Consider the following 64,355-nt stretch of genomic DNA (forward strand, 5'->3'; position numbering starts at 1 on the left):
CCAGTGATTTAAGAAAGGACAAAGAAGTCCAGGAGATGGCACTCCCATTTCTAGAATACCTAGCATAGCACAGTCTTGTCCATAAGTTTAATGCTTCTTTTCCTCAGCAACAGTTTTCAACTTTGATTGGGATTCTTTCTTTTGACAACACAAGGACAACTTAAAAAAAAAAAAAGGATTTGCTGTATAAAAATAACTCCTAGTGAATTCCATTGAAATAAATTTCATAAAATGAGAAATATCAATATTCAAAATTGTCAGTTTACACATAATACCTATAGTTAAAAATTAAAACATTAAAGTCAAAAGTGCTGGGGGATTTTTTAACTGCATATAGTTAGCTTATGAAAATATGGATGAAGTACTAGTAATTTCTTCTGGAATTGTAATCACAGTTATCTAAATAAGAATTTGGACCCTTTTCTTACTAATGGTTTCTCCCAAAACCTGTTCCTCCTGATTTTCCTATTTTAGTTAGTGATACCACTACCAATTCTACCCATCAGCCAGGCTTAAAACATCTGAAGTTAAATGGTTTTTAAAAATGCATTATTATTACCAAAAAACATTTGCAACAAATACCAATAAACAAATAACTGAACCAAACATAAATTTCCAACTAAAACACAAAAAAATTGGAGGAAGGAAAAAAAATGTTTTAAGGAAATACAAATCAAACCAAAGAAGTAATTCCTCCAATCAGTCTGTGTATTTATAAAGCTATTACCTCTGACATTGTTTTTTATTTTGTCATTTTTTATATAGATGTCACTAATTATGTATTCTTGTTTTTTTGACTTTGCTGATCTTGCTATGTGCATTATTTCACACAGGTTTTTCCATATTGCCTTCTAGTTTTCATATGTATCATTTTTATGTTGCCATCATTAATTTGGGGTGGGGAATAGGCCTTCAGTTATGATTTCACTGGTATTTATATAAGGACCCCACCTAGAAAAGCTCCCTATACCAAATGAAGATCAGCTTCTGATCTTTAACTTATAGTCTTGGAGAGTGACCTGGGACACTAAAAGTTTAGATGAGTTGTCAAAGGTCACACAACCAGTATGTTTCAGTATCAGGATTTGAACCCAGATCAGTCCTCTTTTCACTAAGCCATGCTGGTCCTCAACCCCGTATTTTGTTACAGCAATGTATCATATTTAGCTACTCTCTAATAGTACAAAACACAGGCTTATTATATACCTTATACTCATACTATCTATTAATAATTTGATATTATCAATGACAAACTATCACTTTTGCATTGCAAGACATCATAAATTTTTGCATTTCCTACATGTATTTGAGAAAAATACATGCTTTCTTTTTCCAAATATCTGGCTTAATACTCAACTCGATTTTTTTCTTATTTTTAACTGGATTTTTCATTTGCTAGCAAGATGTTAAAATTTCCTGCAATTAATCATTTTTTATTTCCTTTTCCAAGACTGTGAGCTTTTCCTTTACAAATATTACTAAAGAATTACTGGATGCACAATTTAAGATTCTAAGATCTCTTCATTGCGGGTATTTCCTCCACTAACGTCATACGAAATCAAACAAGCAATTATTAAATTTCTACTATTCTCCATGATATAAGTTGTATTCAAGAACTGTCATTGCTGAAAAATGAATTACCTTACAAAAACCTAGTGATGAGCTTCTCCAAATTTAGCTGAAATCACCTTTAGACAACATACACATAATTCTTTTCTGAATGAATGAAAAACCATTTATACACACACACACACACACACTAAGCATGGGTGATACAAATACAAAAAGCAAGTAAGTACCTTCCTTCAAGGAAAGAGGAGAAAGGAAAAGGGAAAAGCATTTATTAAATACCTACTGGGTGCCAAGCACTGTGCTAAAGCACTTTACAAATAAGGGTCACACAGCTAGTAAGTGCCTAAGGCTGGATTTGAACTCCCCTCTTCCTGACTCTAGGCCTTGCACTCTAACAATTGCTGCATGCAGCTGCCTTTCCCTCAAGGAATTTACATTCTACCAGGGGAAGACAACACATATGTGGAAGTGGAAGCTAGGGAAAGTGTTTTGGTACAGGAAGTCTTAAGGATAGTGGAGTCATAGGGCAACTGACGGGCATATCCTTTCTAGGAATGGTAGTGTTGATTGACTACTGGAAAGGGAAGGGAAGGGGAAAAAAGGGAGCAGTGTGGTAGGTCTGGATTAAGCTAAATGGTGAACTCATCAATCACCATATCCTGGGATGCAGACTCAAGCCTTTCCTAACTTGGTAGGATCTGTCAGATCTTTTGATTCATTGTTATAACCTTCAAGAGCTCACAGTTTCTGTCACACCACAAAATGAGCATCAGAGTAGGATTTAAGGTGGGTGCATGTGTGCATATGTATATGTATAAATGTATGTACATGTATGTATATGTACATGTACATATACAAATTTAAAATTTATATACTATTTTCTTTTGACATTGTGGGGATGCCAGTGGAGCAGACAGGTCATCTAATCTCTTGTTCTCACCACGACCAATCCAATTTCTTTTTCTGCTCGAAAATTTCTTTGATGTTGCTCACATTCACTATTCATATCACCATTACACTGTGAGTGATCCTCAATCTCAACTCTTCAAAGACCATAGTGTTCCATGATCAGAAGAGAAAATACTAGTATTTTCCAGCAGAGAAATACTAGTATTAAAAAGATGAGCCTTTGATTCAGAAAGAAGCTTGGAATCATTAAAAGAATTTTAGAATTTCACAAAGGCAATCCAAGTCATTTTCCTCATCTTCAATTCTACTCTTAACTTACTGTACATTTGCAATGTCAGATAGATAGACAAAAAGAGACACATACACACAAAAGTTCTATAGGTTACCCAACAAAATGATTGCATTGAGAAAGATCCTAGAACACTGAGTTGACCCCCAGTGGTGGGCATGGACAAAGCTGCAGAACTGGAAGAAAATTCCATATCTATGGGATTCTAAGGCCATTTTGAGTATTTGTGTATACTATTTTGAGGATAATCTTCCATGCATTCTTACCCCTCAATATTTTCTGATATGAATTCCATTTTATCTAATAACATCAGTGCTACTCACCATTTTTTGTGAGTTAGCTATAGGCACAGTAAATTTTAAGCCAATCTTGGGAAATCATTATGGACAAAATGTAATTCCTGTAAGTAAATAGCATGTTGTTGATATTGCTTTATAATCCTCTTTTTTTATTTGAAAAATTCAATCTAGCTACTTTTGATATTTTTATTTCGATCAAGACCTGCAATGTTACAGGTGTAGGGAATTCCTCCTGAGGAAATTCCCTCAAATAATTAAAATCAACAACTATTATGCAATTTAGTCTTACAGAACAGCATAAAACCCTAAAAGGTTAAGTGACTTCCCCATACTCACAAAACTTAAAATTAAAATTGTTGAGTCTGTCCCTCCTCTTACACTTCTGTTCAATTAATATTCATTCTGTTTGAATGGAACACAATATTTCCTATTCATATTATACCATTATTAACCAAAATTTAACAAATCCACTTGAAGCAGAATTCCTGTATTTTATATTAAAAACTACGCAAGTTTCTTTTTTTTAATTGGGACTTCCTCTTTATCAAAGATAGAAGTTCTGATTTGGAATTGTCTAGTCCCTTTGACCCCTTATGTTTTCTTTTTTGTATTATTTATCGAAACACCCATCTGAAACACTTAATTATTTAATTTTAACATCTGACAATTCTCGTAGGATTTAAGAAGTATAAATTTTAAGTACTTAGCTTTTTTTAATTGAAGAGCTATTTTTCAAAATTTCTTAGAAATGCTTATGTCTCTGCAAACGTAAGTCCAAATACTTTGAAAATATTTATTTCTTGTCTTCAAATAGCAAAGAAATGGCCATTTCTTCATTTGTCTTATTGACAGTTTCATCCTTTAAAAAGGCACAGGAAACAAGAAGTACTACTTTGAGCTTGATTGTAAGGAGAAAGTGGTAACTGAAATAAAAATCATGAGATCCTTGGACAGCTTTGTCACCATTCCATCTTAGAATTTTTGATTGAGAAGGAAAACCAGGCATAGTTTGACATAAATGCTACATTTGAAAAGATCAGATTTCAAAGTGTTTAGATAAAGGATAAGACTAAAAGTCAACAGGGGAAGTCATCTCAGGAAGGACAGAAAAAGCTCAAGAATGAAACTGTGAAGATACAAAGAAAAAATCCCAATAAGGAAGAAGAGAGTTTTCTAATGGGTCCACTATGGATGAACCAAGTATTTATCAGCCAACTTAGATTTTTGAAAGACAAATAAGATGAAAACAAACGTTAAGTAACAAAGGAGGAATGAAAAAGCACAGCATGGACCTGGAAGAATAGTATCAGGAACACTAAAGCTCTAAATTTGCTAAAGCTGTCTAAGACTGAATAAAAAGGGTTCCTATTTTTTAGTTATATTAAGGAAAAGAAGATCAAAAAAGGGCTAAGTCCACTGCTTGTGGAAAATGGACAGTAACAGATGACAGAAGTCAGAATTAATCAGGCTTTATTATGCCTCCATTTTCTCTGCAAAAGAGAGAAAAATCTTTAGGTTGAAAAAGACAGAATAAAGATAGCCAATATGGTTTGATTGTTAAGTCTGAGCAAAATATAAGAACATCATAGTAAAGGGTGGAATAAGTAAACCTATAGGTAGCAAATAGTTTCCAGAGAGAAAGTTTCATTAAGACAAGGCCATGCCAGACTAACCTCTTTTCTTTTATGTATGGAATTACTAAATTGGAAGATATAAGCATGCTGTAGAATCTACTTAGATTTTTAGCAAAAGTACAGTGTCTCATGCTATTCTTTTAGAAAAATGGAAGTTATGAGCTTGACAGATTCAGAATTGGTAGACTTGCCAGACCCAAAGAGTAGTCATTAATTGTTCAATGGCAGCTTAGAAGGTCTCCAGTAAAGTCCCCTAGGGATCTGTCCTCAGCCAGGGATTTTTTTCTTTGTATATTCAGAGTTTCATTCTTGAGCCAGATGACTTAGATAAAGCAATTGATGCCTGTCAAATTTGCCTGTCATGAAAGACTAGGAAGTATGGCTAACTTATCAATCAACCAAATCAAGATCCAAAAAAGCAGTTTAAAACCTGGGACCAAATTTTTAAAAATGAAGGTAACTAGGAATAAAGTTCTGAAGGAAAGGCAAACAAGTAGAATTTATTACATACTTTTAAAAAGCAAGCAGTATAAAATAACAGTAGACTAATAGCTTTACATAGAATCTTCTTTCTGTGTTCTTCAGTGCAAAGAAATGCTCATTTTTAATACTTAAATTTAAAATTGAAATATTTTGTTCTTAAAATTAAGTAAATAAAGATAAGTTTGAAGTATCTTAAGTTCAAGAAATGTACTTCAGTAGTACAAGATGAGAGAAGTATGACTAGATGGTATTTCATCAAGATCAATGTGAGTCTCTAATTTGACAGAATGGCCATAAACTTCAAATATTCTATTAGACTACATTAAAAGAAGCATAAAATCCAGGAAAAGAGAGGTAGTGGTCTCACAGGTCTGATCATATCATCCTCCTATTCAATAAACTCCAGTGGCACTATAACTTCCAGGATTAAATATAAAGCCCTTTATAACCTTGCCTGTTCCTACCTTTCCGAGTCTTCTTACACCACACTCTGCCATCCAATGGCGGTAGCTTCATTGCTTTCCTCACATAAGAAATCATATTTCCAGGCTTTAGGCGTTTTTACTAGCTGTCTCCCATGCCTGGAATTCCCTCTCTCCTCATCTCCATCTCCTGGCTTCTTTCAATTCCGGATATGGTACTTTTGACAATAAGGCTTTTCTGATTCCCCTTAATGCTAGTGCCTTCCCTCTGTCATTATCTCCAATCAATCCTGCATATATCCTGTTTGTACATAGCTGTTTATATATTGTTTCCCTCATTAGAATGAACTCTTAAGGAGCCGGAATAGTTTTTTTTTTTTTAATTTTCTTATATTTCCCTCCCCCTCCAGCACTTAGCACAGTGCCTGCCACATAGGAGGTACTTAATAAATGCTTGTTGATTAACTAAGCTTGCTGTACTATGCCCTCATCAAACCACATCCGAGTACAGTATCTTCAGTTGCAACCACCACGTTTGAGGAAGAGCAATGATAAAGGAAGAATATTGATAAGCTAGAGGGTATCCATAAGAGAGAAGCCAGGATGGTGAAAATTGACACAATTCAACTAGTCAACTGTATTAAGCCCTTAATAGGTGCTAGGCACTATGCTGAACACTAAGAATACAAAGAAAGGCAAACAAAAGCAACCGTCCCTGCCTTCAAGGATAGAAGGAATTGGGAATATTTAACATTGAGAAAAGAAGACTTATGGGGAAACATAAGTGCTATCTTCAAGTATCTGAAGAGATTTCAAATGGAAACATGAGACTTGTTCTGCTAAACCTCAAAGGGCAGAACTAGGAATTAGAGTAGAAGCTATGGAGTAGTATATTTAGGTTTGATATAAAGAAAAACTTCGTCAGAACTAACCCAAAGTGGAATGTGATACCTCAGGAGGTATTGGGTTTTCCTGTCCTGCAACTTTCAAAGTAAAGGCTGCATAATCACGTACTGAGGATGCTAGAGAACAGATTCTTGGTCAGGCATGAGTTGTACAAAAGACAGCAATAAAAATTTATTTTAAAAATTAGAGTCAGACTTTAAAAATAGGATCAGACATATTGCTTCGTATGTGTTGTTGCTTCCACAAGCAGACTGGAAGCTCCTTGAGGAAAAGATCCTACCCTAGACTTGTTTTGTATATCTCAAAGTACCTTGCACATTGACCAGGAGTACCCTTAGAACAGACTCAGTAAATACCTGTTAGCCAGCAAGGATGCTGGAGACATTAGTTGTTAATTCCATTTATCAATTTTCTGATTTTTAATATTTATATAACACTTTAATACTTCACTACTTTACATATTTTCATTTGATGAAGAATACATACAGTATAGAGACTGTGCCAAGATGGTGAAATAGAAGGAAGAAATACAGAGAGGTCCTCCCTATCCCTAAACTCCTCCAGAACTAAAAAATACACTAGACCAAATTCTACTCGGGAAATCCAAGAAAAAAGCTACAGTTAGTTATTTTTTCCAGCTCAGGTTGACATAGGGAGACAGTCAGAGAAGTTTGTTGACACTGGGAATAGGATTTGACCAGGAATAAGCCAAACTGGGTATTTTTGTGCCCAGAGAATGAAAGAGGGTCCAGGCTGTACACATGGCAAGACAAAGTATTAGACCCTAAATGAGGGATCGACACCTTGTGCAGGCTACAGGAACAAGGACCAACTGGCAGCTTTGGTACCCACTACCCAGTTCTGGGTCATAGATCCATGGTATACTAAGGAGGAGGCCTGCACCCATGGGTGGTGGTCTGAATGTAAGGAGTGGTCATGGGTTTTAGCCTGTGGACCTAGCAAGAAGAAAGGTCAGAAACAATCAGTAGCAGTATGACTCAAACCTCAGGAACAGAGTAGAGTCTCATTTCTAACATCTAACATAATCTAAAGACTGCAGAGAAATAGCCAGGGCAGGAATCTCAGACCAAAGGGAAGCCTACAGTTCTGTCATTTGAACCAGAAGAGCTTTGTCGTTGTGGTTCAGTCATGTTTCAGTCTTGTCAGACTCTTCATGACCCCATTTGGGATTTTCTTGGCAAAGATACTGGAGTGGTTCGCCATTTCCTTCTCTACCTCATTTTACAGATGAGGAAACTGAGGCAAACCAGGTTAAGTGACTTTCCCAGGGTCACATAGCTAGTAAGTATCTGAGGCCAAATTTCAACTCAGGAAGATGAATGTTCCTGATGCCAGGCCCAGTCCATCACTATTCACTGTGCCACCTAGCTCTATAGCTGGATAGTAGTAAGTGCATCCAATAGCAATCTACTGTTGCTCAGACTCAAATCCAGGTCAGGAACTTGCAAAGCTCAAACAAGGAGGACAACAATCAGATTTTGCCCTGGATCAGACCATTTGGGGAACATCAAAAGCTTTCAGATCCCTATTCTGAGCTGTCCCTGAGAGACTGGAATAATATCACGCTCAATATCCCCACAAAAGAAACATCAGGAGACCTTCCATCCAAACGTGCACAGAGCTCCTCCACCCTAATATAAAGTTCAAAGAGAAGAAGAAGGCTGAAAAAAAAAATGAGCAAATAAAAATCCCACCAAAAAAGCTATTATGAGGACAGGGACACTCAAGACACAAACCCAGAGGAAGAAAATTACTCCAAAATATCCAAAAACAAAACTTCCAAGACAAACACACTTTGGGCATAAATTCAACTAGAACTCCTAGATGAGATGAAGAAAGAGGTTTGGTTTGGGGTTTTTTTTAAGAGTTTTTAAATGTTTTCATAAGTTAAATGTTAAGGGGGGGGATGGAAAAGAAAAGAGTTATGGAAGAAAGAATTGGAAAGGGAATTAACAGCTTGGTATAAGAAATGCAAAACCTTGCCCAAGCAACAAAGTCCCTAAAAATTACAATGGACTAAACAGACAACAAAAAATATTATAACACAGTCAACAAGAAATATTAAAACAGAGTCAAAAGACTGAAAAAATAGAAGAAATTGTAAAGTATCTTGCAGTAAAAACAACTAACCTGGAAAACAGATCAAGAAGAAAAATAAATTAAGACGAATTGGACCACCTGAAAGCCATGACCAAAACAAGAACCTAGACATCTTATTTCAAGAAACCTTAAAAAGAAAACTGCCCAGATCTCTCAGAATCAAAGGGTCAAGTGTAAAAAGAAAGAATCTATGAGATAACTCCTGAAAAACCAAAACTAAAACTCCCAGGAACAACACAGCCATAAACCAGAGTTTCCACAGCAAAGCAAAAACACTGCAAGTAGGCACAAAGAACTCAAGCACTGAGGAGCCACAATCAGAATCAAATACAATTTAGCAGCCACCACTATAAAGGAGGGGAGGCCTGAGAATATGATATTCCAAAAGCAAAGTATAATATAGGCTTATACTAAGAAAAATTTACCCAGAAAAACTGATTATAATCATAGGGAGGGAAATGGACCTTTAATGAAACAGAAGGCTTTCAAATATTTTTCATGAGAAGACCAGAGTTGCATAAAAACTTTAAAGTTCAAACACAAGAATTAAGAGAAATATAAAAATGTAAATATGAAGGAACAATCACAAGGGAATAAATAAAAATAAACTGCTTACATTCTATTATAGTGAGATGATTTATATTTCCCTTCTGAACTCTATCATCATCAGTGGTATCTTAATAGAGGGAGTCTTATTATACAGAAGGCCTGGGAGTGGTTCTGTTATGTCTTGATCTTTTTGGGGGGGGGAGGGGATGGGGCAATTAGGGTTGAGTGACTTGCCCAGGGTTACACAGCTAGTAAGTGTCTGAGGCCACATTAGAACTCAACTCCTCCTGACTCCAAGGCAGGTGCCCTATCCATTTCACCACTTAGCTGCCCCTATACTTTTTGATCTTAAAGAAATGGTAAGAGGGAAGAAGAGGAATATGAAGGGAAAGGGGAGAGGGGCCAGGAAGGTTTAGGAAAATTATCTCAAATAATAGGATACAGTAAGTAGAAGTCTATACAAACAAAAGGAAGGGGTGGGAAGAGGGGCTGACACTTGAAACTCATTGTCATTTGAATTGATCAAAGGGGTAAGAATAAAAACACAGTTGGGTACAGAAAAACATTTTACTCAACAAGGAAACAGAAGCGAAAGGGGAGAAAAGAGAAAGAGAAATTAGAGGGAGGGTAAATTAAGGGAAGGACTAGTTCTAAACAAAACAGCCTAAATAAGAGATGCACAAAAATAGTTATAGTTTTTGAGATGATAAAGAATTGGAAACTGAGGGAGCAGCTATCAATTGGGAAACTGACTAAACAAGTTATGATATGGAAATATGACAGAATACTGTGGTGCTGTAAGAAATGATAAGCAAGCAGACTTCAGAAAAACCTGGAAAGACTTGTATGGACCGATGCCCAGTGAAGTGAACAGAACCAGGAGAACATTGTACATAGTAACAGCCACATTGTGCGATGACCAACTTTGATAGACTTAGTCCTTTTCAACAATACAAGGACCTAAGACATCTCCAAAGGTCTCATGATGGGAAATGCTATCCACGTCCAGAGAAAGAACTATGGAGTCTGAATGAAGATCGAAGCATACGATTTTCTCTTTTTTCTTCTTCTGTTTTGTTTAGAAGGAGGGAGAGAAAATTTAAAACTCAAAAGCTTATGGAAGTGAATGCTGAAAACTAAAAATAAATTAATTAATTAAAAAAAGAAATGATGAAGTGAACGGTTTCAGAGAAACCTAATAAGACGGGGGAGGGAGAACTTTTTCATAAAATACAGTTTATTTCTATTGGTGTAGACAGAAAAACAAAGTGTCACTTCTTTCCCGGGGCGTACGGAACAGCCGGGCGGCCCCAAGTCAGGCGAACAAAAGGGGAAGAGGCGAGACGGAGGTAAAACCCGGAGTGCCCGGCTCCGGCCCGGGGCTGCCGCGGACGAGTCCGCGAGCCAGCCGGGGCTCGCGGGAGATCCGAGCGGGAGGCGTGGCGGGGCCGGGGATGGAATGACAGGCCGCCAGATGACAGCCTCTCCCGCCAGTCCGCGCTGCCGCCGCCGAGGGAAGCGCCGGGCTGCCGGGCTCCCGGGCTCCCCGAGGTCCGGGCGGCGGCGAAACCTCCCCCCCCGCCGGGTGACAGCTAGCGCAGAGCCGGTGGGGGCTCGCGGGGGCGCAGGCGGCCTGGGCTTCCCTTCTGAAGAGAGCCGCTCGGGCCGGGCCCGGGTCGTCCCCGCCATTCTCTCTGTCACACACCCGCGTCTCCACGGCCGGGGGAGCCGCTGCCCCGCGAACTCCCCTTCTCTCGGTGGAACAACCGTCCCACCCCCTTTTGAATGTTTCTCACCCGGTAAGGGCCGCCGACCCCCGGATCGCGCGGACCTCGCCTTCCTCTCCATGTCCTCCGGTGCGGCTGGGGCGGCGGCGGCGGCAGGGGCGGCAGCACCACGGAAAGCGCAGAAGGACCAGCGGGGCCGGGGCCGGAGCCGGGGGAGGGGGCTGGGAGAGGGGAGGGAGAGGAAGGAAGGACGGGAAGAGCGGGCCGGTGCGTCTGCGCAGCAGCCCGAGGCCGCTCCCGGACCGGAAATAGAACACTTCCCTCCCTGCCCCTTCTAGTCCTCCCTCCTAGACCCCAAACATTGCCCTCGCAGGCCCACCCCGTCTGTGCGTTTCCGCTTCTTTCTCGGATGCCGGGGCGCCCGCCTCTTGAGCTGCAAGGGCTGCTTGCTTTCCTCTTCGCTATGGGTTTGGTAAATGTGGATGCTTTTCAGAAAAACGAAAAGACTATCAGGAGACGGGGTGAAAGGCTTGAGGGGAGGGGGGAAAGAAGCCCGCCGCGGGGTGGGGGTGGGAGGAACTTCGGGACCCCCTAGCAACTCCCGGGACAGCCTCGCCCGAACCTGTGCAAGCCGAGGCGACGGCCAGAGATTGCTCTGGGAAGGCAAGGGTGGGAGACGCGGTGTGTACACACGCCCCTTCCGATTGTCAAGTGTAGACAGCCCGCCAAACTTGTGAAAGGAGATTTTGTTTAGAACAGTCAACTCCCCACCTGTTATCTCCATCTCTAGTTAACTATAACTCATCACCCATACTTGTCTTCTTGAAACTCGTTATGCTTCCAGTATTTCTGTTCAGGAATGGAAGGGCCTGAGTTCACCCGCTTGAGCTGATTTCAGAGTTTCCTCATCTGGAGCACGCCCACCCATTAGATCATTGGAAAGTCATGCAACCTCTCCTTGGGCTTGGTCTTCGATATCTAGATAACAGACACTATCAAAGTTCTTCAGAAAGAATGTATTCCTCCCAATCTGTGGCCTTGTCGTTTTAACCTTCGAGCTGATCAGGCTCTTGGGTCCAGACTTCTACACATTTATTTACATAGCCAAGAAAATAGCCAAGAAACTTACAAAAATAGCACTCACCCTTGAGCAAACTTTCCCGGGGGCCCTGCAGACGCAGCAGGAGATGGGGAATTTAAGCTTCCTTGCGGGCTCTTGTTCCTAGTCCTGCACAGCGTTACTCTCAATCAGTAATCAACCAGCACTGATTTAAGGGCTGACTGACTCTGTGCTAAGCGCTGAGAATACAAAGAAAAGGCAGTCTCTGTTAACTACTTCATAGATGAAGTGTTTTCTGTAGCTCTTGGACTAAGTTGTGCTAATAGTAATAATTCTTGAAGCCTAACCTGCAGCTGGTGGAAACACTAGACCCACCTTGTGTCAGCCTGAGATACTTGTTCTAGTTCCAAGTGGGGATTGTTTCATTCTTTATAATTTTATCACCAGTACCTAGCACAGGGCCTGACACGAAGCTTATGAAATGCTTGTTGATTAGTTGATTATATCCAGGTTTAATGGAGTGACAGACAAGGACCTTGTGTTCCACTTCCTGCTAAACTTTGATTTCACAGAACCTTGCCTGATGATCAGGAATGCATAGGTTCTCTCATCTTCCATTCCAGGCAGGGACCAAGGACCACTTTGGGTCAAAGAGGATCTCACCGCCTGAGGCCCTTTCTCCCCACATACCTGGTTCCCCCCTCCATGGTCCTTTAAGGCAGCCCTCTGCAGCCACCTAAGCATGGTCATTCAGGTTACCTGGGCTTGTTTCCCATAATCACAACTTTTAATACTACTAACAATAATAATAATAATAATAATTGACACTAATATAACACTTTAAGGTTTACAAGGCACTTTACATATGTCATTTGATGCTCACAACAAACCAGGGAGGTGAGTGGTACTGTTATCCCCATTTTATGACTACTATTTATGAATATATTTTCATAGTAGTACTTGAGGCTCTGGAAAATGCTTTACATATATTATTGTAGTCAAAACCTCACAGTAATCCTATAAGGTGATGCTACAGGCATTATTATCCCCATTTAACAGATGAGGAAACTGAGGGTAAGCAAGGTTAAGGGATTTTCCCATGATCACAAAAGCAAATTATCTGAGGTAAAGTCTGAACCTAGTTCTTCCTCACTTCAAGTCCAGTACAATTATTAACCACACCATTTTGCCTTCAGGATATCCAACACTGAGGAGAAGGAATGGAAAGGAGTATACTCACCCATTAGTGTAGATCACAACACATCTATGCCTTCTCAATCTGTGTAATTTTTGTCCATGTCCTCTCATAAATTCTTCAATAAAATCTACCCAATGCACTAGAGGCCTTCAAGGTGTTTAACAGTAGAATCCAGGCTGACTATTATTTATTCTCCTATTCCTATGTGAGTGACCCATTTTTCTTTTGCAAACATACATTTCCTAAATAATACTTTTTAATACCATTTTTATGTACAGTTCATTGTGGGTAATGTCTCAGTCTACTCACCCCTTAACATGAGTCTCTGTTGCCCTTTGGATTACCCACAATTTTTATTCTCAAGAGACTGTGATCTTCCCTGAGCCATAACAATATAGCCTAACTGGACAATATTAGGGTCTAAAAATGGATATATACATGTTAGCAGCTAGGGCTCAACGAAAGTACTGCCCAGTTTCCCAAATACAATCAAGCCCATTCACTTTCTCCTATTCAATCTTAAAATTGGTCCATTGCCCATTTATAGTACCTGTGGAAAATATGGGTACTATGTTGATGGAATAATTCAATGGATTGTCAGTTTAAATACATGCCATAATAGCAATAGTAAGCATTCTTCATCCATATGAATTGTTAAACCCATCTCTTTTTCATGGTTATGAAACTCATTGAAGAATTCCTAATATGGGACTTGATGAATCATAGTTTTGTTGTTGTTGTTTTAGTATAATTTATTTGGAATCAGTATAGTATAGTGGAATGAGCACTGGATTTGGAATCAGAGGGCCTGAGTTTGAATCTCACTCTGATGCTTGCTAGCCCTCTGACCATGAATAAGCCAACTTCTCTAAGCTTCAGTTTCCTTATCCGTAAGGAAAATTAGTAACCCCCACCTCACAAAATTGTGAAGCACTTGACAGTTCTTAAAGCACTAGATCATTGTGTCAGTTGTTTTTACTTAACTATTGTTTTTTCTTTGTTACAAAGGAAGCAAGGTAGGTGTGGTGGGTGGGGAGAGATATATATTCACATGTGACTAATGTAAAAATAAGATATCAGCAAAACTTCAAAAATCTTAAAACATTGCATAAATGACAGCTACTGCTATTATTATTTTTATTATTTGTTGTTATTACTTCTACTACTACTACTACTACTACTTTGTGATCTTGAGAAAATCGCTTAACTTCTCTGGCCCTCGGTTTTTTAATCTATAAAAAGAGCAGTTGTACTAGAGGACCTCTGAGGCCCCTTCTAACTGATATTCTATGAATTTAAATCATGTCTTTTAGACATAATGAACTGAATCATACATTTCTTTCATTTTAAGTGAGAAAATATGCAGAAATAAACAGGACCAATCAAGTGTAAAAAGTGCCACTTGAGAAATACTATGAAAATAAAGCATCCATTTTTCAAGATACCTATTTGTGATTTTAATAAAATCCAAGAAATTCAGAAAAATAATTGGAATTGGAATCTGTATCATTTTAAAATGTGATGTTTTAGCATTAAATGTTAAGGTATAACAATGTAAGTGGGATTTCATAAATGGTAAAACATCCATATTCTAGATTTCTTATAAATTTCATTTTTAAGAGTTTCATTAAATACTATGGTAGGATCCTGCTGTCTTGAGTTACTAAAGGGGTATCACAGTGACCAAATTAATTGCAAATAAAGAGATGGGAAAATTAATAAGAGGAAACAAGTAGCATTGATTGAGTTCTGAAAGTTTACCATATTAACGATAAGAAATGTACTTTCAAGAAACTTGAGCTTAAGAAGTTAATCAGATGTTTTCAATCAAACTTATATGTTTCTTAAAGATTTATGTGAGCCAGAAGAACCAATTAAAGCACCATGAATAAATTCCAGTGAGTGGTCTTGTTGGGCTTTTACTGAAAACTGTAGCTTTTAAATATTAGAATTTTTGCCTCATTATTCTCCTTATAGCTTATCTGTTGGTCATTATCATCTTATATTCTCTATACTTGTGAAATTTAAAAGGAAAAAAAGGATTTTGAAGTTAGTGATTTTAATTTTTTCTCAATCTCTTGAGCAAACAATTCATTTAAAAAGATCTCTTTCCCCATTTATAAAACATAGAATCTTCACCTGAAAGGGTTTTTGAAATATTCTGGCAAAAGTAAATGCATTAAAAAAAGGAAAAGTGGATAATTATATTAATAATATAGTTGAGAAAATAAAGTTCTATCTTTTATACATTCCAGATCTCACATTTTATAGCACTGTTTCCCTATAAACAATTTGAAGATAGAAATTAATAAACTCAATTTTGAGTTGGGGAAATAGACTAAACTCCTTACCATTATTATGGTAAACAGAAGAATTGTTTTATTGTTATATACTATTAATGTCAAAATTCTTAGGTTTCTTTAAATTTTATATGTAGGCAAGACAGTATTTTAGTAATTAGTATTTTTATTTTAATTATTTTAATCATTTACATATATTGGCTGGCTAAAATTTATAATTCACTTCATGTTGTCAATTAACAGATTCCTTTGAGTAGTACTAAATGAAATCTGCACAAGTCTTTTCTGAATGGAAGTGAATTTGTTTGAAGCATAACATGAATGTAAGTAAGTTTACATGTGCTTTGGGGGATATTTTTCAACTTCTTAATCAGACTGACAGTCAAAACAAACATATGCAATAGAATGCCTTTCTAGATTAATTGAGCAAAGCTGGAATTTAAACAATACCAGATAACTGCCAGCCTTTTGTTCTCAAATTGTTCACTCTTATCTTTAAAATCTTCTTAACTATAAATGTTACAGACATTTAGAAAGTTTTTTTCCTAATATCTAAATGATAGCACTTCTTTGAATTCATACCTTGTTTCATCAGGAGTAATAATGGAGAAAAAAGTTGTTCACTATCATTCAAAAATAATTCCTTCCTCTTTGTTAAGAAATACTATGCGCTTCCTCAGTCTTCAATTCTATAGTTCATTCTTCACATCTATTTTTATATAATAGTAATAGATATTGTTTCATACTGATTAATGGAATAATAAATGTAGATAGGCAGGATAACTACTGTTGCCCAATACATAATTGCATTGCTTATTGGAAGTAAAATAGTTCTATTTTAGTACCAAATTACTAGTTCTGTTTTTGTTTTTTTAAATGACAGATCTTTTTTAATGGAGTTTCATGTTGAAGTGCTTAAGTTCTCCATAATTCCTATTTCTTAGAGGACAATAGTTAAATAGCAAGGTACTTGACCACAAGCAGGGGACATGGATTCCAGTTCCAACCCTAGTGGTAGATTTTAATGGTTACTGTGACCAAGTCACTTCCTTTTTTTTTTTTTTTTTGGCTACTCCTCTTTTCCTAGAAATTTATATTGATGTCATAAAATTATTGATAGCAACTGCTGAAAGTAAGAAAACTAGGTAATACAGCTTTTTAAGATCTCACCACAAAAAACTTCTTGTTTCAAATATTCTGAACAAACTTTTTCGCTTTTGCTTCCCAACTGGCTATATCTAGAGTAGAATACAACAGGTTTTTCTTTGTTGTTTTTTTTTTTACCAACCATAGCAGTATTTCTTTTCTGGGGCAGAATATAAGTCCAAAATTAATTCAACAAACATTTATTAAGCACTTAACCATGTGCTAGGCACAGGGGAAAGAAATAAGGATATTGATATAGGAGATCAACTAATCAAATCAACAAGCATCAATTAAGTGCCTACTATGAGCAGATGCTAAGTACTAGTTGTACTAGTATATATACTATTTAGTATACTAAGTAACTAGAGTTACAAAGAAAGGCAAAAAAACAGTACTTGCTTTCAAGTAGCTCATAGTCTACTCCTTCTTCCAAAGCAGGTCAGCCCTTTCTCTGCAACTACATTGGTAACATACAGTTACCTAAAACACTAAAAGGTTAAATAACTGACCCTGGGATTGAGAGAGAGATATACACACGTGTGTGTGTGTGTGTGTGTAAAAACCATGATGTATGTACATGTACATCATATATTTGGGAGAGGCAGAATTTGAACTCAGAGCTTCCTGATTCCAGGCCAGCTCACTATCTTCTAGGCCAGGCTACCTCTCAAGCACTGGGAATACAAAGACAAAAACAAGAGTCTCAGTCCTCAATGAGTTTACAATTTCACAGGTTAAATAAAGAACCTGATTTCAGTTTTTTCTGCTAAAATATGCTCCTATACTTTTAAAATTTTTGCTTATTCTGCTCAGAATTGTTGTATTAGGTAGTTATTTAAAAAGAATTGGGGAGAAAAAAGATTACATGCTAGCTAGTATTAAGACCAATAGGAAAATGATTCTTTGAACCTTGAGGGACCATCCTAATCAGTCCTTTAAGAAATTAAGCTTTCAGGGCAGCTAGAGAGTGCAGTGGATAGAGCATCTCGGGCCTGGAGTCAGGAGGACCTGAGTTCAAATCTAGCACACCAGACACTGGATACTTACTAGCTGTCTGACCCTGGGCAAGTCACTTCACCCCAATTGCCTCACCCCCCCCCAAAAAAAGGAAAGAAATTAAGCTTGCTAGAACTATTTGTGTCTCACTTCATGTTGATTTTAATTGTGTTGTCTCTACATTCACTTATACATCTTGATGTGCTTGAGAGAAGTGGGAATGGTAAGCAGATAAAATCCTAAGAAGGAAATTCTAGTGAGAAGGAATTGGTTTGATATTACAAAGTTGGTGATAGTGATTCATCTGCTTCCTCCCCATGTAAATTATATTCTCTAGGAGATTTTGTGTACCTCAGAAATGCATGAATTCAATTCACCATGTATTTATTAAATGCTTACTGTATTCCCAACACTGCTATGCAGTAATGATATAAAGAAAAAATTATAGTCTCTGTTCTCAAGGAACTTAAATTCTATGGGAAATCTTTCACAGCAGTAAGATAACTGTTACCCAATAGTAATGGTCCCCTAATTCAGTCTTGCAAATAAATTTCAGTAAGTTGTCAGTATCTACTGTTTTATGAGCTTGTGTTTGTCCCTCCCCCACATATACAGGGCTTTTAAAATTGGCCTTTACTTTCTTCATCTCATGGTATAAAGCATTACTTGCCCAGTTAAAGCAGGAAAATATGTATTAATTCAAATCTTACAAGAATCAAATCTGAATGAATAGCCAGATTTTTAACTGTAAAAAATAAATTATGCATTAATGAATATGCTAAATAACAAATAGCTATCAAGTATTTTGACCATTCATTTCCTAACCCTTAGCCAAACTTTACATGTATCCCCCAAATCCACAATGATTTGGGAGGTGGGGAATTTTGTCTCAGACTAATAACATGATATAACATAATATAATATAATACTTCTTAAAGTGTTCACTTGATCCCAGGAAAGAACTTTTTTCATAGGAATAAAAGTTTTCAGGTTAAAAACACATTTTTGAACACACACACATACATATATATATATTTTTTTCTTTGTTTCTAGTGGTTCCTGATAACACAGGAGTTGAGCTTCCAAAAATTCATGAAGCAGTCAGCATATATGGAAGAACTTAAGTATGACTTCAATGAAAAGGCTGAATTAAGACACACAGAAACACATGAGCCCTTTGTCTTTAATTATTACAAAAATACTCTTGAGAGAAATAGCAAGCGCTACCAGGCCCTTGGCTATTTGCTTGAATGTTACATTTATGAGCTCTTGGAGAAGGTATGCAAACTACACAAAGTATATATCCCAATCCAGGCTATCATGGAACCAAGGAGCTTCTTTTTCATGAGTGAGAATGCCTTAACTAATCCTTCCCTTCTTGTTCTCCTTCAAGACCATGGAGTTTTTCGGGCTGGGCAGTGGAGTCAACAGACCATAGTCCGTCATGGCCTGCAACATGGAAGTCAAATACCTTGTATTCAACTAGCACTGCAATCAGATTATGGTATCATTGTTTTAAATCCTAATGATAATTTCATGGATTTAAAGCTAGAAAAAGAGTGTCAAAGTCCTCTAGGATACACTATTGAGTCATCTTCCACAGAAATGTTTCAGTCTGGGAACCCATTTTCTTTGTCTAAGGTTGCCCAGTGCATTCCTAAAAAATACAGTAGTACACCTGAAGAACATACTGCCTACATCTGGAATCATTTCATTTTGAAAAGTGCAGCCAGGAATGTAGCTTTCATTGTCCATGGTTATGGAGGTTTGGTTTTCATGGACCTACTTGTTCAGAAAAAGTGGGAAGTAATGAACAAAGTATATGCTGTAGCCCTTATTGATTCTGCACACCATGTAGAGCACCAGCTGGGAAATGACACACAGCTATTAGCATGGATAAAACACCACTGTCGAGAATGGATAACAAGCCACAAGCCATTGGATAAACCTGTAGCCACTGTTTTAAAAATGGATTGTCCAAAGGTTTCTGCTGGTACAGAAAATCATAGCTTAGCACCTTCTACAAGCCTACAATCAATTTTCAAATACCTCAAAAATGCTTTAAAAGCCAAAACAACTGTTCATTTTTCTCGAATGCCAATTGTAACTAGAAGCTGCACAAAAAGAAAGCAAAGCATTTAGGAAAAAAGAGAGATGCTGTGTCTGCCCCTTAGAAAGCTGCATTAAGAATGTTAGAATCAAAAGAGCAGCTTCTACCTCTTCCCAACTTTGGTATGCTGAATCAGAATGCTTCTGATAACTATCTGATTTTGCTTTTTGGTTTTTTTTTTTCTTAAGGAAATGTGAATTTGTTTTCATTTTTCAGACTTTTGTGGGATAAAGAAAGTAAACTTACAGTCTGCCATTTTTTTTTCTTTACAATCTTATTTTAAAGCCTATTGTTAGAATTGTTTGATTTTTGAAAAGCCATGTTCTTGAGAGTTTAAAGGTAGTCATTACAAATACTGCCACTTAATTCAAATTTAGAGCAAGTTATATTCTTTGATTTATAAATGGTTTTGATGACTCTGTAAAACTGACTAAAATTAAACATAACAAGCAGCACCCATGTTTTCTCTTATTTATGCACTCCTTTGTTTAACAAAGCAGGATTAGCTTTGATTTTATGGCACATAGTATAATGGTACATAAGTAAAGTTTCTCTGTGCCAGAAAACCTGATGGGTAGAGGACATGCCATAATCTTCTCTAGTAAGGGGAAGGATCAAGGGATGGGGAAACCTCTTCTAGGATCTGCATTTGCATAATAATAACTAAAGCACTTTACATACATGACCTTATTTGAGCCTCACAAAAACCGTTAGGTATTATCACCATTATGCATATATTATCATCATTTTGCAAAAGATGAAACTGAGTCTTAGAGAAGTTAAGTGACTTGTCTATAGTCATACAAGTAGGTGATACCTTATAGTAGATTAAAATGAAACTTCTATCCTACTTGACAAGACAAATGGATCCAAAGATCTTTCTTATTCTCCCCACTGCTACCAATGCTCCTTTTTTACCCTAACCCCCATGAGAATGGGCTAGAACAGTGTCTTCCTAAGAAGCCACTCAACTGAGTCCACTATTAATACTGAGATAAAAAGCTGCTTGAGTCACTTAAAGAATGACACATTTTGAGGTGAAAGGGATCTTTTTCTATTTTGTTGAGTCCTAATTTAACACCAAATAAAATGGATATTTCCATATGCATAGATAGAAAAAGAATTGTAAATGAATTGTAAATGAAATCCAGATCTGTTATATGCAGCTTGCATTTCCTTTTGAGCATATAAATTCTACCTGTAGCTTTCAAAGTTATCTTGCTTATGCTTCCTTATGGCTTTCCTTTGCATTTTTTAAAAAGATGCTTCATGACTTTTTTAATATTTTTTGCTATCTTATTGTCCTTGTCATCCTACCTCCCCCAATGAAAAAAAAAAGACCTTTTAATAAATATGCATAGCCAAACAAAATAAATTCTCACATTGGCTGTGTCCAAAAATGTCTCATTTTGTATCTTGAATCTATCTCCTCTCTTTTTCAAGAGGTGAATGACATGCTTCTTCATTAATCCTCTGAAATTGTTGCATTAATCAGAGGGGAAGGAATAGGACATGTGTCTAAGCTTGCATACTTTGATCGACAGCCCTCCTCCCAGAATTTTGGAGACCCAAGCTACAGGAATCAGTCCCACAGTACCAATGGGCAATGCTCTAAACTGTTGGTGCTGGCCAGAGAACTAAGAAAAAGGAGTAGAATAAGACACCATGTGTACAGGACCTGTGTGGCATTAAACCTGAGGCAAAGAGCACAGCATCCCCCTAAGGACAGTTCTGTGTCTCCAAAAATTACTTGGGGCAGAGATCTAGGCTGGCACACCATAACAACATATAATCATGTCAAATTTTAAAATACTGAAGATGTCTTAAACACCTAAATATTTCAATGGATCTGCAATCCCATTTTGGGGTATTTTTCCATTGTGACATATTCTGACCCATTCATGGGAAGAAGCTAAGAAATTTTGAGATCCAGCCCCCAGGGAAGCCACCATCAAAGGAGATGGTCAGTAGATTGAAATTACCAAAAGATCTCAGGAAATAAACTCAAAGACCTTGAACATAATCAGATAAATGAACAGGTAAGACATTAACAGCAGAAGGAAATATGGCTTCCAGGTCAAGAAAACTAGTTCAGGCATCTATGAATAAATACTGCAAAACAAAGGAAAGTGACCCAATATTTGAGGATATAGAGGACCCAGCAGAATTTGAGGAGAACATGGAACCACAACATACTGTTCTGAGAGGTTGAAAGTAGAATAAAATTTATTATGCTTCAGCTGATGTTAAAAAAAAAAAGCAGGGGTAGCAATCATGATCTCAGGCAAAGTTAAAGCTAAAATAGATAAGCAGTAGATAAAAGAGATTAAAAGAGATAAATAGGAAAACTACATTATGATAAAAGGTACCATAGATAATGAAGTAATATCAATATGAAATCTATATGGATCAAATGCTATAGCATCTACATTTTTAAAGGAAGATCTAATGAATTACAGAAGAAAATAGAGAGCAAAACTATGATAGTGGGGGACTTGAATCTTCCCCTCTCAGATAAATCTAAACAAACAATAAATTAGAAAGAAATCAAGGAGAGGAATACAATTTGAGATAAGACAGATTTCTGGAAAGAATTGAATGGCAATAGAAAGGAATATACATTTTTCTCAGGGATATAGGGCATCTTTACAAAAATTGGCCATATATTAGGGCACAAAAACTTTATAGTTAATCGCAGAAAAGTGGGAATACTAAGTGCACCCTTTTCAGATCATAATGTAATGAAATTATATTTAATAAAGAGTTATGGAAACACAAATTAAAAATTAATTGGAAACTAAACCTAATCTTAAAGAATAAGTGGATTCATGAACAAATCATAGAAACAATAATTTCATTACAGAGAATGACAATCATGAGACAACATACAAAAACCTATGGGATGCAGCAACAACAGTAATCAAAGGAAAACATATTTCTAACTATTTATATCAATAAAATAGAGAAAGAGAAAGCAGTGAACTGGGGATACAATTTAAAAACCAGAAAAAGAACAAGCTGAATGTCCCCAATTAAATGCCAAATTGGAAAACCTAAAAATTAAAGGTGAGATTAATCAAATTGAATGTAAGAAAACCATTGAATTAAGAAATAAAACTAGAAGTTGGTTTTATGAAAAAAAAAAACAACAATGAAATAGATAAACCATTGTTGTCATTGTTTTTAAAAGAGGGAGAAGAAAATCAAATTACTGGTATCAAAAATGAAAAGGGTGAAAATACCACTAATGAAGATGAAACTAAAGCAATTATAAGGAATTGTTTTGCCCAATTATATGACAATAAATTTAAGAATTTAAGTGAAATGGAGAAACATACAAAAACATAAACTGCCTAGATTAGCAGATAGAATATCTAAATAAGTCTGTTTTAGAAAAAGAAATTGAAAAGGCCATAAATGAGCTTCCAAAGAAAAAAAAAGCATCAGGACCAGATGCATGTACAAGTGAATTCTAACAGACATCCAAAGATCAATTAATTCCAATGTTACATAAATTATTCAAAATAATAGGCAAAGGAGTCCTGCTAAACAAACTCCTTTTATGAAACAAATATGGTTGTTTTTTTGTTTTGTTTTTTGCTAGGCAATAAGGTTAAGTGACTTACCCAGGGTTATACAGCTAGTACGTGTCAAGTGTCTGAGGCTGGATTTGAACTCGGATCCTTCTGACTCCAGGGCTGGTGCTTTATTTACTGCGCCACCTAGCTGCCCCAATAAATATGATTTTGATACCTAAACCAGGAAGAGTAAAAATAGAGAAAGAAAATTATAGACCAATTTCACTAATGAATATTGATACAAAGATGCTAAATAACATACTAGCTAGGAGACTACAACAATGTATCACAAAGATTGTACATTCCGATCAAGTGGGATTTATACCAGCAATGCAGGGGTGGTTTAATATAAGGGAAACTATTAATATAATTGATTATATGAATAACAAAAGTAACAAAAATCTTACATCAATAGATACAAGAAAATCTTGATAAAATACAACACTTATTCCTATTAGAAATGCTTGAAAGCATAGGTATAAATGGATTTTTTTTTTCTTAAAGCAATAAGATGCATCTACCAAAAACCACCAGCAAGCATTATTTGTAATGGAGATAAGCTAGAAGTCTTCCCAATAAAATCAAGAGAGAAACAAGGATGCTTGTTGTCACAATATTATTCACTATTATATTAGAAATGCTAGCAATAGCAATGAGAAGAAAAAGAAATTGAAGGAATCAGAATGAGCAATGAGGTAATAAAACTATCTCTTTTTACAGATGATATGATGATATACCTGGAACATCCTAGAGATTCAAGTAAAAGTTAGTTTGAAAAATTAATAACTTTAGCCAAATATCAGGATATAAAATAAACCCACATAAATCATCAGCATTTCTATATATCACCAACAAAACCCTGCAAGAAGTGATAGTAAATCACTCTTTGCAGATGATATGATGATATACTTAGAGAATCCTAGAAAATCAAGTAAAAATCTACTTGAAATAATAAACAACTTTAGCAAAGTTGCAGGCTATACAATAAATCCACATAAATCATTGGCATTTCTATATATTACCAACAAAACCCAACAGCAAGAGATAGAAAGAGAAATTCCATTTAAAGTTACTGTAGACATCATAAAATATTTAGGAGTCTACCTCCCAAAACAAACCCATGAACTATATGAACACAATTATAAACACTTTTCACACAAATAAAGTCAGATCTAAATCACTGGAAAAACATCAGTTGCTCATGGGTAGGCCGAGCTAATATAATAAAAATGACAATTCTGCCTAAGCTAATTTACTTATTCAGTGCCAAACCAATCAAACTATCAAAAAATCATTTTATAGAATTAGAAAAAACAATAACAAGATTCATTTGGAATAACAAAAGGTCCAGAATATCAAGGGAACTAATGAAAAGAAATACAGGGGAAGGTGGCCTAGCCCTTCCAGATCTTAAGTTGTATCATAAAGCAGCAATCATCAGAACTGCTTGGTACTGGCTAAGAAATAGACTGGCGAATCACTGGAATAGGTTAAGTGCACAAGACACAGTAGTCAATGACTATAGCAATCTATTATTTGATAAACCCAAGACCCCAACTTCTGGGATAAGAACTCATTCTTTGACAATAACTGCTGGGAAAACTGGAAAAGAGTATGGCAGAAACTAGGCATAGATCAAAATCTCACACCATATACCAAAATAAAGTAAAAATGGGTTCATGATTTAGATATAAAGGCTGATACTGTAAGCAAACTGGAAAAGCAAGGAATAGTTTACCTATCAGATCTATGGAGAAGAGAAGAATTCATGACTAAACAGGAGATAGAGAACATTATGAAAAGCTAAATGGATAACTTTGATTACATTAAATTGAAAAGGTTTTGCACAAACAAAGCCAATGCAACCAAGATTAGAAGGAAGGTAGAAAATTGGGAAAGAATTTTTACAACCAGTCTCTCTGATAAGGCCCTCATTTCTAAAATATATAGAGAATTAAATCAAATCTATAAGAATGCAAGTCATTCCCCAATTGATAAATGGTCAAAGAATATGAACAGGCAGTTCTCAGATGAAGAAATTAAAGCCATCTATAGTCATATGAAAAAATGCTCTAAATCACTATTGATTAGAGAAATGCAAATCAAAGCAAATCTGAGGTACCACATCACACCTATCAGATTGGCCAACATGACAAAACAGAAAAATGATAAATGTTGGAGAAGATGTGGGAAAATTGGAACACTAATGTATTGTTGGTGGAGTTGCGAAATGATCCAACCATTTTGGAGGGCAATTTGGAACTATGGGCTATAAAAATGTGCATACCCTTTGACCCAGCAATAGCACTTCTAGGGCTATATCCCAGAGAGATCATACAAATGGTAAAAGGAACTACATGTACAAAAATATTTATAGCAGTTCTTTTTGTAGTAGCAAAGAATTGGGAATTGAGAGGATGCCCATCAATTGGGAAATGGCTGAAAAAGTTGTGGTACATGAATGTAATGGAATACTATTGTGCTATAAGAAATGATGAACAGGCTGAATCCAGAAAAACCTGGAAAGACTTGTATGGTCTGATGCTGAGTGAAATGAGCAGAACCTAGGAGAACCTTGTACACAATAACAGCCACATTGTGCTATGACTGATATTGATAACATAACCCTTCTCAGCAATACAAGTATCTAAGACATCTCCAAAGGCCTCATGTTGGAAAATGCTATCCACATCCAAACAAAGAACTATGGAGTTTGAATTCAGATCGAAGCATACTATTTGCTATTTTTTTTTCCTTCTGTTGTGTTTTGTTTCCTCTTTCTGGTGGTTCCTCCTATTGCTTCTAATTCTTACTTACAACATCACTAATGTGAAAATATGTTTAATAGGAATATATATATGTATAGCCTATATCAGATTGCGTGCAATCTCGGGAAGGGAGGTGGGGTGGGAGAGGGAGAAAAATTTAAAACTCAAAAGCTTATGGGGGACAGCTAGGTGGCACAGTCAATAGAGCACCAGCCCTGAAGTCAGGAGGACCTGAGTTCAAATCTGGCCTCAGATCAAACACTTGACACTTACTAGCTTTGTGACCCTGGGCAAGTCACTTAACCCCAATTGCCTAAAAAAAAAAAAAGCTTATGGAAGTGATTGTTGATAATTCAAAATAAATTAATTAAAATTTTTTTAAAAAGTGATAGTAAGAGATACCCCATTTAAAATAACTGTAAATAGTATAAAATGTCAAGGAGCATACCTGCCAAGACAAACCCAGGAACTATATGAACAAAATTATAAAACACTTTTTATACAAATAAAGTCAGATTTTAAAAATTGGAGAAATATTAATTATTCATGGGCAGGCAGGGTCAATATAATAAAAATTACAATTTTACCTAAACTAATCTACTTATTTAATGCCATCCCAATTAAATTACCAAAAAATCATTTTATTGAGCTAGAAAAAAATAACAAAATTCATTTGGAAAAACAAAAGGTCAAGGAATCAATGAAAAAAAACAGTAAAGGAAGGAGTGTTAGTAGTACCATATCTTAAACTATATAATAAGGCAGTAATTTTCAAAACTATCTGGTACTAAGAAATAGGTAGATCAGTGGAACAGAGTGGACATAAAATATACAGTACTAAATGATTATAGGAATCTTGTGTTTAACAAATGTAAAGATTTCAGCTTTGGGGATAAGAATTCACTATTTGGTAAAAATTCTTGGGAAAACTGGAAAGCAGAAATTGGGCACAGACCAATATCTCACACCATTTACCAAGATAAGGTCAAAAGGAATACATGACCTGGATACAAAGGGAGATATCATGAGAAAATTAGAAGAACATGGAACATATTACCTATCAGACTTATGAATAGGAGAGCAATTTATGAATAAAGAAGAGAGAAAGTATTGTGAGGTATAAAATGATTGATTTTGATTACATTAAATTAAAAAGTTATTGAACAAATAATACCAATGTAGCCAAGATTAGAAGGAAGCAGAAAACTGAAAAAAAAAATTTATAGACAGTTTCTTAGATAAAGCTTTCATATCTCAAGTATATATATAGAACTTTGTCAAACTTATAAGATTACGAGTCTCACATCTATCAGATTGGCTAAAATGATAGAAGTAGAAAATGACAAATGTTGGAGGGAATGTGGAAAAATAACACCAATATTGTTCAAAGAGCAACTGTGAATGACTAAGTTATTTTGAGTATTAGAAATATTCAAATTACTTACAAAAGAACTATGAAGAAAGATGCTATACATCTCTAGAGAAGGAACTGATAAAAAAGAAGCAGGTATAGTATGGTTTTACATATATAAGTATATGTATATACATATATTTACATATATAAATATATACATATCTGTATCTAATGGTGACCTTCTCTAGTGAAAAGTGAGGAGGGAGGGAGAAAAAAATTTAAAGTACATAGCAGAGAACAAAAGAAAACTCAGAAGGAAGCACAGAAAAGCAGGGTAGCTTTGAAAATGATGTGTAGTAATTAATACATAATTTTTCATGGTTTCATATTGAATTCTCTTTTTGTGTTGTGCTGTGTACATGGAAATTTTTGTTGTCAATGGATGCAGAAAAAGCCCTTGACAAAATATACCAATTCCTATTAAAAACATTAGAGGGCATAGGAAGAAATAGAGCTTTCCTTAAAATGACAAGTATCTAAAACCAGCAGAAAGTATTATCTGTAATGTAATGTAAGTATAAGTTAGAATCCTTCCCGTTTACACTGCTGAATTTAACACTTACAGTGTTTTCTTGGCTCTGCTTACTTCACTTTTCATCATAAAGATGTTTCATGAAGATCTTCCCGGGCTTCTCTATATTTATCACACACACAATTTTTTTTTTTACCACAATTTGTGCTGCCATTTTCCAAATGATAGTTAAGTACTTTCCAAGGTAACTGTCTTTGCTATCATGAAAAGTACTACTACAAGTATTTTGGTATAAATGGGGACTTATTGATGGCTTCCTTGGGGTATAAGCCCAGTAATGGAGTCTCTAGTTCAAAAGTTATAGACACTCTATTTGCATATTGCCAAACTAACACACACCCTCAAAGATCAAAAGTGAATGTAACAAAAATAATGCATAACTCAAATGAACAGATATGAGAGGACACTCCTACCCCACCCTTTTGTGGAGGTGGGAGATCCACAAGTTTACACATCGTACAGGTTTTCAGATTTTTTCAATATATCTATCAATTATGCTGATTTTTTTCTTCTTTAAAAAATATATATTATTTCTTAAATGGTATGGAAAGGGAGGGGGAAAGATACTGGGGATGACTATAATAATGACAACAGAAGATATCAATAAAAATTTATTTTTAAATTTTTTAAAAAGAAAGATGAACGAGAGGGAAGAAGCACATACTACCCTGAAGTTTTGAGTGTGGGATGTAACTTTTTAATAGAATATAAGTTCTTTGAAGTCAGGCCTCGTCTTTTTTTTTTTGTATCCTCAATGCCTACCATATCTGCCATGTAGTAGACATCTAATGAATGGTAACTGACTGAAAAATTAAACTAAACTAAGCTAAAAGATTGAAAAAAATAGAGGAAAATGTAAGATAAAAAAATCAGATAATCAAACACAATTCATTTGGAAAAAAAATCAAGCAGTGTTATTTAAGAAAAACTGTATTCTCTGAAAACCATAACCAACAAAAAATTTATATTTTTAAAAGAAAACAAAACCACCTAAATCTTTTAGACCAGAAAAGTAAAATATAAAATATTCTCCACTCACCTCCTAAAAGAAAACCCAACATAAAAATATCCAAGAATGTCATAGCCAAATCCCAGAGCTTTCAAGTTAAAGAAAAAAAAAAATACTACAGTCTGCCAGAAAGGGTAAGTTTACCTACAGTTAGGATCACTCAAAACTATGATACAAATCTTAAAAAGAAGAGAAAATCTTGGTACATGTTAATCCAGAAGGCAAAAGACAAAGGTTTACAACCAAGAATTACTTAACCTATAAAACTGAATACAATCCTATAGGGAGAAAAATAGACCTTTCATAGAATAGAGAACTGTCACTCATTCTAGATGAAAATAGAAACTCTAGTAGAAACTTTAAAATGCAAGCAGAGCAATCAAGAGAAACCTAGAAAGGTAAATGCATTTGAACAGTTGAAAGGATTGACAGAATGAAGTACATATATTCTAATAGTAGAGATAAATTCCCTTTAAAGTTCCCTTTAGACTATCGCTGTCTTAAAGGGTCACAGAAAAAAAATATTAACACTGGCAATGGGTGAGATTTTCTTCCACTTTGTTAGTTTTAAGAGAGAAAAGAAGGGCAGCTAGGTGGTGCAATGGATAGAGCTCTGGCCTTGGAGTCAGGAGGACATGAGTTCAAATCCAGTCTTAGACACATGACACTTACTAGCTGTGTGACTCTGGGCAAGTCACTTAACCCTGATTGACTCACCAAAAAGCAAAAAAAAAAAAAAGGAGAGAAAAAGAATATACTACAAATGAATGCGGAAATTAATTTTGCATAATTATGTGATTAAAAGTACATAGAAATATAAAAGGTGGGGTGAAGAGGTAAGGCACGGAACTTCATGATCTTCATTCTCATCTGAACTCCCCACTCCTCTGGAGGACTGGAGAGAGAAAAAGTTTGGTGAGTGGAAATACATTAAACTCAACAAGAAACAAGATAAACAGGGGGTCAGGTGAAGGACAGAAGAAGGTTTAGGATGGGTGTGGATCTAGAGAGGTAAAAGTTACAAGCAGGAATTTAAAAAAATATATAAAAACCAGAGATAAGGGATTTGGCTTGGTGAGAATAAAGAAAAAGAAGAGTAGGACCTGACAACTACAACTATAAATTACTTGTGTTAATCAGATTCTTTCTCTTTCTTAATTTCCTTGTTTGCAAAGAGAAGGTCAGGGGAAATAAAAAGCCAATATCCAGGTCTACTGCTTAGTGACAGAAAAGGGGATTGTTTCATTATCTCCATAGAGCCCAAGGACTGAGTAAGAACACTGACAGGTTATGGCTAAGCCTATACACATTAGAAGAGCCTGGAAAGCAGTTAGGATTCCAAGGTTTCAGAAGGGAGAGCAATCCAGGCACAAAGAACACCATGTGCAAAGGGGCTGGAAGCCACCAGTTGACTTTGGGGCACACAGTTTGTCCAGTTTGGCTGGAAGGTCCAGTGCTTGGAATGGGAGTTAAGAAACGAAGCTGCAAATTGTGGACAGCATTAGGATTTCACCCTGGAAGCAACAGGGAGCCCCTGGAGAAAAATGAGTAGCCTCACATAATCTTATCCATTCACCAGAAACACTGATTGTCTGCGCCATACAGCGCCGCCCTGCACGTGAGACAACACTGAACTTCCGGGCGCAAGCCTCAGCCCGACGGCCGCGCGCCACGTCACGTGGTCGGGCAGGGCAGGGCTTGAGGAAAACTCTAGTCTACGAATAACCGAAAAGAGCCGGGAATAAGAGCAACTGGCTCCGTGCCTCCCATTCCCCACCCTCAACCGGCAAACTAGCTGACACACAAACACACAGACGCCTCCGCTCTTAAATACAGGGCCAAAATAACCACAACCGCTTGCCCATTCCGTTCCCTACGCCATCAAAGGGCGTCCCCCGTAAGCTTTGTCTCGGTGGGACGTACGACGCTGCGTAGCGTGAGACGCGAGGCGGGACTTCCCGTCCTGCGCTTCTGTGACCACAGAACGACTTCCGGGACGGAGCCAGCGAGGGTTCTTCACGCTGTGTCTGAGGGTGAGTGCGAAGGTTATCTGCTTTTTCTTCGGTCCCGGCATCCCGTTAACTTAAAGATCTCAGGCCCCCCGAGTGAAGCAGGGGGTCAGCGGAGGGAGTAGAGGGGTGCGAAAGGAGAGAGCCGGGACTCGGCTTTTTTCAGTTTACTTTTTAACTTTTCCCTCACAGCTATCCTGTGATGGAAGCAAGTACTGCCATCAGTGAAGACTGAGTATCAGAGAATTTAAAGAGTGTTTTTTCCCAAATCAAAGCTGCGTCCCTTAAGAGTGTTTAATACAGGAGCCAGGAACGTTTCTCACCTACCCTCCATCCCCGATACCACGTGCACGTTTTTTACACTAGAAATTGAGTTATGTAAAATGTTAATTTTCTTTTTTTTTTTTTTTTGATCTTTTATTTTTCTAGCGTGGATCACCACCAAGAAAACTACACACGTGTTTGGAGTTTAGAGACCTGATGAGAGATGGCGTGATGATGCCGTAAAAGTAAAACTTATTTTACTTTTCTGACCTATATCCCTTAATGGAAAGGGCTTACAAGTCAATAAAGAGGACCGCACCCAAATCAGAACCCGTTGCTGGGTAAGGGGTTACTTCATAGCTGAACAGTGGCTTTTGAAATGTCATTTATGCACGGAAACTCACTAGTAAGAAATTTAAGTGAGTAAAATTATAGTACTGTATTTAACATTAAAAATCACTTAGTATTTTTCTAGAAAATTCATTTTTTTAAAATATCTGAAGCAGCCAGGCGTTTTATTGCATTATTATAACTAGGTTTACATGTATTTTTTCTTGGAGAATTGTGCCATTTAATTATTGCAGTAATATCAGTGATTAAAGCAGTAGTTAAAATTGAAAAGTTGGAAGGGTCCTTAGAATTATCTAGTGTTTCAAAAAATACCTAATTTTAGAGAACTAATAATACGATTTTAAAACAGAATTCTGTGTATCTAGACTATTTCCTTTTGGGAATGGTAGATATGGAATATCAGTTCCTCCAATAGCTCCTTACCAGTTGGCTATCACACCTTCTTTAGTCTTTTCTTCTTAATGCTTCTGGTTGAGTTTTTAGGCTTTTCTGTCCTTAAGGATACTTATTGACAGTCTGGACCTAATCTCTAAAAGCAGTAAGTGAAGCATTATGGAAGAAAAGATCACTTAGTTTGGGTCCAAATAGAGCCTTAGTGCATTTCTTTTTTTTCCCCCTAATTTATTATTTGTTTTTAGCATTCTTTTATTTTTAAATTGTGAATTCCAAATTCTCTCCCTCCCTCACCTACAGAGAAGGCAAGCAATGTATACAAGTGAAATTATTTCTGTATTAGCCATATTGCCAAAAAAAAAAACCGCAAGAAAAATAAACTGAGAAAATTTTCCTTCAATTTTTCACTCAAACATTATCATTTCTCTCTTTGGAGGTAGATAGCATTTTTTCATTGTGAGTCCTTTGGAATGTTCTTGGATTGTTGTATTGATCAGAATAAGTCTTTTAAAGTTGATCATAATTAAAACATTGCTGTTACTGTGTGCACTGATCTCTCCCAGGTCTTCTCACTTTATTTTACCTCAGATTACATATGTTTTGACATGTTTTTCTGAAATAATCCCTGCCCTACCCTATCATTTTGTCATTTCTTATAGCACAATGATATTCTATCACAATCATGTGTCGAAACTTATTGAGTCATTCCCCAGTTGATGAGCATGCTCTCAAATTCTAGTTCTTTGCCCCCTCAAAAAGAACTGCTGTAAATCTGTTTATACATGGAGGTCCTTTTCCTTTGATCTCTTTGGAATACAGATCTAGTAGTGTCATTGAGTATGGTATAGTGGTATCAATTAGAGGATATGTACAGTTTTATAGCCCTTGAGGCATAGTTCCAAATTATTCTCCACAATAAATTAGTGAACTTATTTCCCCTCATCTCCTCTTGAACTTGTCATTTCTGAGAGGTGTGAGGTGGTACCTCAGAGTTGTTTTAATTTGCATTTCTCCAATCAATAGTGATTTAGAGCATCTTTTTCCCTATGACTATAGATAGCTTTGATTTCTTCTTAAAACTACCTGTTCATATCCCTTCACTATTTATCAATTTGAGAATGGCTTATTTTTATACATTCTCTATATATTTAGAAATGAAGCCTATGTTAGAGAAACTTAAAATTTTTGCTATTACTTCATTGTGTGGTACCTTTAGTAAAATGTAATTTCCCTGATTATCTCTTTTAATTACATCTATTTTTCCTTTTGCTTTTGTTTTGTCTGAGATCATGATTTCTATCCCTGCCTTTTTTATTTCATCTGAAACATATTAGATTGTGCCCCAGCCCCTTTAAGTCTTTGTGGGTCTTACTGTTTCATGTGTGTCTCTTGTAAATAACATATTGCTAGATTCTGGTTTCTAATCCATTCTGCTATCTGTTTTCGTTTTTTGGATGAGCTTATCCCATTCATATTCACAATTATGATAACTGTTTCTGTCCATCTCATTTTCTTCTGTTTATTCTTTTCTCTTTTTATCCTGTCAAAAGTCTGTTTTGCTTCTGACCACTACCTCCCTTGATCCACCTTTTCTTTTATGATTTCCACCCCCTTTCTCTTATATCTCCTTTTCCTCCCCCTGTTGAGTAAGATAGATTTCCATACCTGAGTGCATATATGTGTTATGTGTATTTAGGGTTAGTGTCCGACTCTAACCCTAACCCTAAATGCCTCAGACTCCTACTCTAACCCTCTTTGAACCAATTCCAATGGAGTGTGTTGCAAGCATTCTTCACCCCTCCATTTTCCCCTCCACTGTAAAAGCTCTTCCTTATGTGCCTCTTTTATGTGAGAAAATTTTCCCCCTTCTCCCAGTGCTTCCCTCTTTCTCATCCCTTCATATTTTTTTGGATATCATCCCAACATATCGACTTATCCCCATACCCTTTGTCTATGAAGACTCCTGACAGCCCTAAAAAATGATAAAGTTTTTAGGAGTTAAATGTATCATCTTCCCATGTGGGAATATAAACATTTTTACTTTATTGAGTCTGTTCATCTCTGGTCTTTTCATTAGGAATGATTTAAAGTCCTCTTTCATTAAATTTTTTTCCCCCTGAAGGATTATACTGAGTTTGCTGGGTAGATTAATCCTACCTCCTTTGCCTTCCAGAATATTATTTTCCAAGCCCTCCGCTCCTTTAATGTGGAAGCTGCTAAATTTTGTTCAAGCCTGTGACTCCATATTTGAATTGTACTAGCTATTTGCAATATTTTCTTCTTGACCTGGGAACTATAATTTGGCTATAATATCCCTGTGAGTTTTTATTTTGGAATCTCTTTCAGGAAGTAATTGGTGGATTCTTTCCATTTCTATTTTAGCCTCAGGATCTAAGATATTGGGACAGTTTTCTTTTATAATTTCTTGAAATATGATGTTTGGTTTCTTTTTTAAATGAAATTATCTGTCCTAGATATATTTCCTAGATCATTTTTTTTTGACGAGATATTTCACATTTTCTCCTATTTTCTTTTTTTTTCATTTTTTAAATTTTCTTTTATTGTTTCTTGATATCTTATAGAATCACTAGCTTCCAGTAGCTCAATTCTAATATATGTATATTTATTTATTTATTTATTTGCTTTTTGGTGAGGCAGTCGGGGCTAAGTGACTTGCCTAGGGTCACTCAGCTAGTAAGTGTTAAGTGTCTGAGGTCGGATTTGATCTCAGGTCCTCCTGACTCCAATGCTGGAACGCTATCCACTATGCCACCTTGCTGCCCCGCAATTCTAATTTTTTGAGAAATTATTTTTTGCAGTAAGCTTTTTACCTCTTTTTTGCATTTGGCCAATTCTGATTTTTAAAGGGTTCTTTTCTTTAATTAATTTATGTGCCTCTTTTACCATTAGGCCAATTCTGATTTTTAAGTTGTTATTTTCTTCAGTATTTTTTTTTTGTGCCTCTTATATATAGTAAGCTATTAACTCTCATAATTTTCTTGCATCACTCTCATTTCTTTCCCCAGTTATTCCTCTACCACACATCTCTTTCTTTAACTCTTTCAGGAATTCTTGTTGGGCTTGTGTCCAGTTAGCATTTTTTCTTTGAGGCTTTGCTTGTTTCCACATTATTGTCTTCTGAGTTTGTCTGGGTCTTCTTGCCACCACGGTTGCCTTTTATGGTCAGATTCTTTTTTTGTTGTTTGCTCGTTTTTATAGCCTTTTTCTTGACTTTGAACTTCATGCTAAAGTTAGACTCTGCTCACCTGGGGTTGCAGAGCCCCTGTCCCAAATTTCAGACTTTTTTTGTACTGCTGTTTTCAGAGTTAGTTCCAGGGTTCTACAAGTTTTCAGTGTTTTCAGTGTAGTATGATCCTGGGTAAGGTATGGTCACTGCTTTCCCCTATGCTATGGTTTTTACTCGGGAAGGGCCCCTGCTTCCCTGCAGCTGCAAGTGCTAATGTTCCTTTCTGCCATAGAACTGCCACCATGACCCTTACTGTCTTGTAACCTACCACTAGCTCTCTTCTCGTCCAGGGTACTGTGACTCAGAACTGCTTTGGGCATTAAAGTTGCCACTCAGTGCCAGCAAAGGGTCCTCTGTAAAGAGTCTCTTTCTAACTAGTTGTCTGACCCCTTTACTGTACCTGGGCTGAGAGTTTCTGATGCTGCTATTGCTGCCACTGCCTCCAAAGTCTGCTGGTGGTGTTGGTGTAATGTGCTATGGACAGGACTCCTCTCACTGTCACAGATCTTTCCTGCCAAACTCCTAGATTTTCTTAGGCTAGAAAAAAGCAATATGCCTGACTGTAACCTTTTGTCGGCTCTACCACTCAAAAATTTGATTTGAGGCATTATTTTAAAGTTGTTTGGAGCAGAATGTTGAGAGAGTTCAGCTGGGTTGCTGACTCTAATCCACCATCTTATATCTGCCTCCTTTCAGTGCAGAGGTTCCCAAACTTATTTGGCCTACTGCCCCTTTAAAAATTTTTTTTTTACTTGGCACCCTCCTGGAAATCTACTTTCTTTAACCCTTTAATGGTTTTTTTTTTTGAAATTTGCCTCATTTCAAAAACATAAATTTTTTTAATGATGCATCTTAAATTTAATAACTTATTGTAAATTTGTGGGAGTTTTCCTGCATTGAAATTTTGATGATGCAGTATTGCATCATGTAACTGTATAGTATATTGTAAACTCACATATTACTGCCAATGCATGCTGGACTTCCCAACATACTCGTCAGCCAACACTAGCTTGTTAAGACCAGTTGGATGACTTGACCAGTGATCAGTTATAACTTGCATTTTCTGTGTTTATTTGGAAAATGATGTAATCACTATGACTTTAACTGTGTTACACAACTGATGAAACATGTACAACGGTTTTTCAGAATTTTCTTCTATTTCCTTATGCCCCCTCATTTTTATTCAAAATGCTCCCAGGGCTACTACCGCGCCCACCCCCCCAAATTGTTCCAGTGCCCCCTCGGGGGCAGTATTGCCCACTTTGTGAACCTATGTTCTTTTCTTTCCTGTTTTCTTGTAGTGGTCTCCAGTTCCCTGTTACAAAGAGCAGTGGAATCCTTGGAGAATTTTTATAATCACAACTGCATGCATACCCTGCATGCTTTCAGATTGGAAGTTGGCCATGGGTTTCTTCAATCCAAGTTATAGCTAAAACAAAGATGTACCTAAAAGTTATGACTGTCACAGATTTCTTTTTTTTTTTTTTTCCCAAAAAAATAACCTGCATAATTTAGACCAGTCTCATTAGCAGCTAGTTAGGAGATTGAGACAGCATTATTCATATAATTTCTTAATTTTCTAAATATAAAGTAAATTTTATTTAAAATATATTTACTTAAGCAAATAAAATAAAATTTAAGTAAATTTTCATTATATATTTATTTGTTTTCCAGGTCTCTCCTACAAAATGAGTACCTGTTTCACATTTTTAAGACACTTTGTCAAGCGATCTGTTGTGCCATTTGTCCTTCGTAAGAAAGGTACAGGTTTATATTTTACCATTCTACACAAACACTTTTCTTCTAGAACACCTATTTTGTTTTATCCTAATAAGGAGAATGTCCCACCTATTGAGAAGATAGATTTGGATGAGTGGAAAAATACAATGAAATCTAGTTTACAAGAGGAAAGAAGTAGTTTTACAACCTCAGATGATATTTTAACAGCCACTAGAGAATGGATTGAGATGTGTAGACTACTTAACAGAGAAGTGCCAGAACATATTAGTGATCAGGATCTCAAAATGATTGCAGAATGTCCCAGCAAAAAGTCCAAAAAGAAAAAGCTCAAATATTTATATATCAAGGAAATGCATAAAAAAGCTAAGAAAGAAAAACAGGAAAAGAAAAGAGCAGAAATGGATGAAATTGAAAAGCAAAAACAACTTGGAAATGCTGAAGAATCCAAGAATACAGAGCTAACGAACACTTTTCTGTTGCCACTTAAGAATAGAGCTTGGAAAACTGAATGGGATTGGAGAAACGCCCAGGCAATGATATTTGGCCAGCCTTTAGTTTTTGACATGGCTTATGAAAATTTCATGCCTGAAAGAGATTTGAAGAACACTGTGTGCCAACTCTTAGAAAGTGAAGGAGCCAATCGAAAAAATATAGACCCATTCCATATATATTTTTGCAATCTCAAAGTCGATGGTGTTTATCACAAAGAACTGATTTATCGTTATAAAGAGAAATGGGACCAATTGCTTTTGACAACAACAGAAAAGTCACATGTAGATATATTCCCAAGAGAAAGGCTTATCTATCTGACTGCTGATTCTCCCAATGTTATGACTACTTTTAGACATGATAAAATTTATATAATCGGATCTTTTGTGGATAAGTGTTCGCAACCCCGAATATCCTATGCAAATGCAAAACGACTGAACATAGCAAGTGAACGCCTTCCATTGGACCAATATCTTCAATGGGAGATTGGAAATAAAAATCTCACCTTAGATCAAATGATGTGGATATTATTAACTCTTAAGAATACTGGTGATTGGGAAAAAGCACTGAAGTTTGTTCCAAAGAGAAAGCATAGTGGTTTTCATAATATTTCCATTAATTCCAAGAATTTTGTCAAGGATTTACAGAAAAATAGGTTGGGGATTAAGAAATCCTTTCGAAAATTGTCTTCAAATGCAAAGGGCTGGGGAACATGGTGGAAGGATGAGTAATACAATCTTACAATCAGTAGTGGAGTGTTTAAATGATTATCATTAACTTGAACTGTTGTATTTTTCATTAGATTTCTGATGGGACTTGTGTTCATCTCTTTAAGTTATTGCTTCCTTATTATAGGCATGTTAGTTATTCTGATAATTCACTATATAGTGCTCCAGTCTCTTGGAATAGTGCTTTAGTGAGCCCAAGGAAAACTGAATTATTATCAATTGTGCAGAACAATAAATTGTGACATTTCATTTTTAACTGTGGTCTTTCTCTCAGATGATTTGATTCCCACACTCATTAGATTTTTTAAAATGTATTCATTTTAGTTTTCAACATTCACTTACACACACACACACACACACACCCCCTTCTCTTATCCCCTTCAGTTTTCCTGTAGGGCAGGATAGATTTCTATACCCCTTTTCCTGTATATCTTATTTCCCAGTTACATGTAAAAACTATTTTTAACATTTGTTTTAAAACTGAGTTCCAAATTCTCTCCCTTCCTCCCTACCCACCCTCATTGAGAAGGCAAGCAATTCGATATAGGTTAAACATGTATAGTGATGCAAAACACTTCCATAATAGTCATGTTGTGAAAGACTCGTTAGATTTTTTAACACTTATTTTGTAGATTCAATCAGCAAATGTCATTTCAACAAATATTACTTTGTAATTGATTTCCAAGCTCAGGGTTGTTGTTGGTGGTTTTTATTTTGTTTTGTTTTCATATGTTAAAGCAAAAATTGATTAAGTGCTGGATAAGTAGTACTTACTTGTGAGGGACTGTCTATGTTGGCAACTACCAGGTGGGCGCTGTGGCAAGATTAGGGTAAGATCTGGGTATTTTTGGAAGTCGAGGCAGGGGCTGTGGTAGGCAGAGTCGTGGTGAACTGGGATGGGCTGGGTACGGAGAAGCCCTGAGGCAGTGGGCAGTGCTATGTGAGATAAGCTGGGTGCAAGGAAGTAGCCGGAGCTTGTGCTCCCAGGCAAGGGGCAGTGCCACGTGGGAGTGGGACGGCAGAGGACTGAGTTCCCTTTTCTTAGTCCCCTCCCTATATGCAATGTCAACCCCAGACGCCTCCATCTTGTGACCTTCCTGACTTCCTGGGTCCCTTTGTGTAGCACTGACCCCAGATACCTCCTTCCTGACTTCCTAGGTCATGTACTCTGTCTATGCACTAATCCCAGACGCCTCCTTCCTGTATCCGGTCCTAGCCTCCTATGTCACTCCCTCTCCCTTGGTGTGCTAACTCAGACAGCCCCTTCCAGTATCTGACCCTACAATCATTGGCTAGTAAGTGGGCTGGGGAGGAGGGGCTAGTAGGTATTTAGGAACGAGCGTGGTCAGATCACACGCTCTCTCTTGGCTCCTGCTCTGTTGCTCTGGCCTTGCTGCTTGGGCTTGCTGTGATGGCCTCTGAATAAAGCTCTGGTGTTGGCACCTCCTGATGGCTCGTCTCTGTGTGTTTATCCGGCTGAGGACCGAAGACTCGAGAGTGAGTATGACTCTGGCAGCCTGCTCCTTATAGGAGGAGAGGGTACGGCGCGGCTGGCATAGGTCAGCGCGGCCGGTACACTTACTCAATAGTTTTTTTGTTTTGTTTTTTGAATGATGAATAGAGAAAAGTTTTTGAGTACAACAAAAAAGTTGGATAGATATTTGTAGTGCAGTATAATGGGATGCTATTTGTATTGATTTTCTTTCATAGAAATCAATTATCTAGTAAATTAAGGAAAGTATAATATCCTAAAATGCTGCCCGTGGTTTTAAATCAGTATTTTTCCAGCTTTGAAAAATTCCAGCTAACATATCTTAAATTCATTTGGGGAAAATTAACTAGTTTATTTTTTTTTTCATTTTAAATTAAAATTCTGATAGCTTCCTTTTATATTTACATCAGTTATTTCTAGATATACCACCACACCCACAAATATACCCAAGGAGCCTTTCCTTGTTATGAAGAAAACCAGTTAAACCATCTAACACTTGACAGGAAAACTGACAATGTAATAAAACAGTCTGCATCCAGAGTATCCCACTTTTCCAAGGAAAGGAGGAAGGTGCATTTCTTTATCTCTGGGGCCAAGACCAGCCATTGCAATTACACAGCATTTGGCTTTCTTTTAGTGTTCTTGTTTTATATTATTGTAGTTATGTGTAGTTTTCTTTTTTCTGCTTGCTGTATTCTACTTAAGTACAAATTAGTCTTCCCATGTTTCTCTTAAGTTCCATATTCATTTCTTACAATGCTACAATATTTCGTTACATTCATATGACATAATTTGCTCAATCATTCCTCATTTGATAGGTACCCATTTGGTTCCCTAACTGCTGGTAATGTTTTAAATTTTCATACTATAAATGGGATATAGATTAAATTGGTTTATTCTAAGACAAAGGGAAGAATGTATAAAACGGAAGAAGTTCTCTGTCCCACATGCATGCTAATTTTAGCCTCACATGGATTTTTAGTTTATAGTTTCTATGAAAATAGATATTGTCACTTCACAGCTAGGTGTCTTATCCAATGAAAGTGTACTCCAATGCAAATGTACAACAGAAGAGCCAAGTTACCTGTACACATAATGAGTCATTTCTGCCAGAAAATTGCTCAAAAAAAAAAAATCAAGCATTGCTACCACCCTGCCCCAAGCTAGAGTTCCAGTTTTGGATGGAGTACATGCTTTTCTGTAACCAGAGTCATTGACAGAAGTTTCTTCCTAAGCAGCTGCCAGACTGTGAATACCACAGCTTTCTCTGCTGCCGAGTCTTCCCAAGATTTCCCCCTCAGATAATTCAGTTTTATTATCACAGTTTCAACCCCTACTGTCCCCTAACCCTAGCACAGTCTCATAGCTGTAGGAACCAGGGAATTCCACCTGCCCCAGTGCTGGAATAATAGAAAAGTCTTCCTAGAGTCAGTGCCAACATAATAGGTTTCCATAATTGGCTCATAAATCCAATTTAAGCCTTCGTGTCATAATACCTGAGTAGGAGTCCCAGTTCTTCCACTCTGGAGTTCTGGGTTTTGGTAGGGCTTGGGTGTCCACATTAAGATGGAGTACAACGGGTCACCAGGCTGCCTAACTAGGGGCAAAACCAACCCAGGATGGAAATAGAGCCGCTGAGTTACAACGGGATCATACCTGAGTAACTGCTGCTCTTCTATCCTGGGTGAAAAAACCCAGTCTCCCCCCCCCCCCAAAAAAAATCATTTTACTCAAAGCAGCTCCCTTTCCCAACTTTATGAACAGCATCATAATTGTACAAGTCCTAGAAGCACCAATCAATAAGCAAATTATTTTTTGATTGGGTACACAATGTAAATGCTCAAAGTGCAAGTTACAATACTAGGCGTTAGGGAATGTATCCTAAGTGTAAGATAGTTTTATGCCTGAGAAATTAACAGACCATCTAGGGAGTGAAAACATTAAAGGATAGATTGTAACATCTAGTACCAGATTAATGGTATGTAGACAAGTGATATATAAAAATTTAGAAAACGGAGTTACTGTGGCCAAGAAAAGCTTAGGAGAGTTTGAAATTGCGCTGAGTGCTATCTGTATAGGAAAGACAACAAGCAAATCTTTAAGTGGGGGTGAGCAAGGCATATTTAATGGAACAGTTTGGCTGGAGTACAGAGCACCTTTAAGGAACTAGTGGGAAATACGGCTGGAAAATTCAATTGTATCCAGATGATCTAAGACCTCCAATATCAGAGTAACACATTTGGACTTAAAATCACAGCATGTTAGAAGTGGAAAGGTACCTCCTCATTGTGAAGAAATGGAGAAATAATTGTGACATAATACAGGAATGAATTTTGAGTCGAAGGACATGGTTCCAGTTCAAACTTTGCTTCACAAAAACTGTGACCCTGGACAAGTTATTTAATCTTTCTGAATCCACTTTTTTCATCTTTAAAATTGTTTCTAAAGTGTCTTCAAGCTTTTAATAGTCTACAATTGCCATTATTCAGTTTTCTCAACTGTAAAATATGGATAAATAATAGCACCTACCTCCCAAGGTCATTGTGAGGATTAAATGACAAAATATTTGTAAAGTGCTTAGCACAGTGCCTGGCACAATAGTAGGCACTTAATAAATGCTTGTTTCCTTCTCTCCTGTTTCCCTTTTCTTTCCTTTTTTTCTTCCTTCCTTCCTTCCTTTTTCCCCTACAGTCCTGGGCAGGTAGGATCATAGGATCACCACCACTTGCTCCTGGGTAAGGGAAGGCAGGCTTCAATGGTTCCTCCGTGGACTTCTTTGAACCTCTTGTTCTCTCACCACAGCTTTCTGGTTCAGTTCAATTCAACAAGTATTTGCTATAAGTGCCTACTGTGTGCCACCTGCTCTCCAGGTGCTTGGGATATGAATTTTTTTAAATGGTCCCTACCCTTAATTTATATTCTACTTGGGAGAAATCATTTGTACACATATAAATACAGAACATGTGAAAGTAATTTGGGGGTGGGACATCTGGAATCTGGTGAACTTCATGATGGAGATGAAGGTGCACCTAGCCTTGAGAAATACGGCTTGCAAGGGTTTCAGGTGAGAGGCAATAGCATTCCAAACATGAGGGATTTATCAATAAACATTTTGTTTGTGGCAGGCATTGTGCTAAGCGCTGGGAATACAAAAAGAGGCTACCCTCAAAGGGCTTCTATTCTAATGGGGGCGGGAGGACAACAAAATTCCTGGAGACTAGACAAGTACAATTCTGTGCCGGGAACAGCAATGTGTATGGGTGTATGTAATGTGACAACAGTCTAAAAAGGTAGATTGGAACCAATTCGTGACCGGTTTTAAATGTCCAACAGAAGAGGTTAATATTTCATTGTTAGAAGCAGTAGGGAACCACAACTCCCGAGTAAAGGAGTGCTATGGTCAGACTTTAAGAAAAATCAGTTGGGCAGTTGTGTGGAAGATGGGCTGGAGAAGAAGACAGGATGCACCGTCCTAAGCCAATAGGAAAGCTTCTGGCAACGGCAGCTGCGTGATGGTCTAACTACGGTCCTCCCAGTTCCTTCCGAAGCACGAACCTAAACTCTGCAGTTTGGTATTGGTTACACAGGTCCATCGGATTGGACTAACGAGATAAAAAAAAAAGCCCTCCCTGTGATTGGCTACGTTTTTAGCCAATCCTCGGTGGAAACCAGCCCAACTTTTTCCTTCCGCGATGTTAGAGGAGATGGCGTCACATTGCAGCTTCCGGCAGGGAGGGGGCTAAGCCGTTCCCCTCCTCCTGGAAACTACCGCCGGCCGCCATTCGGTTCGCTCTATGGTGGCCGGGGCGGGGCCGTGGTCGTGACGTCCTTGGCGCGGTGGAGGGGGAGGAAGCCGCTGGGAAAATGGCGGACGGGAAAGCGGGAGAGGAGAAGCCGGAGAAGCCGCAGCGAGCAGGAAGCGCCGGAGGTGAAAACAAACCCAGCGTCGCGGGCCGCGGGGGCCGCTCTGGGCCTTCCTCTGAGCTCCCCGGGTGGGGGGTGCGGGGGGATGCAGGAGGCCGAGGCGGGGGCGGGGGGGGGGGGCGGGGGCGGCCCGGGTGGATACGGCGGGGCTGGACTCTGGTGTACCCCGCGCTTCTCTCCCTGAGCCCTGGATCCGCACGATGCAGACCCCGGGGTGCCAGAGCCCACCCCAGGCCCGAGAGCCCTCCCCCGTCCCGGGCCTGGCCCAGGACCCTCCCTCGAGGAGGAGACTAGACCCACGGGGAGGCTGGGGGCGGGGTGGGGGGGGCGGGCCTCGAAGCAACCCTAGGCCTAGGAGGAAAGACGCCGCGGGCTGGGCCGCCTCCTTCCGCCCTCCCCTGGCCCGCAGTGCGGGAGCCGTCCCCTCGCCCTCCCTCTCCTCCCCGCCCTGCCCCACCCCACCTGCAGTCCAGACTTCGGAGAGCTCTCCTAGGAGTAACCAGCCCCGCCAGGGAACCCCCGAGCAGCCAGCTGCCCGCAGCGGCCTGTCTAACTAATCCGCGGCTCATTGCTGTGGGCCTCTGCTTGTTTGCCCCTGAAGTGAGTCAGGGCCCTGTCCCCGCCACAACCTACCCTCCCCTCCCCTTCCCTTTGAATTGTTGTGGTCGCTGCGAAAGATGGGGAGGGGGCTGCCCCCCCCACCCTGATGATGGATTGTTCAGTAACTGCATGTTCTCAGGCTCAGGGTCTTGTCGCCTTCCCTCGATCCATCTTCCTTTCCTCTTTCCCTTTTGGCTGTCGCTAGGAGGCAGAATGTCAGATTTTTAGGCGCACAAACGGTCTGGTGTGACCTGTCCTGTGTTCTGTTATGTTGTGGAATAAATAAAACTCAGATTAATGTTAGCTTTGTTGCCTTTCTTCCTGTCATTCTGATGGATTTTATGCTCTGTAGGGGGAAAAAAAGATACATTACATAATAATCAGGCCACTCCTTTTCCCCCTTCCCAACCCCAGTACCTAATAGACTCAAAAACTTATCTGATCTCTAGTTTACAATATTTTAGGTGTCTCCCACCAGCATCTGTGGGAAAATCTTTTTAGAGAGCCCTAGAATGAGTGGCATGAGGAGTGAAGTGCCCATTTAAATTTTTCAAAGTTATTTCCTTCTATCAAAGAGAAATAAGTGAAATATCCAATTACTTTTGTACCTAAACCCCCTTTATGAAGGTCCAGGTTGGAGAGGAAGAAATATTGTATTTTATTTGATTCTTCCATGTGTTATATTTTGACATTATCACGTGCTTTTCTGTTCAAATTATAATAAACTTTAAAATTTAATACTGCCTCATTAAGGCGGTACTTAAGGAGTACCACCTTAATACCACAACATTAAGACTTAAAAGCATCTTGAAAACTTATGAATAATAAACAACTGCCCCCAAACAAGAATAATTTAGTCATTTTTGATTAGGAGCACACAGCAGATATGAAATTCGAAGAAGCTCATGTGCATATGATAGCTAGAATTTTCCTTTTAAGATGTTATCAACATTCCTAAGGATAGGCGTAGGGAACTATTTAACATGTTTCCCCAAGATATCTCAGAAATGGCAGATAATTTCCAGTATGGAATAAAAAAAAATAGTTATATGCCAAATAGCAATGTGCTGAATCAATAAGAAATTTATTTTAGCATCATTTTATGTCAAAATGCTAGAGCAAACGACATTACTGATGTTGCAGTTGTAGAATATATAATATGTGAAATAATTTGTACCAGTTGTGGCAGCAATATTATTAGCCATAGCAGGAGTGCCTCACGGTTTATAAACCAAATTTATGTTGTCAGGTTAATATTAAAAATATATTAAGGGAGTGAGGTGTTTAAAAAAAACTTGCAGTTAATCCATTACCCATGTGAAACCTTATACTTCAATGTTGAACTTGGAGTCAACACAGCAGGGTTCATATCCCAAGCCAGACGTTTAACTTAAGTTTGTGATCTTATCCTCTTTGTGTGTGATTATAGATAGATATCTATATCTATACATGCACCTCTCTGTATATATGTATATGCATATGTGTGTATACATACATAATATACATACATACATACATACATCACTTAAATTCCCAGAACCTTAGTCTCCCCAGTCTAAAATTAGGATAATGCTTTACCTCATAGAGTGGTTGTGAGGAAATCAGCTTTGCAGAATTTTGAAATATTTTACAAATGAGTTATTAACAATTCCCCTATTTGTCTTTTATTAATTACTTCTCTATTTATACCCTGTTCAAATGTGCTTCAAGGGTCTTGTGGACCTTTTTTTCCGCAATTAATCAGGTAAACAAAAATTTCAGTGAATTCATTCCTCTAACTTGATTTCAAATTGATTAATCTGAATATTTTATAAATGCTTCACATTTTTGTAGCAGAAAGAAAACATGTCATAGAGAAAAATGGTACACTAAGACACTTTTTAATGTTGTCTGTTACACAAGTTGAAATAGGTTTTCAGTAGTAGTATTGTTCTGAGAGCAATAAACTATGTAAACAAAGTTGATTCTCATGGATTTATATTGAGACCTCCCCACATTGAATTAGTGTCCATAGCTAGAAGTCTTGATATTTTCCCCCCATCGGGACATTGAGAAGGCAGAGGAGGAAAAATAACTGACGGCAAGGTTTTGATAAGAATTTTGTCATATCAGGACTTTAAAACTAATGAAGTAAACAGAAATTCTATCAAGAAAAATGCATTTATATCGTAAATCACAATCTTAGCCAGTTGTGGTCTGCTAAACTAGCCTGGCAATGATTACTAAAGACCTTCTGTTACCAAATTGAAAACAGGTCACAAAAAGGCACTTAGAGTTTCTCTATTTAGCACCCTTTTCAAAATAAGGACTCTCTCTGCTTTTTTTGTATTGTATATTTTTTCCCTAGTTATTAGGAAAGAAAAATTTGACTGAATGTAGATTCATCTAGTTTTCAGATTAATTAATCTGAACATTTTATATGTGCTCTTAAGGGATTCAAATGAATTCCTATAAGAAAACTTCCATCCAAAATTGATCTTAACATCTCAGTGCTTCTAAAGAAATTTACTGTTATAAATTAAATATTTTTAAATCAGAAAAATTAAGATAATTACTAGTTTTCTTGCTTTTCATGAATGCTACAAGTAAATTAAATATGTGCAATGCACATATTTAGAGCTAAGTTGGCAGTTATTCTTGGAAACCTATAGAGAAGCTTATGCTTCATATTAAAGTCATATTAAAACATGTAAACTTAGTGGTCCTTGTAAAAGACCCAGAACACTGAGGAGGCAGGATAATATAATAGGAGGAAAATATGGGCTTTGGAGCTGAGACCCTGGCTTTAAATTCTGGCAGTCACTTTACAGTTTGATTTCTGGCGGGTCACTTAACCTTTCTAGGCCTTGGATTCTCATCAGTCAAATGAAGAGGTTAGACTGAATGACATCTAAGGTCCCTTCCAGCTTTGAATCTCTGAATCTATTTAGGCTACTTGCTTTGGGGTATGTAGTATAGTCTTGAAGGGTACTATTTTAAATATGTTTGTCAATGACTTTGAATAATTAGATCTTTAAGCTATTTCAAGTTTGAGTTAGTTGGGAAATCAGTTTTCTCATAGGAACTGTATAATACAAAACAGTAGAAATTTATCTAACAACCAAGGCAATAATAAGTAGGTTTGGCTGCCAAACTATCTGGCCTCAATTTCTTGTTTGTTTTGTTTTCCATATATTATTAAATGTATTTTTGGAAGCCTATTCCAAGCAAAGTCATCAATCAGGGAAAATCATTCAAGGGATTTGAAAGGATGAAATTAGTTTGTACTCATTAGTCAGTCCCCTTAGTGGATCTCATCCTCTGTGGAGAAGGTTTCACTATATGATCTTCATCGATTAACTCCCCCTCTATTTTCTTCCTTCTCTTTCCATAATTATGGATCTGATTCAGTGGCTTAGAAGTTTCCATACTTGGAAGTGAAAAAGTACTTCCTAGTAGTGAAGTAATCAGCGTAAGACTAACTTTTAGAAGCCCATCAGCAAATTATTGCTCTTAAGTAGAATTGGCGTATTAGACATCATTCTCAGAGTAGACTTGAGAAATAGGTGGTGTTTAGCTTGCTTTTTTTAGTTGGTGGAAATGCAATGAGAATAAAATTGAGTTGTACATAATTTGCTTTTTGAGAGGAACTCTTCTGACTCCCATTTGGGTTGTATTATATAGAGGACTAGTCTAACAAGGTTTTATCAAGATAGTAACTAGGTCCATAGATAGAACTCAGTATACCATGTCAGGCATCGGGGATTGTCCCACTTTTTCATATATGATTTTGTCGTTGCTGGCCTCAGTGCCAGGTTTGGTGGATAGTGGGCTTTGGTTTGGAAATCAGAAGACCTGGATTCAAATCTTGCCTTTGACATCTACTTATGAGTTATACTTTGTAGATGTACCTTATAACACTAGCCTATTTATTACTTCAGACACATCACAACTTTTCTGAGCATCAGGTTATCTAAGATTTGTTAAGTTATAGTTGGTAATTTGCTTGGACGATGAATGGAGTTCCCACACCAAACAAATCCCAGATATCCTGGAAGTGTTGCTGTACCCTCAATTTTTTTCTCCTGACTCGTTTCTACTATAATTTGCTCAAATTCCTTATGCCCCAGAATTTAATTCCAGTAAGATGAGGATTGGGAACAGAAATAGAAGCAAAGGAATATAAAGAGAAAATCAATAGATATTACTGTCTTCAGACTTTAGATCAGGGGTTTTTAACCTTTTTTGTCTTGGATCCCTCTTGCAATCTGGTGAAGTCTATCAAAGACACCTCAGAATTATGATTTTAAATGCATAAAATGCATAAGATTACAAAAAAAGCCAAACATTGAAATAGAATTATCAAAATGTTTAGAAGACAAATTAGTGGATCACAGATAGAACCTTTGCCTTGTCTTAAACCACAGCTGGCCTGTTTTTATGCTTTGTTCTAATGTTTTCCACCTCATTATATAAACTGAAATAAGTATCACTTGAGTTAGATGGCCATGTTCCTATATAATTCACCTATATAATATAGTATACAAAATATATCCTAATACATAATATAAAATAGTTTCTCCTGTTTTATTTTACTTCCAAATCTTTTTTCCTCATTTCAGGATGAGCTTAAGTCAAATAGTTCGCTTAGTTATGGTTTAGTTGTAAGATAAAACTTGTGGGGGGCCACTATCTATAATAGAATTGATCAAAAATACTTGGAAGTCCTAAATTTAGTACTTCTAAGTGATGACATTAACATAAATTCTTTTTGCATTTCCTTTTTTTTCTGAAAATTCTAAATTGGGGTGCTAGTGTAGACTTCATTTTTTTTAAACACTGTATTTTGGGCAACCTTTCACTCCTCAGTAGTTTATTATTTTAATGAGTGATTGGCACCTTCTGCCATCCACTGCAGGTATGATATAATACTATCTTCCACCCAGTTCTTTAACTTCCCAACCCAAAACTAAATCCTAGTTAATTCCACTCTGGATAGCATTATAACGTTATTCTCGTTGCTTCCTATGACCAGAAGGAATCTGCAGCAGTAACTTGAAAATGTTCTTTCCATTTTTTCCCAAACAAGCTTGAACATTCTGTTCAAGTATTTATTAATCCAAAGAACAAAAAAAAAAAACCACCCCTATTTCAGTACTTGGACCCTGAAGCATAGCTTTCTAACAGCTACATTTGTGTCCTTTTTTTTTTCTTTTTTTGTTCCAATTTTTCCTATTACCTGTGCCTGATCCTAAAGCTTGTTTTCTTTCTCCCATACGTTAACCCATACATCCATAGCAGCAGTGTGTATGCTTATTATGTAGAACATAGTGGCTGAAAGAAAATAAGTTTTTTTAATTTTGACCTAGTTTCCACATTCCCTGACGCCCAGTATGTTCCTGATCACCTCCTTCTGCTGCTCATCTGTTGTATACTAAAAGAAAATCAACTTGTTTTTAAATTTGATACTTGGGTTTTTTTGGTCTTAAATTTAATGCTGAATATTTAGGAAGGCAAAATTACTGAAATAAATTTGGTATATTCCAAAACAAAGTGTGAATTACTTGTAGATTATCAGCTATTTTATCTCATCCATGATCTCCTTTTATTAAAATAGGTAATTGAGAATTTAATATGACTGCACTTTAAGAATGGGAAACATGTATTCATAAACATGGATGATTCTCCTTATTTAATTGCTTTCTGTGTAATTTCAAATGATGAAATAAAACCTGGTATAACCAAAATTCTAGGGCAAATTTTATTTACTAAGATTTAAATATAATACATATTTCTCAGTAAATTCAGTTCTAAACCAATGCTGAATAACCCTTTCTAGGTAGATATTTATATAATTGTGGAATTTACACATTACCAGAAATGGCCAGCCAGATTTATTCTCATTATCTTCAAGATTGTCCCTAAATATAAGCAGTTAATTGCTAACAAAGTAGATGATCACGCAGAGGAGTTTTTACCACTTGGGTATTTTGGAGGTTTTTTGTTTGTTTGTTTGTTTGTTTGTTTTTTTTAAGTAGACTACCCTTTACCCTTCTTCCTCCCCTCACGTACATATAGAACTTTTGGTTTTGTGTAATAGAACAATGTTTAGTGAAAGCGTATTCATTTTTTGAAAAATATGTTTGTAATTTTAAATTGCCCTGTATTTTATGCTAGTTAATTCAAAGGAGCCTCTTCTACTGCCACACAATCTCTGTTCCCTCTGTATGCTCAAAACAGTGGAAGAGACTGTTGGGCTAGTAGGTGTGCATCTGCAGAGGTACCTTCCTTATAACAATGCTTTATGAGGTTGCTGCTCCCATCACTCTGCTCAGTAAAATTAGCTCATCTTGGTAAGTTGTTTCGACTTCACCAGGACCTGAAGAAGAGGCAGAAAAACCTGTGAAAACTAAGACTGTTTCTTCCAGTAATGGAGGGGAAAATTCGAGTCGCAGCGCAGAGAAGCGATCAGCTGAAGAAGAAGCCGAAGACTTCTCATCCAAGCCTGTGCCCTCAAAGATAGCCAAGTTTGGGTTTGCCATAGGCAGTCAGACGGCAAAGAAAGCACCAGTCATATCCATCAAACTTGGAGCGAGTGTAAGTCATTATTTTGAACTGAGTATTCACAGGGGATGAGTAGAATCTGGGAGGGAAGATTGTTTGAGAAACTTACATAAAAAATTAACATTAAAATAAAGACTTTATATACATTTTGTCTGAGGTGTAACCAACCTATGGTTGTATGTGAACCTGCACGTGAGTATGGAAGTTTAGATTCATATTATTTAGGAAAGGTTAGTGAAAAACCTAGAACAACTATGATACAGAATCATAGGAGATGAAAACTTAGTTGGTGTCACTTTAGATTGAACAGAGCTTTAGAAAATATCTTTAGAGAGGAGAAAAGGTATCTTCATCTAATTCTTTTTGGTCTGTGGAATCAGGACCCCATGTCTGTCTTATTTTGTTGTACTTCTCCAGAGACTGACATTACGGCAAAGACCTATGGCTAGAATAGATATTGAAGACATGAAGAAACTATGGGGAAATGTGTTCTCATGGGAAAGAATGCTGAAGGCAGGACAGTGAAGCACCTTCAGCTTTTATCACTTGTTCCCAAAATGTTCCTCATTTGATCACTGTATTTCATTAATCAGATCTTCATCCATTTCTTCCCTTCCTCCCCTGTACCTCTTCAGGAGGGGGGGTGTACAAGGCAATTGGGGTTAAGTGACTTGCCCAGGGTCACACAGCTAGTGTTATGTGTCTGAGGCCAGATTTGAACTCAAGTCCTCCTGACTCCAGGGTCAGTGCTCTATCCACTGCACTACCTAGCTGCCCCTTCATACATTTCTTAACTCTGTATTTAGCTCTTCCAGCATTTAACCACCTCCTATTCATCTGTCAATTCTTTACCACCCCCAGTTGATCTTTTTTCTTAACCCACTTGTAAGACTCTGATTTGGCCATGCATGTTCCACTTGATAGGAGAACATGGTTCTAAGATGTGGTTTTGTGTCTGTGGTCTAATTCTCCCATTATGTACACATAATAAAAGTGTCCTGTCTAAGCCAGGAAAAGTTGGAGTACTGAATTCAATCTTCAGTAATTCTGGGGATGTTAGTCAAATGGAGCATTTTTGAGTCCAGTAACTCTGGGAGGTTTTCCCCCCATCAATATCCATGGGCCTCAGCAATGGGGAAAACTTTTTCTGACAATTTTGTCTCATTAAACTTACCATTCAGTACCTTTTTGGATCCCAGTTGTCTCATCGTATATCTTAGATATCCTGCCCAGCTTCATTTTGTTTACAAATACTATAAACATGTCAACTATTTTCAATCAGTTCTGCATTCATCTAATTGCATTTTTATCTAGCCTGTATCTTTATTGTCTGCAGGAATTTTGTGAAAGTTTGTCATATATCTTGGAGAAATCCAGATAGCCTTTTAGCTTTCCACTGATATCCTTATCCAGTAACCCTGGCAAGAAAGGAAATATTGTTGTTCTGGCATGGTTTGTTTTTAATGAGTCCAGGCTAGATTATATTGACCACAAATTTCCTTTCTACTTGCTCACAAACCAATCATTTAATACTCCCCTCTAGAATTTTTCCAGCCTTGTATTTTGCTGAATTCCCCTTCCTTTGGAAATGAGAAAAACATTCCCTATTACAATCCTGGGGCACCCTTTCATTCAGCAAAAATACAGCAATCACATCTTCAAGATCTTTCCTTGAACTCATTTCAGGAAGTCAAGTGTTCTTGTTATCTGTCACTCACTTGAATTTCAGTTCCCTCATAACTGTTTTTCCTTCTTATTGTTATGAAGACTCTTCTTCTTGGTGAAAAGAGACATAAAATAGGAAATGAATGCTCTATTTTCTCTAGGCCATTCGTTATCATTCCTTTCACCCCAGTTAGAAGGCCTAGGCTGTCCTTGTTGTTTTCCTCAACATTTCTATTAAAAACAAAAACAAAAAACCCTTTCATTTATCACAAGCCTCAGCTAATTTCAGACTTTAGCCTTCCTGATACGGTTATAGGACTAAACCATTTTTTGCATTTTTAAAATTACTATTTCTTTTGGTATATTCCTTCATCAAATAATTTCTCTTCTGTCTTTTCTGTTCATATGGCTCCCTGGTTTGGGTCTTCCCCCTCCCCTCCCCCCACCAATGGTGAGCGGGCAAATGGAAAGAGTTCTTGGATTTGGAGCATTCTCTGGGTTCAGATCTTTGTGTCTACTACTTGATCTTGGGCAAGTCACTTGCTTTATTTGGGCTTCAGTTTCCTTGTTTTGTAGAATGAAAAGTTTGGGCTAAATTATCTCTGAAGTCTCTTGAAGCTATAAGTCTGTAGACTTTAGCCTTCACAATTCTGTCATAATTTTATTTTGACAATCTCGAGTCCCTCTTGAATGATAGGGGTTTTTTTTGTTTGTTTGTTTATATTCTCATATCTTACATTTTCTTTGAACTTATGAAATCTACTTTCAAAATTTGGGGCATACTAGAAAATACTAATACCAAAATCATTAAATTAGGTAAAGCCTCCAGATTTGTCACTTGTCCTTAAATAGCACATGATAAAGCCATGTTCTTCTTCATCTTTTTTTGGAATTTTAACAAAAAAGAAATGTTGACTTCTAAAAGCCAATAAAATTTTAAGCTCTTGGAACCTTGATAAAACCAAGTAATTGAAATATTTTGCCAGGAAGGAATTAAGTATTAACTTAATGTTAGATGACATGGCATTAGTACTAACTTTTTAAGTAAGGCAGAAATCATCTAAAATTGCTCCACTGTTGATGCTATTTAGTTATAGTTGTCATATCTGGCAGCAGCTATTTTCTGAAGTTAATTTGAAAAAAAAAAATTTTACTGCCAGATACATATATTCTAGATTATCATTCAAGAATGATTCATCTAAAATGTTATCTGGGTTTCTTTCCAGCAGTTTTCAGTAATCTTGATAGGTGGTCCTTTTTGAAAAAATTTCATACTAACAGGCATAGTCATTACCCCTCAAAAAATGGTGGTTTTGTTAGGTGAATTTTAATGGCAGGATTTCAGTAGTTTTTTTGTTGTTTTGGTTTTTAATTTTAAAATATTTTTATTTAATTTAAATATAAAATTTCAAATAATTTTTAAAATATGTGAAAATGAAAAAATTCAGACTATTTGTTACTCCTTAATGTAACGTTTTTGTGTGTTAAAATTTTAAACATATTAAAACTAATGCTAGCAAGTAAGTGGCTAGTTAGGGACTCTGTGGCATATTTCATTGTATTGTATGGAATTGATTATTTGTGCAATCAAAAATCCAAATAATTCACATTTTTGGTTGATACTACTTTAAAAGCTCATGTTTTATAAGCTACATAACATCAGCCAGCAAATGTATATTCAGTGCCTAGTATACACATGGGATTGAACCATCCTAGGAAAACATCCTTTACAAGATCAAACATAGGGGATTTTGATGAGTAAAAGGTGTTACAGGGGTTAGCATATAAATATCCAAGTTGACTTAAAAACTATTACCAATCAGGTCCATAGCACCTAATAGTAATACTATATTCTCAAAGAGCATAGGGGACCTAAAAGATGAGATTTTCCAAGGTACTGACTTACTGCTTAAGCTATTTTGAAAACAAAATACTGCTTTTTTTTTTTAAACATAAAAAAGTCACTATTTTCCTCTTTTAAGTTGCATGCATATAATATACATACTTTGCTTAGGTAGTGTTCATCTGTTTTGATGTGTGTTTCTCTTTTAGAAGCCTAAAGAAACTGTTCCAACTCTTGCCCCTAAAACCCTTTCAGTAGCAGCAGTTTTCAATGAAGATGATGATGTAAGTCAATGGCTAATTCTGTTTCTTACTGTTAAATTCTTTAAGTATACCACTCATATTAAATAATTTTTGTGCTTCTTCAAGGAGACTAAAACTCTGACTTCACAAAAAAAAAAATTGGGTGATGGGGTAGAAAATAGCGAGGCTATATTCAGTCTGTCTATAATGCCTATTTTGTGCCAGGCACTAGGGATACATTTAGAAAAATAAAACCATCCCTTGTCCTTGAGCTTACATTCTGTGGAGGGAAGGGGCTGGGGAGAAAGGATGGGGAAAGAATGGCATGTTCATAGATAAATACATTTTGGTTTTTTTTTTTTAAATCACTACACACTGATAACAGCAGAGAGATACTAACAATTGGGAGAATCAGGAAAGCCCTTTTGAAAGAGGTGGCACTTAAGCTGAGCTTTGAAAGGATCTGAGGTATTCAGGAAGCTGAGAGAGGAGGAAAAACATTTCAAGTATAGGGTAAGCCTCTGTGTAAAGGCAGAGGCCTTTCTGTATTAATGATATGACTAGGTGTCCCCAAAATTCTGAACCTTTCTGGTAGCATCTGTAAGAATTGTGTGAGAAAGATGGGTGGGTGGTAGGTGGTCTTTTGGTATTTGAAGAGGGGAATTCTGTGTCCCTCAAGCTTGGAGGTGATCAGGCAAAGGATGGTTGACTGATGAAGGTGTTTAAGCAAAGATTGAATGACTGCTAATCAAGATTGCAGGGGGAATTCTTGGGCCACACAGAAGTTGATTGAAGTGAAGCCCATCATCTTCATGACCCAAATTTCAAGATTCTTAAGAGTTTGGGGACAAGATCTCAGGGCCTTGTTTTCTACTGTTCATGAAGTTAATTTCAGACGAAGATAAAGTAGCTCCTGAAAAAACAGCATTTTTATTTGTAACTAAGGTCTGATTTCATTATGTAATACTAGCTCACATCTGTATAATGTTTTAAGATTTGCCTAGCACTTTGTGTATATGTTATCTCATTTTATTTTCACAACAACTCTGGTAGGTGCTGTTATTTTCCAAGATAAAAGTAACTGATGCTCAAAGAGGCCAAGTAATCTGTCTAGGGATACACAGCTAGTAAGCATCTAAGGGATTTTCAAGCCCTTTAATTTCTAGGTCTTCCTGAATGGGCAAATGAAAACATATTTAAGTGTTTTTGATGTGAGTAGAAGCGAAATAGAGACTGATGTATAAACACATACTTAGTATCATTTTGATTGATAAAATCATATCAGTTTCTGATCAGTTCATTTGATACTTCGAAGAACTTTGGTAATGAGATTTTCCTTTTATTGAATCTTGAGTAGTTTGGGAGGAAAAAGGAGTAGTTTTGCAGTGCTGGTCAAAGCACCGGATTCTACCTTATTGTAGTTTCTCTAGAGGATTGCAGCTGAGAGGCCAGGCTAAAGGAAAGGCCAGTGTGGGGGTGGGATAGAGTGGGGAGAGTTGGGGTTTTATGTCTGAAAAATAGGTGGAAAGTAGTCATTCTCGGTGTTTTAACAGTAAAGATTGCCTCCTTGGGGTTAAGGTCTTTATTGGCCTCATGTAAAATGAATACACAGGAAAACAAATAAATTTTTTTTCTTATCTAATAACCATGGTTTTTTGTTAAGTTCAGTCAGTTACTGCTAAAATTATTTTGATAGTTTTTTTTCCCTCCTTCCATGTCATAGTTATACCATGATTCACAGTAATAAGGGGGGAAAAAACCATGTTTGTTAATACAAAACATTTACAATCTTGTATAAATTCAGGACTTTAAAAAGCTATTGATTACTAAGTAGATTTTTAAAATTTCCATCTCAAAAAAAAACTGGCACTTATTAGCAGTCATCCATAGCTTTTTAAAAAGGAAATATTTGTAATTTTGCACCAACATTTTATGTGTGATTTTTTTTTTCTCAGAGTGAACCAGAGGAAATGCCTCCAGAAGCAAAGATGCGGATGAAGAATATTGGAAGGTATTTAAATTTTTTGCATATGTTAAACTATTAGTTAATAATGGTAAATAAACTTCTAAAAGAGCTGAAGTCATCGAAGGATATTGTTAGATCCTAATATCTCTTGGATCAAAGTCATATAGGAAAGTTTTATTACTGTTTTACTTCATTTAAGGAATTGAGAGGGTTCAATAATTTATTTTAAGATAGAGGGAAAATCGCTCTTGGCTCTGGCTTGGGGAGGAGGGGGCGAGGTATTGAGATTCCAGTGTCCCAGGGAGGTCAAGATTCCTGTCAGGCATGGGACATGGACATGGTCACGGAAAAATTGAACTCCCTAATTACAAACAGTGGAAGACAGAAGGAACGCCACTCCAGCGAGTCCAGGAGAGGCTGGCTAAGCAAGGTCTCAGGGATCCATGGGGCCAAACCTGCTACTTTGTGGGCTGCTTTGACAAGAGGCTTCGATGGGGTTTTGGAGCATTTTTATTAGCTGTCGGAGTGGAATATTTCCTAACCGCACCAAAGAGTGAGGAGGAACATGCTTCTAAACACTGAAGTTAAGACATAGAGGAACCATAGCTAGTTATTTAGAGTGAATGTTTGCTGTTCTGTAGTTTGCTTCCTTGCCATGTTAAAGATTAATGTTAAAATTTCACTTGGTAAAAGAAAAAAAATATATAAAGGGAAATCACATCTTATATGAGTAGTCAAAGGTTTTTTTCTTGCTTTCCTGATGGAAAAAAGTTTCTTTGAGGAAAAATTATATGCATGAAATTAAAAACATTTTTTCCTTTCAGATGACATCAGATGTTTTTTAGTTAAATAGACACAAAATCTGTCAGAGGTTTTAAAATTTTTTTTTAAGTTTTTTGGCCACTAGATTATTAACGTGGAGTTTTCACTATTCTCTCTTGTCTATTTTTGCAAAATTATGCCTCAGGACCTTATAAGGATTGCACAACTTTAAAGTAACCCCAGAAAGGAAACCAAATTTTGAAAATACTTATTCCCACAGAATAGAGGAAGATATCCATTCCACAAAGAGCAAAGGGGCTAGAGTCTGAAAAATGAAGGTTATTTAATTTAAATTGAATAGTGCAAATAATAACCATGTAGGACTTCTAAAAGAAATCAAATTGATAAGTAAAATTTTAAATTGATAATATTAATTCAAATTAATTTTGGTTTAAATATATGCCACATTTATTTTCAATATTTGACATAAGAGCAGAAAATAATTATAGTGTTAATATTTCACTGTATGCCTTCGTGGTATTTTTCCTTTCAGAGATGATCCCTTTGAGGAGATGGGGACAGCGCATCTTTTTTTTTTTTTTTTTTTTTTTTAAGATTTACTTAGACCAGTGTGATATATGAAAAGTGTCATATTTAGAAACACTAAAATATGAGAAGATAAGGTTGTTGGGGTTATGAGAGGAAGAAGACTCAGTTGACAGAGTATTGACTTGGAATCTGGAGACTCAGCCTCAAATCCAAGATTTTCACACTAGCTGTTTGACTGTAGACTGATCACTCAACCTCTTAGTTTTTTCTCATCTGTAAAATGGGAATAATACGCATGCTCTCTACCTTACAAGGTTGTTTATGAAGAAAACACCTGAAATCTTTATATAATTATTTCAACTTATCACAAGCTTATTAGACTATTCTTTTATCTCCCCTCTCTGACTCATAGCTTTCATAGAATAAAAATTATCTAGGGGGGGGTGTGTGTGTGTGTGTGTGTGTGTGTGTGTGTGTGTACACTGCATATACATATTTATACACATGCGTATACATTCAGGTATGCAGGTTTACAACTAGTATGTGTTTTAGACCAGATTTGAACTCAGGTCTTCCTGACTAATAACTTTTGTTATTGTTTGTTTTAGAAACCTTTATGCAACTTACAGTTGTGGAGGGGAGATGGAAGGGGAATTGAAGGATCAAATTTTCATACTTTGCTCTATTGCAGTGCTATCTGAAGGTCTTTAAACTGTTTAAAAACTCTTTCTTTTCCATTCTTAAAAATAGGGATACACCAACATCAGCTGGACCAAATTCCTTCAATAAAGGAAAGCATGGATTTTCTGATAACCAGAAGCTGTGGGAACGAAATATAAAATCTCACCTTGGAAATGTCCATGACCAAGATGATGACTAAATGATGTGTTTCAAGATTTGGGTATGGGGTGGGTGTGATGTTAAAAGGAACAGTTTCCTTTTTTTTTTTTTTTTTTTTAATTTTTTTTTTTTAAAGAGAAAAAAAAAAGAATGGTATAAGACTATCTTTGGAGCCACTTTTAAAAAATTGAGTGGTGTACCAATAAATGAAAGTTTGAAATTAGAGGTAATTTATGTTTTATATACAGATTTCAAGACATTTGCTAATTTTGTAGTTTCATGTGATTAGTTTCAAAAGGTTACAGATAATAAAGAAGTCAGAAATGGTACCTTTTTAAGAATTGCTTATTTTTTTAGTCACAACTATTAGCACATTAAGGAGGAAGCAAAAGTTTACTGTCTCTTTAACTGTTTAAATTGAAAACTACTTCAACTCCATCTTCACCTAAACTATCTGGCTCCCAAGAACAGCCTTATAAAGAAGGAGTGTTGTACTAGGAAGAAAGTGTTACTGGAACATTGATTTGAAAATAATTTAGACAAAATACAAATGTGACAAATATTTCCCCCATGAACATTTTTTAAAGTCGTAAACTAGGCATTGCTAACAGCAGCTACAGAAGCTATAACAAGAAAAACCCATAATTAATTTTTTTGAAATTTTATGTAAAGTGTTTATTATATACTGTGGCCTAATTCACCTTAACAGCACTTGTCCTTAACTTCATTGGTTTTTAAAGGACAAGCATTCACTGTGCAAGTAAATCAGTATTTTAAATGCGTTTCTGTGAGTTATCGGTATTAACAAGCTCCTATAAGCATTTCCACCAGAACTTGAGGTAAATATAAGGAAGCTGTTTCTTTTAAAAAATAAGCCACCACCAAAAATGTGATTAAAATATGTACATTGCTTAAATGCATTTGGCTTTTTTAATTTTAAAAGAAGTGACACACCAAAAATTCATTAACATTGTATAAAGATGGTGAAGATGCACTTTCTGTATTTGTCAGAACATTAAAATTACCAATTTAGTGAAAGCTAATTTGAATTTAAGCAACGTTAATTTTCTCATTACTAGGCTAGTATATAATATGCTCGTTTATATGCCTATTTCTTTATAGACCACTGGCCCATTTCAGGTACTGAAAATACAAAAGTGCATCTTTAAAATTATTTTATGAAAGATTTGACCACTTATACTTTGAGTCTGTAAGTTCTGAGAGGTTTCTTTTGTATTTTTGTATCGTATATGTAATCTTAAATTTCTTTGAAATATAATGCCGTTGGAACACCTGTTCTCGTATCTTTAAAAGCTTTGTCATAAACAAATGTATAATGTTTTCTTGAAAATTCCTTCAATGTTGAATTTGAAGGCAGCTTTAGACTATTCTATAGGTGGTAACTGCCAGTTAAGCTCTTAGAATAGGTAATCGTTCCAGAGGAGCTGCATTTGTCTGTATATTCCTAATACTTTTGTCCAGTTACTTTTATATTTAGAATAAGCCCCACATCAAACAGGGAAAATGTACATAGAACTATTAGTTCTTCCTTATTTGACTTAACCATATCAAAATTCATAAATTTATCTTTAGACATTCTAACATAGGCAGACTTTCCATTTTTGTCCGTTTTATTGTTATGTTTAAAGTAAGAATTCTTCCTCTTCTGAATGTTTTCTTGACCCAAATGAAATGATAGCCTAAGGTCAAGACAGGAGAGAGCAATGACTGAGATGAATGTCTTTACTAAAATACCAATAAATTTGTGAAACTCAATAATACAGTATGTTCTATTCTCCTTAAATGTTACATCTTCCATAAAGAAGCAAAATAAAATAAGATTACTGATTCCCACTCACTGGTGGACCAGGTGTAAAGGGACAGATGAGATTTTAAATCATTTAACTACTGTGGTTAGATACTAATTATTTAGCATGTAATATATTCACTGAAAATTGTATTACATAGTTGTTAACATGTTTCTCTGAAAGAATGTTAGATTTTTGAAGGAAGGACTATTTTTTCCTTTCTTTGTGTCTCTAGTGCTTAGCACAGCATGTAGCTGGCACATAGCATTTAATTAATACTTGTTGACTGAGTAACTAACTGTTGCACTTGATATGGGTAAAATCAAGTTGACCTAAAATTTAAATGATCAAGCTAAAATTTGACCCCAGATGGATATATGGAAAGTGCTTTATAAACCTTAAAAGCACAATATAAATGTTAGTTGCTATTATTACTTGAAAATAGGAATTCACACTTTGTACTACTATTAGGTGCTGGGGATACAAAGAAATATATAAGGTAGACCACTCTCAATGACCTTGAAATATAATCGAAGTATAGGATATATACACAACTCATAAGAAAGTGAGAAGTAGAAAGGAGAAGGTCCATCCAGGTAAAGTGGTTTGAAGTTTTTGAAGAAGGAAAGATCACTTTCCCTTGAGAGAGAAGGGCAAGGCAATCAAAAGGCAAAATGGAAGAGTTAGCCCTGGAATTGGTCTTTGCAAGAAGAGCTGGGAAGGGATTCCAGGACTGGTCCTTTTACACGGCCTTGCTTTTCATGTTGGCTCAGTGGAGAAAATGCTGGACCTGGAGTCAGGAAGACCGGAGTTCAAATCTGTTCTAGTTGTGAACCTGAGCAAGTCACAACCTATGTGTGATTCAATTTCCTCATTTGTAAAATGGGGATAATAGCATCTACCTCTCAGGGTTGTTATGAGAATCACATGAAATATTTGTAAAGCACTTTGAAAACTTTAAAGTGCTATATAAATGTTAGCATATTATTTGTAACTGAGGAATAAGAATTTTCTTAGCACATTCTATGTGCAAGGCTCTTTATAAATATTATCTCATTTGAACCCTGGGAGGTTGGTGCTATTGTCCCCATTTTATAGTTGAGGAAACTGAGGCAGATAGGTTACATGACTTACCCAAGATTACATAGCTAATAAGTGTCTGAGGCTGAGATTTGAACTTGCATCTTTCCGACTTTCAGCCCAGCACCTTAGCCACTGTGCCACCTAGCTGCCTCTGCATCTGAAGGAGAGATGACTGGAGGATGAGAAAGTCATTGAAGCTTCACCCTTCTATAACCAAGGAGAGCCCATTCATGGGGCCTTCCTTTTCCCATCCATCCCTTACTCCAGGAACAAGAACAGGACCATGGCCAGGACAGGCATCTTGCTGGTTATCATGCTGCCCACCCACTTTATCCTTCACCTTTCGTTCTCAAATACCACATGAAAAATCAACTCTGCTCTAAGGCAAAGAAGTCGACTACCATTGCTACTGGAAAGGGATGCAACAATCTTTACTGTGGCTCCAGTCAGAATCCCTGTGATTCAGTCTTAAGATGGCCCAGGCAGATGTTTGCCTTCCTGATGTCTCCCCTCTCCCTCCTACCCCATTCGTATTAGTCCCTGCTCAACCTGTGTCCCTTACCCACTCCTGTTGCTCCCTCCCTTCAATTGTGCACTATGAAACTATAATTAATAAACTGCCTTTCCTATTAGATCTCCTCCTTTCACACTTCTGTCTTGGAATAGTTGAAACCTGGCCGTTCTCAGGGGACTGACACAGTGGGCCCAGGGAAGGAATAGAAAAGTACCTTCTCACTACTGATTTCAGCTGAGGCCTCCCTCTACCACTTCATTCAGCAACCTGACATTTCAGGTCCACTTCATCCAAGTACCTTGTCCAGTTACTAATGGCAGTTATCTACCGTAGGAGTATTCTTCCTCCTTTATCAAGGTGTTTTTAAGACCTGCATCACTATCCTCTCTACTCCTACCCTCTTTTTTTTGTTTGATCTTTTTGCTATTACAAACTTAAACATCAAATAAAATGAGCATCTCTACATGGAAAGAGCAGAAAATGAAGATTGTACATGAAATTGCAAATATTAAGTATACATTTTCCTTTTAAAATATGTAATAAATTGAGTATGCTATTTTGAAAACTTAATCTGTGTTTCCTTCTGAACTGTGTTCTGTTTATTTCTGTGCATTTTAAAAAATGTTTCAAAAACCTTTGTGTTTTGACAGTACTATTGTTGGCTCCTCTCTCCCTCCAACTCTGTCAGGAAGAAGGGAAAAACGAAGGAGAACAACAACATATAGTCCAGTTCACACATTGACCATGTGCAAAAATGTGTCTCATTCTGCACCTTGAGACCTTTTTACTAGTAGGGGCGAGGGGAGGGAATAATAAATATTTATGTGGTACCTACTATGTGCCAGCCACTGTGTTAAGTGCTTTTTGCAACTCTTCCGTTTGTCAGGAGATGACTAGCACACCAACATCCATTCTCTCAAGTCATGGTTGATTATTGATCAAATTCTTAAATCTTCAAAATTATTTTTCTTTATAGTGTTACTGTAATTGTATAAGTTGTTCTTCTGCTTCTCAATTCACTCTATCAGTTCATACAAATCTTCCTTCTTTCTCTGAATCCATTTTTTAAAATGCAATATTTCCTAAGTCACATAATGTAATTTGTTCAGCCATCCTCAGACTGATGTGCACCTTCTCTATTTCCATTTCTTTGCTAAAACAGATGAATAAGCTCCTATAAATATTTTTGTATATAGATGTCTTTTCCCTATTTCTTTGACCTCTGGGATATCTTAAGGCCTAGAAGTGGTATTATTGAGTCGAAAAAGGAATTAACTATTTCAGGTATAGTTCCAAATTGCTTTCCAGAAAGGCTGACACAGTTTACAGCTCCACTAATGATGCACTAGTGTGCCTGTCTTCCTACAACCACTTCAGCATTTCTTTTTTTGTTTGTTTGTTTTTTTGTCATCTTTGCCAATCTGATAGATGTGAGGTGGAATTTTGTGGTTGTTTTAATTTGCATTTCTCAAATAGTAGTGATTTAAAGCATTTTCATATGGTTATTGAGAATTTTAATTTCTTCCTTTGAATACTGCTTGCTCATATCCTTTGACCATCTATGAGGAATGGCTCTTGTTTTTATATATAATAATAGATATTTATATGGTATTTTAGGTTTTGTAAAGTGTTTTATATACATGATTTCATTTGACTTGGTTCCATATGTATCTAGGATATCATGAGGGATATTGGCCCATAATTCTCTTTCTTTGTCCTTGGATTAGGTAGCAAAATCATATTTGTATCATAAAAAGAGTTGATAGGATTCTATTTTTAACAGTGAATATAAATTGAAATTATTGTTCTTTGAATGTTTGAATTAATTTGTAAAACCATTTGATCATGGGGCTTTTTTCTTTATGAGTTCATTTATATTTTTATGATTGGATTATTTAAGTTATTTCTTCTGTTAATGTGGGTATTAATAAATATTCATTTCATCTCATCCACTTTTGGCATGTAATTTGACAGAATAATTTCCTTTATTTCTTACTAATTTGTGGTGAATTTTTCTTTTTTTTTTAATCAAGTTAGCTAATTGTATCTTTTTGTAGTTTAAAAAATAGCTCCTGATTTTATTTATCTATTTAATAGTGATTTTTTTGTTTTCATTTTTATTTATTCCTTTTATTCTCAGAATTTTTATCTTTGTGTTTAGTTGGGGGTTTTTGATGTGCTACTTTTCCAGGTTGTTGTATTCCTAATTCATTGATCTTTTCCTTCTCTCTTTTGTTAATGAAGGTCTTTAGCAATATACATTTTTCTCTGAAGACTACTT

General features: G+C 36.6%; 4 protein-coding genes across 10 annotated transcripts in view; 3 read left to right on the top strand and 1 right to left on the bottom strand.

The window, feature by feature from the left end:
* Positions 1-11,098, bottom strand: part of SENP7 (SUMO specific peptidase 7) — a 164,662-nt gene extending 153,564 nt beyond the window's left edge. For all 3 annotated transcript variants that reach the window (XM_027867203.1, XM_027867194.1, XM_027867184.1), the window contains exon 1: positions 10,981-11,098. In XM_027867203.1, the coding sequence (XP_027723004.1) occupies positions 10,981-11,032 (52 nt within the window). In that variant the 5' untranslated portion in view covers positions 11,033-11,098. The remainder of the gene's footprint in view (positions 1-10,980) is intronic.
* LOC114046744 (putative protein FAM172B) lies at positions 10,511-21,008 on the top strand. 4 transcript variants are annotated; one of them, XM_027867232.1, is made up of 4 exons: positions 11,214-11,383; positions 12,817-12,868; positions 15,713-15,792; positions 18,665-21,008. In XM_027867232.1, exons 3-4 carry the CDS (start codon positions 15,787-15,789, stop codon positions 19,751-19,753), a joined length of 1,095 nt encoding a protein of 364 aa, XP_027723033.1. In that variant the 5' UTR covers positions 11,214-11,383; positions 12,817-12,868; positions 15,713-15,786; the 3' UTR covers positions 19,754-21,008. The 4 variants fall into 4 exon arrangements, with proteins under 4 accessions (XP_027723049.1, XP_027723041.1, XP_027723033.1 ...); XM_027867248.1 differs by lacking the exons at positions 11,214-11,383; positions 12,817-12,868 and adding an exon at positions 10,511-10,533; XM_027867240.1 differs by lacking the exons at positions 11,214-11,383; positions 12,817-12,868 and adding an exon at positions 10,840-10,983.
* Positions 21,009-30,969: 9,961 nt separating this feature from the next.
* TRMT10C (tRNA methyltransferase 10C, mitochondrial RNase P subunit) lies at positions 30,970-38,499 on the top strand. 2 transcript variants are annotated; one of them, XM_027867660.1, is made up of 3 exons: positions 30,970-31,055; positions 31,461-31,636; positions 36,961-38,499. In XM_027867660.1, the coding sequence occupies exon 3, from the start codon at positions 36,975-36,977 to the stop codon at positions 38,244-38,246; it is 1,272 nt and encodes a 423-aa protein (XP_027723461.1). In that variant the 5' UTR covers positions 30,970-31,055; positions 31,461-31,636; positions 36,961-36,974; the 3' UTR covers positions 38,247-38,499. The 2 variants fall into 2 exon arrangements, with proteins under 2 accessions (XP_027723461.1, XP_027723454.1); XM_027867653.1 differs by lacking the exon at positions 30,970-31,055 and having other exon boundaries at positions 31,634-31,714.
* Positions 38,500-43,542: 5,043 nt separating this feature from the next.
* Positions 43,543-60,445, top strand: PCNP (PEST proteolytic signal containing nuclear protein). The gene is made up of 5 exons (XM_027867474.1): positions 43,543-43,663; positions 50,615-50,835; positions 54,520-54,594; positions 56,508-56,563; positions 58,580-60,445. The coding sequence occupies exons 1-5, from the start codon at positions 43,600-43,602 to the stop codon at positions 58,707-58,709; spliced, it is 546 nt and encodes a 181-aa protein (XP_027723275.1). The 5' UTR covers positions 43,543-43,599; the 3' UTR covers positions 58,710-60,445.
* The last annotated feature ends 3,910 nt before the right edge of the window (positions 60,446-64,355 follow it).

The sequence above is a fragment of the Vombatus ursinus genome, unplaced genomic scaffold (genome assembly GCF_900497805.2).
Source record: "Vombatus ursinus unplaced genomic scaffold, bare-nosed wombat genome assembly UNPS02001419.1, whole genome shotgun sequence".
In the NCBI taxonomy this organism is placed as follows: Eukaryota; Metazoa; Chordata; class Mammalia; order Diprotodontia; family Vombatidae; genus Vombatus; species Vombatus ursinus.

What these genes read in the sequence shown, in the direction of transcription:
- TRMT10C (XM_027867653.1), top strand. Translation starts at nt 31,675, where the DNA reads ATGTCATTTATGCACGGAAACTCACTAGTAAGAAATTTAA. An exon ending in CTCACTAGTAAGAAATTTAA is followed by an intron (nt 31,715 to 36,960) that starts GTGAGTAAAATT and finishes TTTGTTTTCCAG; the next exon opens with GTCTCTCCTACAAAATGAGT.
- PCNP (XM_027867474.1), top strand. Translation starts at nt 43,600, where the DNA reads ATGGCGGACGGGAAAGCGGGAGAGGAGAAGCCGGAGAAGCCGCAGCGA. An exon ending in GCGAGCAGGAAGCGCCGGAG is followed by an intron (nt 43,664 to 50,614) that starts GTGAAAACAAAC and finishes CGACTTCACCAG; the next exon opens with GACCTGAAGAAGAGGCAGAA. An exon ending in CGGATGAAGAATATTGGAAG is followed by an intron (nt 56,564 to 58,579) that starts GTATTTAAATTT and finishes TCTTAAAAATAG; the next exon opens with GGATACACCAACATCAGCTG.